At 32.3% G+C, this 72,089-nt stretch overlaps 1 long non-coding RNA gene across 1 annotated transcript; it reads right to left on the reverse strand.

Moving 5' to 3' along the window:
* Window positions 1-4,578: 4,578 nt before the first annotated feature.
* Window positions 4,579-49,435, reverse strand: LOC143058581 (uncharacterized). The gene is made up of 3 exons (XR_012973131.1): window positions 49,305-49,435; window positions 12,112-12,158; window positions 4,579-8,978 (listed from the first exon to the last, which is right to left on the reverse strand). It is a non-coding gene; the product is annotated as an uncharacterized LOC143058581 (long non-coding RNA).
* Window positions 49,436-72,089: the final 22,654 nt, after the last annotated feature.

Raw genomic sequence — 72,089 nt, forward strand, 5'->3', positions numbered from 1 at the left:
CCATTTCATCAAAGTGGCAAACGTTCGTGTATACTTGAGTTTTTAAACTGGTTTTAGCTAGTGGCGTCTGTCGTTGATGGAATATTTACGATGTTCTGCAGTTTGCATGTTGTATCGACTGTTTATTATTTGTTTGTGCGTTTTTCTGTGTTGTCACTTTCGATCTATGATTTGATTGTCCCTCTTTAACATGTTAAATTTTTATCTTATATTTGACGACAAAATTAATACAATGTCTTGGTGCCATGAAAAGAATACAAAGCAGAAAACAACGTCAGAAACATGCCATTTATAACGGTTCCTTTTTTATAGTTTTTATTACTCGTTTGAATTTTAAATAAAAAAAAGAAGAAGATATATATTTGATTGTTTATACCTTACGTATTATTATCATAAAAAGGTTATGTCTAACAATATTTTTTCCCGTTTTCATACTCTTATTATGTTTGTAAAACAGTTCTACGTGAATTACGCTAAATCACGCAGTTTCAAGTTCATCAAACTATAATGTTTCGAGTTGATTGTTTCTGTCAAAACCATGTATTTGAATTTACTTTATAATTGATTGTAGATGAACAAGTTGAAAGTAAAACTAGAACGCTTAATGAACACAATCAATTAAAAAAAAATTAAAAGAAGTTGGTCAATCAAGTTATTCAAAATATGCTTCTATATTATATAGTTACGATACTGTTATCAGGTCATTTAAGATTGCATATTTCGGCTTTAATATTGATTTACTTATAGGGTCTTTGCATCAGAACTAACGACATTTACTTAATAACCAGTTATTGGCATGACACGGATTATGTTTTTCTCATATATGTTATGATGGTATGATACTTAAACCCTAACGTTAGATATTGTACTTGGTATTCATATGCATTTTAAAGACATACTCTTTCAATCAGTTAAATTGAAGGCTGGAGCTGGTATGTCAATTAACTGCTAGTAGTATGTTGTTATTTATGTATTATTGTCATTTTATTTATTTTCTTTTGTTAAATCTGCTGACATCAAACTCGGACTTCTCTTGAACTGAATTTGAATGTGCGTATTGTTATTCGTTTAACTTTCTACATCGGCTAGAGATATAGGAGAGGGTTGATATATCATAAACATGTTTAACCCCGCCGCATTTTTGCGCCTGTCCCAAGTCAGGAGCCTCTGGCCTTTGATAGTCTTGTATTATTTTTAACTTAAGTCTCTTTTGTATAATTTGGAGTTTAGTATGGCGTACATAATCACTGAACTAGTATATATAATTATGTTTTATGGGCCAGCCGAAAGACGCCTCCGGGTGCGGGAATTATTCGCTACATTGAAGACATACTGGTAACACTCTGCTGTTTTTGTTCTATGGTCGAGTTGTTGTCTCTTTGACACATTCCCTATTGCCATTCTCAATTTTATTCTTTTTTGTCAAATCTATAGAAAAAAAACTCAGAACGAAAAATAAAAAACAAACAAACAGTGAAATAACAAATATTCCTATTTGAAGATCCTAACACCATGCTTCTTGTATTACAAGTTTCAAAACGGATCATATGTTTAAATTAGATAAAGAAAGTAAGCAACAACTAAAGCTGCTACAATTTTCTTTGTTTTTTAAAAAGGATAAAATAAAAATTCGGAGTAAAGCTACAACAACTGCTTTTGTATTTCTGTTCCACATTACTTGTGAAAGTTTAAGAAAAACTCTATGCAAAACATACATGTAAATACAAAAATCTGAAATTTCGTAGATTAAAAGACATATCCCATGAACGTAAATGCGATGTCTTGTAATTTGTGACTTCGTATTTACAAAATATTCTCTGTGTACATGTTATTAGATTTCCAAACAGTTAATTTTATTTCACCTACAAAAATGTAATTTTCCATTTACAATATGCTACAAAACATTTTGATGTAAACAATACGACAAGAATGATAACTCTATTCTCATATTATAAACATTTTTCTATTCAATGGGTACTGTACCACAATTCTGTTAAACGCACTTAATGCCAATACCACTTCTTAATGTGATTGTCTGCAGTACTTTAAGAGATGATTTTGCTTTGTTATTTCAAATGTTTTGTGTATGACTTTTTTTATTATTGTACAATATATCATTCGTTGTTGATAATATTGATAAGGTAGTTTAAAACGAATAAACATTTTAAATGATTAAGTTATTAAATTATCATTATATGTAATGTATGTTGTAGAAATATAACTAGTATACTGATAACAAACCAGTGTAGAGTCTTCAGAGAGAAAACCGGTCAAGGAAATACAGAGGTCACATGATTGACAAATCAATGTTGCATTTCTGTCTTTCCGAACCTCATGGTTTACCTTGTTTAATCCATTAATCCATGAAACAAAACAGCGCCTCACCAAAACATACAATAATTATAACTATGAAATAATGAAAATATTTAATATAAGTCAACCAGACAGCGTCCTATTGAGACCTCTAACAAATATGACTATGGAATGAGACAGCAACCTTTTTAAACCTCTTAAAAATTTGACTATGAACTGTAATTTTGGGTATAAGTCAACGAGACAGCCACCGATCAAAAACATCAACAAATATGTGAATGAATGAAAGTGTGATGCATAATACAATGCATCAGATACAAGTTATCCCCTACAAAAATCGTAGATAAATATAATTATGAATGGACTCATATATATAATAAGACGTTTGCGGTAACTATGTCTCTACTTAGGTTTACACTTAGACTTACAGTTGACGTAAAAAAAGGGGTCACCTTAAAATAAAAACAAATAAACGAGAGACATAGTTAAACCAAATGAGTTTGTGTTTGTAGTGTTAATATGCCTTTTCGACGTCAAACTAATGCAGCGCATACATGCATATGTTCCCAACAGTTTCGTTGTCACTGTAGATGTCAGTAAATATTCCCTATAGCTTTGTATTATTTAATTCTCCAATGGCGTTATCAACCTTTACTCTAAAGTGTGAAATAATTCAATTAGTTTTCTAAACTTTCTTTACATATTCTAGGGGTTCGAACAATGAGTAGTCTTGTATAAGGGGGCTGTTCGGATGTATTTGGTGGCCTACCAAAACGAACAGATGATCATACCGTGCATACGCTCTTCTCTAGATGTTTGGGAAAGTATTTTTGTTTACACGTAGTAAACGAAAAAAGAAAAACCACAAACATACTGAACTTCGAGGAAAAGTCAAACCGAAAAGTCCCTTATTAAATGACAAAATCAGAACTTAAACACATAAAAAGAACAGACAACAACTGTCATATTTCTGACTAAGTACATGCATTTTCTTATGTAGAAAATGATGGATTAAACCTGGTTTTATACTTCTATAAACTCCGCAGCTAAATGACAGTCGCATCATATTTCCATCCTAGTATATTGACAACGATATATTAACACACCAAGCAGACATAACAGGTAAAAATGTCAAAAAGCAGTCAACATTGTGTTATTTGGCGTTTTTTTTTTTTTTTTTTTTTTTTTTTTTTTATCTAATTTCAATTTGGTAGGAATGTTTTGCTTGCTTGTGAATTTCTTTTCATAATTTAATCACGACCATGTCTGATGACGCAATTTAAAAGAAACACATCTTTCTGGTTTGTCTCTAATCGTCTAATATCATAAGTAACTTGATACCTCTGCCGAATCGTGCCCAATATAATTTTCCTCTAATGACAGAAAAAATTTAGAGCTAACTGTTGCGATTGAGAAAATACCATATCAACTGTATTGTTTAATTGTAGTTTTTCGTTCTTTGCAATGGAATTTTCAGTCTCTTTAGACTATAGAGGTGTTTTTTTGTCACTGAAACGCCGTGTTTAAAAACGCCGACAGCAATAAATTGTAAACAAAGAAGTGATGTTATTTAACATACCTTTTGGGAACTTTGGATCCTCAATTCTCTTCAACTTTGTACGGGTTTGGCTTTAAAAATATTTTGATATGAGCGTCACTGATGAGTCTTATGAAGACGAATTGCGCGTCTGGCGTACTAAATTATAATCCTGGTACCTTTGATAACTATTTACACCACTGGGTCGATACCACTGCTGGTGGACGTTTCGTCCCCGAGTGTATCACCAGCCCAGTAGTCAACACTTCGGTGTTAACATGAATATAAAAAATGTGGTCATTTTTAAAAATTTTACAAAACTTTGAATTTTTCGAAAAACTTAGGATTTTCTTATCCAAGGCATAGATTGCATGTACCTTAGCCGTATTTGGCACAACTTTTGGGAATTTTGGATCCTCAACTTCAACTTTGTACTGGTTTGGCTTTAAAAATATTTTGATATGAGCGTCACTGGTGAGTCTCATGTAGACGAAACGCGCGTCTGGCGTACTTAATTATAATTCCTGGTACCTTTGATAACTAGTTAGCTGCACTAAATGAGTTAATTGACCTATGCCTGTCCCAATCAAATGTACCTTTAACATGTTTAATGGTTATCGTACATAAGTCATATTTTAACGTCTTTTGTGTTGTTTAGATAATTAGATCAATTGAAACCTTAGTACAATGTAAATGGGTTTTAATCAATCGCAAGAAAATAAAATCACTTGTCTTACACGTTTTTTATTTATATCATATACAAGCATATATATTGAAAAATCAAAACAAATGAAGATTTTACAACGAAGATTACATGTTCAAAGCTGCACATAATAACACATATCGCAGTACGATGATCTATGAATTACAACAAATATATGTGTACAGACTTCTGCATAACCATCCGCAATCAAAGTTAACTTCATGTTACGAATATCAATATATTTACAATACATATATAGAACATAAATCAAACTTGATATATAATATTTACGCTAACATGCTAAATATATTAAAATGAAAACTACACTTTCTGTAATATACATTTCTTTAATATTTTTGATAATAATATAGCAGAGACATAAAACAAAAAGTGGAAGGTCGAAACATCACATAAACCATTAGTATGTACCTGAATTTTCACAATGTATGGACACAACTTTAGTTTTAATAATGTACGATGCTGACTATACGCGTTTGGTTATTATATTATGTTGACTTGGAGTCTCTTTGACGACACATTCAATTTTAATGTTGAAATTGCACATTTCATATTTCAGGATTTGGTGAACAGAAAAACAAAATAGTATCAAAGATAAAAAAAAAAATTATTATGGTACAAGGTGTAAAATACTAAAAAAAATAGTTCTTAATTATTATAAAATACAAAACAAATACAATCAAAAGTAACATTATCTTATGACGACATTTTTTAATGAAATATACATTAGAGAAGACGATTTCTAATATTTAAACACTCAAACTTTGTCAATGCTTATCATCTTCTGCTCATGGAGTAATAAAAATAAAAGGTACATTGAACATGTTGAAGCTGCACAAAAAAAAGTTGAATCAGTCTTAGCAAAACAAATTCACAATAAATAATAATAAAGCCTTATTCATTACAGTAAAGTTTATAGCTTGTATAGGTAAATTTTGTTTGTTCCTCTATAAAAGATTGGCAACAAATACCAGAGAAACAGTCACACTCATAAATCGAAAATGAGCTAAACGCAATGGTTAAAAAAGGAAAATACAAACAGACAAAATAAATATACATAAGACACAATATAGAAAACTATAGACTCAGCGTAGACTAAAAATGATGATAGAACAGAGTTATAATATTAGATATTCTTTAATGATTTCAATACATCCAGTGTCTCACCAAAGGCAAATGATGTTCATTTAACATCTTAACGTTCATCGGTTCTTGAACATTTGTTTATAACTAGACAATGCATGTGTTGGCCAACCTTTCAATAGTTCAAGAGTAAATTTTAAATACACTACATAAAAATATTTTGAAGGAGTGTCAATTATGTTTTTACAGTATTCATCAAATTTTATTGTCATTTGTATAAAAGGAATTGTTTTGTTCTATTTTCAGAAGCAAGCATCCATAACTACATAAATAGTACCTTTTAAACAGCATCAGATGCCCATATCGAAACTATATGTCGATTTAGATATAAATATAAAAATATTTGAAAATCCAAAGCATATGCAAACAAAATGTTTGTAAACGGCTTAAAAGTCAAAACAAGAAGCAAAAGGTGTGAATTGGGAGTCAATTCCTTCATTCAAAATTAATTCAAAATTATAACAGAAATTTTAATAATACAATACCCGTAACATAATTTATGTTAAAAAGGCAACTAAAAACTTTCCTAAAATATATATTACGTTTGTCTACAGATCTGAAACCATCCAAACATTTTTATTAATTTTTCAAATGTCGGAGTAATAACAAACTGAGAATGTTTTGGCAAAAAAAACTGACAAAGTTATGACAAAAACGAAGTGATAGTGTCATTTGAAAACGATAAAAGACTCAAAAAAAATATATATACAAACAACAACTCAGCAAACTAAAGACTGAGCAACACAAATCCCAATAAAAACAGATTGTGATCTCAGTCGTATTTTTTGTACAAGGTCACATCATAGGAAATGTAATTTCATTATGTGTGGGGATTTACCCATTAGGAATTCATCAATAGCAATATAAAAAAGAGGTAACGTATCAAAAAAATAAAAAATAGCAATAAGTGGGAAATTGTAAAAAAAAAGCCGCACAATTGTATAATAGTTAAATTAATGTTTGATGGATCTATTTGTGAAAAAATTAATAGTAAGACGACAGTAATAAATGTAACAATCATCATTGCATTTGGCATTGTAGGAAAGTTTTCCTTTTGTTTACTGATATTAGTTATATGAAACACTTCCTTGTATTGACTTATTAATTCTTGTAGTTTAGTTTTAAAATATGGATTAGAATCTATTTCTATTTTGGGGGATTTACGTTTCAATAAAAACTTTGAAAATAATTCAAACAAAATAAAAGTTACAAGATATTTTTGCACCTCTTCGAATTTATCCTTCGAAAGGTTTGAAGTATTTATCACCAGAATTGTAATAATGATAGGAAGCATGCGAAAACATAATGACTCTATTTCTTTTATAAGTATTCTTTTCATAGAAAATGATAATCCTAATATCTGATCTAGCAATTTTCTTAATTCATAATAGAATTCAGACGTTACGTGTGGGACTCCGTGATGATAAAATAAAAGCGCATTTAAGTTGATTGTCCCTTGTTCATTTATAGTATAAGCAGTATTAGATTCAGTTTCGTTGACAGCTAAAATTGCTACCTTACCAGAATTAATGCAATCCATACTTTTGTTGACCGTGATAAGGCTAACTACGGATTGTAAACATTGCTTCAAAACTGTGTGATATTCATTTGAAACATCTCTTAGGTATGATATGCATAGAAATATAATAGCGATCCATTCTTTATGTAAGAACATCCATTCAGCGTATTGATGATATGAATTTGAAATAACCTGCATACAGGCGTATACGATACATTGAACAATACCACAATGAAAAATGAACCCAATACATCGAAATATCCAATACATGATATTACAAAAATCAATCCTTAATACAGCAACGAGAAATACTTTAAAAAACAACAGAGCTAATAATTTTTTGTTGATGCTGGTAGCACATCCACATACAATAGCGATAAAAGTGATAAAGAATCCGGTAGATGCAAATATAGAGAGTATATTTCCCTTGTATTTGGATAGGTATGAAAACAGTCGGACCATTTTGTCGTATGAAGATAACTTTTTATACAGCACTGACGAAATTTCGACTGAGAAGTGTATCAGACACAAGAGCATTGGTGATATTAAAATATATAACTCAAATGCTTCACAAGGTTCAGGCAGACATTTCATTTGTTGATTGTTATATTTGGCAAAGCATTCAGTCATGAATAGAATCAGAAGTAGTACATTAAAAAGTACAGAAATAAATACTACATGATTTGAATCAATCACACCTGTCATACTGGATAAAAACTGTATCATAAGAAATGTTGTACCATAGCTGCTACAAATTAACAATATTTTTCTAAACCATGCTCTGTCTCTAATATATGTTTTTAAAATATCAGTAAATGGTGTGTGTGTCGATATCACTGATGGGTCACAAACGTATGTATTACACGTGAAGCGATAGATATCGACTGATGGGTCACAAACGTATGTATTACACGTGAAGCGATAAACAGATTTTCCCGCAAACATTTTACCAGTAAAATACCATATCCTTACAAGTAGGCCTATGAATAAAATGTTAATTCCCCATATCCAATACCAGATGAATGACTGACCATCATTGGTTACATATATTTTGTTTAGATTAAAGTATTGGATTATTGAAATGTTTGGATGATACTTTTTGTTTGTAAGCTCATATGAACCTGGCTTAAAGTTGACTATAGTCATAAAAATAAGCGCTTCGTTCAACAGTATTGTGCAATCCGAATCCTGTCTAGCAAGTATCGCTATGTGAATGAAATTCCTCTTTTTCTTTATAAAATAATCACTAAAAATATCATTTATCCTAAATTTGGTTGATCTTCTGTCCAATACTATTACATTGTCTTCATTTTCACCTGTTGTTTTGCATAACATGTAGTTGGATTTGGATAATGATCTGAAAAATAGGTCTGCTCGGTTTTGTGTAAGAATTGGAAAGTTCAAAGCGGTATTACATGTATTAAAAATATCTTCATGTTGTCTATCTTCAAGATGATGCCGCATGTTCTCCTGATACTTATTTTGAAACGATGAAAGATTTGGTACAAATACAACAGGGTTGATGCTCGAATGTATAACAGTATCAGTATGGTCTGCTAATGTTATCCTCATTGAACTAGTACAAGATGGTCCTTTCACCAATTCGCATAGTTTTGTTTTCCAAAGAACAAAATCTAATGGCTCCATTCGATGATGGTTTATCCACTGTTCCATACAAGTTGCATTGCAATCTTGTAAAACAACCACCATATAACCCAACATAGTTACAGCTATCACAATCAACACTAAATAAAAAGAGTATGCAAAAAGTAAAATCACAAAAATACTGAACTCAGAGGAAAATCAATTTGGAAAGTCCATAATCACATGGCAAAATCAAAAAACAAAACGCATCAAAAACGAATGGACAAGTAGTTATCAAAGGTACCAGGATTATAATTTAGTACGCCAGATGCGCGTTTCGTCTACATAAGACTCATCAGTGACGCTCAAATCAAAAATATTTATAAACCCAAACAAGTACAAAGTTGAAGAGCATTGAGGATCCAAAATTCCAAAAAGTTGTGCCAAATACGGCTAAGGTAATCTATGCCTGGGATAAGAAAATCCTTAGTTTTTTTCAAAAAGATCAAAGTTTTGTATACAGGAAATTTATAAAAATGACCACATTATTGATATTCATGTCAACACCGAATCGTTGACTACTGGGCTGGTGATACCCTCGGGGACGAAACGTCCACCAGCAGTGGCATCGACCCAGTGGTGTAAATAGTTATCAAAGGTACCAGGATTATAATTTAGTACGCCAGACGCGCGTTTCGTCTACACAAGACTCATCAGTGACGCTCAAATCAAAAATATTTATAAACCCAAACAAGTACAAAGTTGCAAGAACTGTCATGTTCCTGACTTGGTACAGGCATTTTCAAATGTAGAAAATTACGACCGCAAACGTCATGTTGACAAACTGTGTGATATATGTGTCTAAAAATCATTCACTGGCAACCGTTTTCATGGGGGGGGGGGGGAATATTAAATGAGATTAGGAGTATTCAGCCAAAAGCCAAACTGTATATCGTAGTACATGTTAAATAACTTCTTATGAAGAAAGATAATAAGTTAGCGATATCATTTAACTCTACTTTCCGCTATATAGATGATGTTCTTTCAATAAATAATTCAAATTTTGGTGACTTTGTGGAACGCATCTATCTCATCGAACTAGAGATAAAGGATACTACAGATACAGTAAGGTCGGAGTCATATCTTGACTTACATCTAGAAATTGACAATGAGGGTCGGATGAAAATAAAACTTTACGACAAAAGAGATGATTTCAGCTTTTTAATTGTGAACTTTCCATTTCTTAGTAGCAACATTCCAGCAGCACCTGCATACGGGGTATATATCTCCCATTTGATACGATATGCCTGTGCTTGCATTTCCTAACATGATTTTCTTGATAGAGGGTTGCTGCTCACAAAGAAGTTATTAAACCAAAAGTTCCAAATGGTGAAGTTGAAATCATCCCTTCGTAAATTTTACGGACGCCATCACGAGTTGGTTGACGGTTATGTATTAACCGTTCACAAATGATATCGGATATGTTTCTTACGTCGTAACTACAATCCCCTTCCCTTTCGTGAATGTGACCTACCGAATTAGACTATTTACCGGATTTATTATCACATAAGCAACACAACGGGTGCCACATGTGGAGCAGGATCTGCTCACCCTTCCGGAGCACCTGAGATCATTCCTAGTTTTTGATTGGGTTCGTGTTGTTTATTCTTTAGTTTACTATGTTGTGGCATGTGTACTATTGTTTATCTGTTTGTCTTTTCTTTTCTAGCCATGGCGTTGTCAGTTTATTTTCGATTTATGAGTTTGACTGTCTCTTTGGTATCTTTCGTCCCTCTTTTTGAATAAGCTATAGGTTATTAGTTTTTCTGGTAATTCAAGATATAATTTGGTTGAAATGGACTTAAAATTAATATCATTCTAGCCAAACGTTTTCTTGAGATTTCTCGAATTACCAGACAGGCATAAATGTAAGACCTACATATTCGATTTTTTTTTGCCATGTTTTGATTTACCTGCAATAGACCGGCACTTAATTGTAGGTCTTGTCTTGCTGATCACTTTAACTTGTTTAAGTTTCTATCTATCGATAATAGTTTTTATGATATCAGGCAAACATGCAAAACAAAAATGCTAAACATTGTCATCTAAAGACAATAACTATCAATAATTTTCAATGAAATGTTACTATTGAGAATGTGACTAATTAAGTAACAAAAAAAATGAAATGCATAAGTCGCTCCCGTATAAAATAACATAACAAAAAGAACTTTGAGGAAAATTCAAAGCGAAAAGACCCTAATCAGATGGCACGTAATCAAGTAATGCGATTAAGAACAGTTGTGTAATGCATTATTGTAACTCTCAAAAGTAAGTATTAATATTCTATAGAAATAAGGAAATGTGGTATGACTGCCAATGAGGCAGCTATCTACCAAAGTTCAAATAAAGTGGATGTAAGCAATTATAGGCAACTATAGGGCACTTATTGCTGTTCAAATTAGATTTATTTTAAAGTAAGTTCTTTTTCGTAAATTTCGGCAGAATAGTATAGTTAGAGAATTCTTTATTATTTAACGAAAACATATCATCAAGATAACGGTAAGGGTTGTATTTGTCAATTAAATGGAATTTAGACGGTTCTTTACAAAGTTTGGCCATAAACTGTGATTCATTAAAGTAAACATAACAATATCCATGGCGTTGTCAGTTTATTTTCGACTTATGAGTTTTGAAAGTCCAAATGGTATCTTACGCATCTCTCTTAAAGGAACAAGTCTACTTTAAAAAGGGGGAATTGACGCCCATAGGAATACCTACAATCGGTCGATAAACTTTATTGCCAAAACGTACATAAATGTTGTCATAGAGAAAATTTTGTGATTTTAATCATTTCTTTACACCTCCAGTAAGAATATGTAGCATATTTACCATTCTTATTAGAAAAAAATGCTTAATATGAGTTAGAGCAAATAAACTTGCAATTATATTTATCAAACGATCATCTATTTATATACGAAAACTTTAAGTTGATTAGATTGTGTGGAAGTGTAGTAAAGAGAGTGGAATAGTCAAAACTGTCAACCGAATCAAAAGGACCATCAAACGCACGTACTATATCTAAATCATCCAAAGATAGTTTTACACCAAAAAATGTTAAGGAACTAGTTAAAAGCCCCAAAAGATTAGCAGTAGAAAACTCACTAGAGGCCGAGACGGGCTTTTTTGTGTAAATTAGGTAACCAATACATAGTAGGGACCTTCAAATGATCCAGAGAGGCCTTAAGCTGAGCTGTGGTAGTGACATGATTATGTACATAAGTTATCATGTTTTACCTTTTTTCTCTTGCCTGCAGTCTTTCTCTCTATCATCCATAATGAAACTATAATGACAAGAATAATGAACATATTATTTTATCCATTTCATAGTTTATATTATAAAACTTGTGTATTTCAAAGGTTTAATAGAACAAAAATTTGAACTTTTTATTTGCTTATGATCTTACCATACTTTTTTTTTAAATCAGTACATGAATTTCTTGAAACCAATTATAATAAATCAGAATACAGCAAATGTAGTTTTACATGTGCTTTAAATAGTGGTCTTCTCGGTGTTTCCAGTGAAACGATATAAATGTACAAACCCAATATATATAGGAATTCGCATCAATAATCGAAACTTCAGCTACGATTTAAATAAACAAAATTAAAATATGATTTTTCATGGTCTCAATCCTTTATAAAAGCGAATTATTGAAATGATTTTTCGTTATTAATTTCAGTTTGGTTCAGTTTTGCAAAAGCAAACTAGATAATGTCGTTGTCGTATTATTTGCCCTCAAGTAAATTTTTCAACCTCATTTTAATGTGAATTATATCATTTACCATTTACAATTGAGATTAAATTTATTTGTATATACATGTGCAGGAATTTTTTTGAGCGGCTTCCAGATGTTATCGACTGCGAGTGATTAAACGATATTTCTCAGTAAATTTTAAATGCGTAATATTGATGCATTTATGTGACAAAAACAGAGGTCATAAAGATTCTGTGTCCCTCATATAGGTTTATGTGGATCTTTCATAATAAAACACCCAAGCAACCACACATCCCATATTGCAGGAAATGATCCGATGATATTTTGGTGTTTCGGCAGTTACAGCTTAAGATGGTAATTTTAAGATAATTTACTTTGATGAATTCAAATATAGGAATAATACATAAGTATATTTATATTTGGATTCTTCAGCAATAGATATTTTGGCTGATCTCTCACTAGCATTGGTCCAACTGTCAATTTTATGCTCCTTAAATTGATATTTGATGTTTGAAATACTCAACTACTGAACAATTGTAAATAGTCTTCGTCAAACTGAAATAAATGTATATTCTAGTGTAACATGACTTCAGGAATATTTTCTTTTCCTTACAAATTTTGTGTTGCAATAATTTCGTACGCTTAATTGATGAATCATCAGTAAAACTATGAACTATTTCGACGTTATCATGAACCCTATTTTATCTTTCGACTTGTAAATTGTGTACTAATTATATTTTGGAAGTACATGAAACACGTCTTTTTATTGGCTAAAAGTATTTTGTCTATCAGCTCATAAAGATAATTTTGTCATGTGGCCGTGAAGTCATCAAAGTTTTACTCCTTAGAATGGAATTTAAAATTAAATTATAAGGAACGAGTGTAATATTTTTTCTCGAACATGTGATGCACACTTTTAAATAACACGCTATGCAAGTTGTTCCGTGTGCACCACATTTTTTATGTTATTTCTTCAGATATCATAATCACTTCTTAATTACTTGTTTTTTTAATTTTTCGTATTGTTTCACATTTAAAAAATCATCGGAATACAAGCTGTGAAAGAATCAAAGTGCTGGATAGCACCTCTGGAAAGTTTGCAACTGTAGCTGTGTATTAATCCAAAAAGGTTATAGACGTGTATTATTTCAAATATGTATTTCATCACAGCTTTGATGTTTTAAACTAAACCATTGTCTCGTCAGTAATTATCAAAAATCACTTTTTTATGTTTATCATAAAAAGTTTTGATATTTTCTCATGATTGCAACCTTAAACTGTAGATCTAAAATAATGAAATATACATGCAGAAAGCTCTGTTAATTGTTTTAAGTACCCATGCCATGTCAACTTCAAGGGCCTGTGAATTAGTATTTTTCTATTGGTTTAGGGCCTTCATATTTGTTTTTAGTAAATTAACACGTAAGTTTTTTTTGTTTGAATTGTTCCACATGTTTCATATCGGGGCCTTTTAAAGCTTTCTACATGTATATGGTACAAACATTTCTCATTATTGACAACCTTTATTGTGGACTATAGTTATGAATATATGTTCATTCTTTGAACTCTTTTGGATAGCATTGGTTCTTTGCAAACAATACTGCATCCTTACTTATAAATAAGACAGTTACAGTAACTTAAATCCATACAACTGTCATGACTGTAAAGAAAGTGAATTTATATTAAAGGCTTTTATAAAAAAAAAAATAGGGAACATGTCCATGGGTCTCAAATAATGCCCTCGCTAGCATTAACGTTATAAACTCAAGAACTGTAAATGTGACACTACCAAATTTAATTTTACTTGATATGAATAATGGGTTAATAAACATTGTGTATTCATTCTAATTATACAGTATTGCGCAATAGAATTGTAAGATCTTGACATTTGTTTTGTGTCAGAAAACAATATGTCATGTCAACAATTTGATCGCAATCCAAAGTCAGAGCTGTATCAAGCTTGAATGTAGTGGCCATACTTGTCCCAACTGTTCAGGGTTCGAAATTTGCTGTCGTATAAAGCTTTGCCCTGCAGAGCATCCGGTTTCATTTGTAACACGGCACAACCCTAGAGCAGTAAAAATAAATCCACCAAAATTCAAACTTGATCAGTGTTTGTGGTAATGAGAATTGTGTATAAGTTTCATAACATTTGGTTAAGACAAACTATACTTAGAGAACAGAAACTTAAATTTACAGCAACTTTTCTTTTTGTAAAGTAGCATTAAACGCTAAAATGGTAAAAGTTACGCAAACTAAAATTCAAACTTGACTTGTGAATTGTGGTTATAAGCATTGCGTATCAGTTTCACACAATTTGGTTCAGGCAAACTAAAGTAAGAGAACAGAAACGAATTTTGGGAAATATGCGGAGCTACTTATAGGTAAGGGAAGAATGTACATACTTACAGAAGAACAAGGATAAACCTCAATACGGTGGGAGCATAACAACAGCAGTATGACCACAGGAATAAAAAGTTTATATTCGCTAGATTCATAATTTTTTTGTAGTAAGCCATTCGTTTGATATATTATGGTAATCATTGCCTCTGTGTTTGGATGACAAAGCAATAACATTTCTATATAAATAGGGCATACTATGCACGTGTTTGTCTGTAATCTATATAAATTTTGAGGTGAAAATGCAGCCATTTTAGCCAAAGGGTACACATCATCATAATTTCATGAAACTTAATCATTTCAACAGCACTTGTCTTCATATCCTGAGCTATGTTATTCCATGGAAGTAATATTTGAATTCAATATTACTTCCATGGTTATTCTAAGATTAAGTAGATGCTGACTCGGTTGTTTTTAATATGGATGCTATATGATACGAATTTGCGATAATACACCAGAGGTGGTATGGTGTAAATTATTGGAAGAAGACTGAAGAAGAATTGACGTTGGGTCAATGTTTTTTCCGCTGTCAGTTTGATCAAACAAAAAATTCTCTGAAACCGATATTATCAAGATGCTTGATTTCTTGATTGACAACATATTTGTTACGTTCGGAGGACGTGTTTTTCAACAGACTGTCGGCATCCCAATGGGAACAAACTGTGCCCCTCTACTTGCTGACTTGTTTCTTTATTATTATGAGGCTGACTTCATGCAGGAACTTCTTAGGAAGAAAGATAAGAAGTTAGCAATATCCTTTAACTCTATAAAGGTGACGTTCTTTCACTAAACAATTCAAAATTTGGTGACTATGTGGATCGCATCTATCCCATCGAATTGGAGATAAAGGATACTACAAATACAGTTAAGTCGGCTTCATATCTTGACTTACATCTAGAAATTGACAAGGGTCGGTTGAAGACAAAACTTTACGACAAAAGAGATGATTTTATTGGAAATCAACACGCCTCCTAATAAACTTCATCAATTATTACCAGACACAAGTTGTATTCTTTTTCCTTTTTCAATATTCAAATTTAACAAACATTTTTGAGGAAATCAATTTTTTGAGGGGAAAAAAATTTAAGGAAAAACAATTTTGAGGAATACAATTTTGAGGGAAAAAAAATTGCGAAAAATAATTTTGAGAAAAAAAAATGTTTGTGAAAAAATAAATTCAGTTTGGACTTATAACATTTTTCAATATTTGAATATCGAAAAAGGAAAAAGGAATCAACTTGTGTCTGGTTCAACAATTAACAATCCAGGACAATCTTATAAAAGCCTGTACAAATTATCGTTGACTCAAAGGCTTTATATAAAAGGACCAGAACGTTGGACAGTCAAATAGACATAGACGCATCTAACCTCACATTGGATCTTCGTCTGTCCAAAGTGAAACTGGCAATGGAATCTTTACATGAGTATTGCCATGCCCTCACTGAGTCTAAATCCACTAAAACAAGGACCTCAGGCTTAAAGGGTCAGAAAACCTAATACAGCGGTAGTTCTAACATGCCTAGCCTTGCACGGAGGAAGAGTGCCAAAGCATAGTCCGCTAAATCAAAAACGACTTTGTCGACCAACATTCACTTATCCTACAACAGGAGGCAATGTTAGATGAACAAACCCTGGTCAGGCAAACTAAAATGAAATAAGAAGCAGCACGCAAAAAGTCTGAGATGGTACAGGAAGCCGCACGCAAAAAAAACTATAATTGAATAGGAATAAGCCGAGAAAAAGCCGAGCTGAAGGCCATGTTTAACCTTCTAGAAGCACACAGAGAGGCTACAGCCGCAGAAACTGAGGCTCGCATCCTAGAATATGACGACAGTCAAGCGTTAGACGATTTTCCTGAAGGAACAGAAAACCCGCTCCAACGTGTGCAAGATTTCGTAAACAAACATCATGTACTAACTGCCGTACAAGATATAACAGGACCACAAAATACAAAACAAATTCCTGATAAGATTGAGCTGAGTCATGAAGCAACAGCGTTCGTACCATCCGTGGCACTGGACTTGCCGTCACAGACATCTGCTGTCTCGCTTCCGATACTAAGTCACCAAAAGTTACCTTAATCCCAGATCTGGGAATAGTAACCGGCAAACAAAAACTAGGCCTTTCAGAAGAGATCCTTGCTGAACACAAAAAAAAACAAGGTGTTAAAGAGATCCCTGTTGCACACCAACAACAAATCAATCCTACATTGGAGATTACTAGATTTATCTTGCGTAAGGACCTACTTTTCTCCCGATTAACAAGCTTTAACGATCGGGCAGAATCCTTCCATTCATGGAAAGCAAGCTTTAAAACGTTACAGACGAGTAACAAGTATCTGACTCGAAACAGATTGATTTATTGATCAAGTGGCTCTGTTCTGTTTCTGCTAAAAATGCCATTAGCATAAGAGTGTCGAACGCCAATAATCCTTTCAAAAGGTATACAAAGATTATGGAAGAGGCTTGGCGAGCGGTATGATGCTCCATAAATGTTGGAGGCCTCTCTCGCGAGTAAACTTGTCAAATTCCAAACCTTAACGAATAAGGTCACCGCACATATCTTTGAACTGTCTGACATCAGAAACAGAATATCACAAGGAAAATCCCAAACTGGGATGTCTACTAGCTTATTTCGACTCACCGTCCGGAATAAATCCTACCGGTATCATTGAAAAACTACCCTATTGACTTCAGTAAAAGTGGATTACAGGGGCGTCTAGATAAAAAATCTTACCGCGACGTTGCCTTTCCTCATTTTACAGAGTTATCTCCATTCATCAGTGAAATCAGCAGAATTAAAAACAATCCTAGATTCATCTTTAGGTCAAAAGTTACACCAAATACAAAAGGTACTGCGCCAAGGTTCACGTCTTACCCAAAATTTAAAATTGGTACTCATAAAACAACAGTTGAGCAGCAATCTGGAGACGCCAGCAAATACAATAACACAATAAAAAGCATTCCTTAAAAGAATGTCGAGCGTTCTGAGCCAAATCAATAGAGGAACGCAAAGGTCTTTTGAAAGACAACAATGTCTGTTACAATTGTTGTGATTCTACCAAACACAGGAGCCGGGAATGAAATGCACGCATTAGATGTAAAGAATGTGGAAGTAAACAACACACCACTACCGCACTTCACATCACTAGACCACAGCAATCTGCAAGTTCTCAGTCTAGCTCACCCAAGGACGCCTACGGCAGAGAGTTAACAGAATCCGCTGAAACTTAGTCAACCTTAGTGAACTCTACCTGTACTGAGATCTACAAGGATATATATATAGCGAAAAATCTTCTGCTAAAATACTACCTGTGTATGTTTATCACATATTTAAGCAGGACAATGTTATTCCGATGTATGCCATCATTGAGGACCAAAGTAACCTGTCAATAGCATCGCCTGAATTCATCAATCTTTTTGACGTAAAAGATAAACCGGAGAACTATACCTTATCAACATGCTCCGGCAGAGTTGTCACTTCCAGGAAGAAGAGGAAGAGGTTTCGTCATGGAATCAATTAATGGTAATGACAAATTTGACCTGTAGGTCCTGAAAGAATATGATCATATTCCCAATAATAGAGACGAAATTCCTACTCCAGAAGTTACAATGCATCACCCTTATCTGCAAGAACTCAGAGAAGCATTCCACCATTAGAGGAAAATTGCCCAATTTTTCTCCAAATTGGCAGAGACCTTATAGAAGACCACAACGTGCTTGACAAGCGCATAGGACCACCAAGAACTCCATATGCACAACAATTCGAACTTGGTTGGGTAGTGATATGAAAGACCTGCATTAACAAGCAGCACGTGCCTGTTGAATTAAACGTCAAAATAACCAACATTCTACCTACTGGACAACCGTCAACCTTGCACAAGCAAGTTTGACCTCCGGGAAAATTACTCAGACCCTGTAACGAAAGATTTACAATCGCCACTCTTTGAAAAACAAGGGACGATGATAAGCCAGGAATGTCATATGAGGACAAAATGTTCATACAGCAGATGGAGAACGAATTTGTGGGAGACTCGAAAGTAAGTTGGAAAGCACCGTTAATGTTCAGAGTGCCAAGACAGCCATTGCCAAGCAACAGACAACAAGCGCTTCATTGTGCTAATAGATTAGACACTAGTCTAAATAGAAACCCAGTAAAGCGGGAACACTTTCTCACGTTTATGAGTAAGATCCTAGACAATAATCATGCAGAGCTCGCTCCACCATTGAACGACCATGAATAGTGCTGGTATTTGCCATTGTTTGGTGTTTATCATCCGAAGAATCCCGATCAGATAAGGGGTGTGTTTGATTCTTCCGCCACTTGTAACGGAGTTTCACTTAACAGCGTCTTGCTAACAGTTCCAGACTTGATAAATGATCTCTTGGGAGTACTGCTGCGTTCCAGGAAAGAAACGGTCGCAGTAACTGTAGACGTTCAAGATATGTTGCACTGCGTTGTAGTCAAAAACGTCCAACGAAATTATCTGAGATTTTTATGGCATGAAGACAATGACCTACAGGAGAACCTTGTCGAATACCGCGTGATAGTTAATGTTTTCGGGAATAGTCAGTCACCTGTCGTTGCTACGCTTGGACTCCGGAAAGCAGCTAAAGCATCAGAACAAGAGTTTGGCAGTCATGTGACTAGCTTTGTTACAAAAGACTTCTATGCCGACGACGACATAATATCATGTCCTACAAAAGAGGAAGCTGTTAAGCTCATGAAGGACACACAGCAAGCATTAGCTAAAGATGAAAACTTACGCCTTTACAAGTTTGCCTCTAATTGTAGGGAGGTTATGTTTGTATTTCATGCCAGTGATTTTGCTTCAAATCTGAAAGATCTAGACATAGAATGTGACAGTAAACCCCTACAACGTAGTCTGGGACGTAAACACTGACAACTTCGTATTTCAATTATCATCAGAAAACAACCGATCACTCGAAGAGGAATTTTATCAACGATAAACAGTCTCTACGATCCTCTTGGATTTTTTGGCTCCGGTGATTGAACAAGGGAAACTCCTTTCAAGTAAAATAGTATCAGAAACCGTCAAATGAGCACCTGAGATCACCCCTAGCTTTTGGTGGGGTTCGTGTTGTTTATTCTTTAGTTTTCTATGTTGTGTCTTGTGTACTATTGTTTTTCTGTTTGTCTTTTTCATTTTTAGCCATGGCGTTGTCAGTTTGTTTTAGATTTACGAGTTTGACTGTCCCTTTGGTATCTTTCGTCCCCCTTTTTTTTAGACCAACCTCTCTCTGATGACACAGCAGCTGAGTGGAAATCTTGGGGAGATTCTTAAACTGCTATCGAAACATTGATCATTCCACGTATGTACGTGCTGTGTCTCAGCAAAACTGCCGCAAATGAGTTGCATGTCTTCTCTGATGCATCAGAAAAAGCCATAGCAGCTGCTGCATATCTACGCACAACCGACAGTAGTGGTAAACCAAACATACGGTTCATTCTTTGGAAAGCTAAAGTTGCACCAACGAGTGGTCACACGATTCCAAGACTTGAATTATCTGCTGCTGTATTAGCAGTTGAGATTACACAAACCATCGTGGATAATTTGGATTTACATATTGACACCGTGAAATTCTACACAGACAGTAAAGTGGTCTTAGGTTACATCAGTAACGAGACAAGAAGGTTATTTATCTATGTCGCCAATAGATTAGAGAAAATAAGGAAATTTAGCTTTCCAAGTCAATGGAATTATGTACCAACTAACCATAACCCCGCAGATTCGGGAACAAGGTCCGTACCAGCCCACGAAACTCAAAGCATTGAATGGTTATTGGGACCCCATACTTCTGTAAACGAGTCTATCCCAGCAGTCCCGGTGGACCAAAACTTTGAGTTAAAATGCTTGCACTTGGCATTGTAATCATGCGTGAACCTATATATGTCATGTGGACCCCAAACGTGATTAAGATAAGGAAAAATCTCATCTTGTATTTCCTAGTCATCACAATCTGTTACCCTACTTAAAGTGTCAGCATACTGGTTCGATTCTCTTAGTAACCAAACCAAGCTCAACTTAATTGCATTCTCTCTGCAAAATTCATCAACGAACAAAGAGTTCTTGTGCAAAACCATCTTCCTACTACAGCCCTTGGATGATGTAATCATTCAAAAAAAAACGTGTATGGTGTAAAAGTGTATGGTGCTATGGTGTATGGTGTAAGGGGAATGGTGTTATTGTGTATGAGGCATGGTGTGATTGTGTAACGTGCGATCGGAAATGGTGTGAATGAACAGTGTCAAACATTCATTGGTTGAAAATGAAGTTCTTTTTATTTCAATTTTTCGGATTGTAAACATAAACAATAATAATAATCTTAATATTTGAAATTTAATTGCGTTATGAGTATTTTCGGATCGTGTAGATAGAATGGGGAATAGTGTAATGTGTTACGTGTATGGTGCAAAGGTGTAACGTGTATGGTGTAATGGTACAAGGTGTATGGTGTTAGTGGGAAGTTTACACCATCCAAGGACTGTACCGATATTAAGTATATGTGTGATATCCAGATTAATTGTGAACACTCTGATAGTCTTACCAGAGAGGATATTGACAAAATTTATCAATAATCTATTTACAGCCTCAAGTTCTCTCTAGGTCGAACTTTCGGCCTGTTCCACCAATGACCAACTACCAAACACTTCCAAAGGTTCGTCCTCTGAACCAGTGGTAACAAAACCACCGAAACCTGTACCAGATGGATCACTGAACTATCATAATCTTGTGGTACATTAGTCCACTGACTTAACCGCGAGATCCTATCTCGTTAAAGCTTTCAGCTTTATGTTCCCAAAAATTGCAATCCTCGAATGCGTCCGTACTAACTAGTACTTTGGCGTTCCAACTTGCCCTTTGCAATATACATTGATACAAATGCCTTGTTCTTAAACGTGCCTGATCTCCTAATACAGGCTGCATTGATATGATCTGTCCTACAATACTTGCAATGAATTTCACTCGGAAAAGCCTAATTCCGTATTGAAATTGTATCCTGAAAACTTCTAAAATACTTAAAAGCTTTTCTATTCTTTTTTCGGTAATTCTTATAACCCCTTCTATAATACCCCAATGAAAACCCAACCAGTCTAGACCTTGAATAGGAACCCAATTGCACTTCTCTGATGCAAGAACAAACACAAATTTCTCCAAATCGGAATGGATTTTTTCGTTCTCTAATATAGCCTCTGTCATGCTTTTGCCCCCGCCGAGCCCATCGTCTAGACCTGTACTTCTCCATTATTTGATAACTTCCCTGACTTCCTTTGTAAAATATATCCGCTGGTTGACAACCCAAAAGGCAAAACATTATAAACATAATATTCATGCTCCCATTTAAAACCTAAATATGTAGTATTTGCTTCAAAAAGGCTTAATGATGATATGCGCTTTTTAAATCGTAAGAAAATACAAAATCTCCTTGATCATATAATATTCTAGCAGTTTTTGTATCTTCGTATGTGTGTTTAAATTTAACTACATGTGGATGGATATGTCTTGCATCTAAATACTAATCTGAGTTTTGAACCTCTATTAATTATGAGCTACAGTTAGAGGGTTAATTACATATGGCTTACGAGACACTTGAGTAATACATCCTTTTTCTAGCAATTTTTTCAATCTCGCTCTTAACAAAATCGGGATTGTCTCTTGTTGATTTACTATTTTGTAATTCAACCGTGCATGGAATGGTGCTGAAAGACATTTTATACCCGTTTTCTATTTGTTACGTTTTGTTTGTTAAGGGACTGTTTTGAATTTTCCTCGGAGTTCAGTATTTTTGTGATTTTACTTCTTAGAAGTATTGTATGTAAATAAGCAGTTTTAAGTCCATTGCTTAAAGTCGAATTGTTTTTGGTAACATCTTACAAATTTCTCAATTGGTTTTGGAAGCAAAACTAATCAAATAAGGGCTTGATAAACAATGCCGTAATCAAATAGCTAAGTATCAAATGGTTGTTCACATACAGGGACGGATCCAGGATTTTGGAAAGGGGGGGCGAAGATTTTGAATTTCGCCGAGCGGAGCGAGGCGAAAAAAATTTTGGGACCTTTTTTGGGCTAAAAAAAAACATAAAATAAGTGTAATATGCACAATTTAAACGGTTCCTGGCTTGGGGGATGTATATCTTATAGTTGCTGTAAAGTGTAAGGGTTGGACACGTTTTATCGGCTGTATTCTCCCTATTAGTTGTCTATCATAAAATGATAGTATTTAACCAAAGCTATGTATTACTGATATATTTGATGTAAGACTCGTCAGTAAAAAATAGACATGGAAATTTGATGAAATTTACAATACGACCGACATGAGTTAAAAAAGACAAACAAGCAGTTTTTATCAAAATGTTTGATTAATATGTTTCACCCAACATAACTTAGAGAACCGAAGTGAGGGGTCCCAAAACCAAAGACTTCGAAAGTGTCTTAAATGACAATGAAGTTATGAATGACGGTCGACAAATGGAGACACAAAGGTCACACCCAGCAGGCAGGTTACAGTCTGGTCTTAAAAAAAAGTATTCAATATACATAAGTCCAGCGAAACAGACATTCCAGTCAGACATGCAAACCCCGGCCAAAAAAAATACGCCCGTTTTTATTCATCATTTTCTTTCGTGCTAAATAATTTTGTTGGAAATTTTCGTTTTTAATAGCAAAAAAGTGGGCAAGACTATTGTTTTTTAATCCAGATACGGCCAGAATTTTTGATTAAAGCAAGAATCAGAGTCAATTTTTTCTCATTAAAATATCGCAGACTGCCTCCTCAAATCCAATGGTTCGTACCTGAGACTTGAAATTTTTCTAGATCTTTTACTAAAATTTAGAATGGAAATGGGGAATGTGTCAAAGAGACAACAACCCGACCACAGAAAAAAAACAACATGCAGCAGAAGGTCACGAACAGGTCTTCAATGTAGCGAGAAATTCCCGCACCCGGAGGCCTCCTTCAGCTGACCCCTAAACAAATATACTAGTTCAGTGATAATGAACGCCATAATAATTTCCAAACTGTACACAATATTAGCACATACTTACAACTTCTCGTCCAATCATATTGCTTGAATTTGCCTTCTAATTTTCATAGTACATACTTTTCCCGTGTACTAAGTAACAACGCATGAATGACCACAAGGGTAAGATTTCATTGTATTGTAATCAAGATATTAGAACAAAAATTGCTACTGGCTATTTTGAAATAAATTCTGTGTTCCAAATTTAACTAAATAGTTTGTATTTAGTTTTCAAACAGATTTTTTAACATCCTACTAATCAATCTTTTGACCTAAATTTTGTTTTGACAATTACAAAAGTTTCTTTCATTAAAATAAAGAGTAATAATTATGGTGCTTTATACCTTGATTAAAGTACAACTCAATCTAAAATTTGTAATCCTTTATCTTCCATGCAATTACTTTGTACACAAAAAGAGTCAACCATGAATCTTTTGAAGGGAAATTATTTATAAAGCAATTTGATATATTTAGTCATAAATTGGTCGATAATTGGTTGCCTAATGTCCAGTGACAAATATTTCATGCATATAAACTATCCACTAGACTACCTATGGGTACATACCAGGGACAGATCCAGCCATTTTTAAAAGGTATTTCAACCAAAGATGTAGGGGGGATCCAACTGTTGTACTCTCTCATTCAAAAGCATTTTCAAGATAGTTTTAGGTTTTATGTGAAATTACAAATGTTTTCAATAATGTAAAGCTTTCACTGCAATTTAAGAATTGTCTGCTCTTGATGAATTCATTTTGTCATCTTACCATGTAAATAAGTACATGTATAGTAAAACAACGCTTTATATCAATAAACATACTTACAACAGCAACTACCTTCTTTGCATTCCAAAGTCAAGGGCCTTTTGAAACAATGATATTATAGTGAGTAGATTTACAAAACTACGTAATAAGCTACATCCAGTCAGCCAAAAGACTAATAGACTAATTACAGGATTACTCAAGTTGTAAATATGTGCTAAATTGGATATTGTATAGAAAGGTATATACTATGAAAATAAGAGCTTGGGGCAAAGCCCCGCGCTCTAATTTTCATAGTATATACCTTTCTATACAATAACCGAGACAACTAAAAATAAAATAATACAAGACAAACAAAGGCCAGAGGCTCAGTGACTTGGGACAGGCGGGGTAACAGGGGATCATTATTCAACTTTAATATTTATAAAATAAGCTGAGACATTTAAGGTTTAACATATTTTCGTAGGTAAATACTATCATGAATATTGTGGAACTTTTTTCCCATGAGAGTGTAATAGTTTATAGAGTATTTACTATTACTTTCTGTTTGGTGGAATAGTGAAATAGAAGTCAATACGTTCTTGAAGGTTTCCTGATTGTCGTGACATCCTCAGCCTAAGCAATGTGTATATAACTGTAATTTGAATTTAAAAATGACTTAGTGCCGTTTTTTCAACGCACTGGTCAACTCCACCATAGCAAATCACATGACTTTGACAATCAGTAAATACCAGCGAAAAATATCTTTAAAAGTAAAGAATTGTCGTATAAAAATTAAATACTCGGGAAATGGCAATGTTCACGAAGTCTAGTCTGATTAATCATTTTACCAACAAACAAAAACAGTCCAAGCCGAAAAGGGGGGCGTACGCCCTCTACGCCCCCCTCTGAATCCGCCACTGACATATATAACATTTAGCAAATTTCATAATGAACGCACTGAAATAATATATATCCCTGTTTTCAAAGTATAAACAGTCTCTGAAAGTCATTGGTCTGTACAAAGTATATCCGATATAGCTTTGTAATCCTATAGACCAAGTCTACACAGGACAGACATCAACATCGTAATGAGGCCTGAGAAAGTAATCGTAGGCTGAAAAATACATGGGAACTTGAATTTATTCGGCAAAAGTAAAAAAAAAATCTGGTCCCGTTCCAGTCTGATTAAAGACAACCCCATGTATTCACTTGCGACTTTAAACGTAAGTTGTTAGTTGGGACTGGTTCTAGTCACTAAGTCAGACTGGTTCCGTTATAATTTTTTCTCAAAAATTTACGAGCAAACGACTGACTAATTATTATCTAAACGGCAGAAAGAGACTGAAATAGCTAGATCTTGAAATCATTCAGATTTTATATTCGTGTTTATTTACGCTTGCATGGGTATTTGTTTGAAGTGTAGGTTTTGTTTTGTGTTATTTGAGTTGAAAATAATGTACATGTACAAGTTCGGAGACAAAACGACTGAAAGAGAGTTAACATAGATGCCTTGAGGGGCATAGTGCTCACAAAATATATCCACATTTTCCAGTGTCAGTCCAAGTTTTCTTGACCATCTTCCCGGATCGCCTCTATTACAAAAGCTACTTATTGTATGTAGTTTTAAATTGTTCGTCCTGAACATGCAAGAAATATTTGCCACTGGACGTGAAGCAACCAACAATGAAGCCTACAATTTTCACCCGTCACTTGAAGCTTTAGTTGTTAATATTTAGATCATTGCCTCTAATTTTTTTTTTTTAAATCGACAAAGTAAACGAACATTTACGCAAAAAGAAATATCTACGTTACCGCCTATTATTGAAATTGGGTAACATGAGATTTTATTTGTAAAAGTACAAGTGCCAAAAAAAACTGATTGTTCAGAGAACAATTGAAGGTCTTTCCACCAAAAACAGTGTATTTAATATGAAAGTTGTAAAATTAAGTTTAAAATGTCAATTCAATCGTCAAATAATAGTTTATTGTATGCTGATTCCAAAAATATAAAGTTTCTATACAATATTTTTTAAATAAGGAAGATAATTTGTTACTTCCGGTTTGAAAAAAGTTACTTCCGATAATACTTTAATATTTAATTGACACTGATTCCAAAAACATCTGGTTCTATATACTTTTATATTAATAAAGTACAAAAAATAGCTACTTCCGGTTTACACAAGGTCACTTCCGGTTGTTTTTGTGAAGATTAAATTGTTTGATACCTTTTGCCAAAAGTCTCATGGCTTCATCATGTATGCATATGAGGTAAAAGCAAAGGTCAAAATCTAGAAAATCAAATTAAGCAATGACCTTGAGATCAATTAAGGGTTTTGGAACTGCTGAAGGCACAAGAAGCTATAGACCTGCGGAGTTATTTATTTTCAATACATTGCAAGTCAGGTAATTTATTTTCAAACCACCAAAAAACAAACCATTTATTTTTGTGATTATCAAAGCTGAGTTATTTTTTTTCAAAATCCTCCTGCACGCGCCCCCCACCCCCCCCCCCCCCCCTGGGATTGCGGGATTTACTTTTTCGGGATACGGGATTTTTTGTCTAATTTCGCGATTTAGGGATTTAAATTTATTTAAAGTTGGGACCTCAGAGTTTTGAGTTTTTTAGCCAGGGATTTCGGACTGATGATCCCTTCTACCCCTCCCTCTTTATACTTATTCAATAGATACAACATTAATGCAGTTAAGTTAAAGTTTTAGGTATATTCTTTCCATGGATATATATCAGTTACAGAATGAGGGATCAGACAGTAAAATGACAGATTTCTTTTTGTATCAGATGACATCAAATAAGGAGTTGTAGTATAATTCCAATAAGACAAATACCCACAAAATACCAAAAACTGGTGTGTCTACTATTGGTCTCTTACAATCTTCAACATTGAGCAAACGCCATACTCTATAGCAAGCTATATACAATGATAAAAACAAGCAGCATGGACAAATATTTAAAGCTAATAAATTAGAAAATCATGCATGATTTAGGCTTTTACTATACACAAAGAAATGATATTTATGGCAGACTTTGAAAATTGAGTATGAAAATGGGGTATATGTCAAAGATACATTAACTCAACCAAATGACTAACACTAAATCACATGCTCCTGAATATTGGGACAGGCACTTAATACCTTAAGTGTGAGGTGAGGGGGTAATTTGTTTACAAGATTAACCCTACTTGTCTGGAACAATAGTGTAAAAGTTCGTACCAAATTGTTTCAAAAACTTCCAGCAAATACCATGTAAATTGACTGATTTTGAAAATCAAGAGGTTTTGAAATAAAGATGCTTGACCATAGTTGACATAAAGCAAATAATTAACATTTAGGTTATTTTAATAGGATATTGTGGGTGCTTTAATTAGAAAAAGAAGTTAGATCAATAATTATAGTGAATTCTATTCAGATCAGCTCTGTAAACTGTTGAACATATCAAAAATTTCATTTGTGTAATTGGAAAGGTTGGAGTGAATGAACTTGATATTTAAAAAAATCAAAATCATTTATGAAATTCAGGACTAAGTATTACATTAAAGGGGCATAACCAGGGTTGGTGAAATAAAACAGGGTTAAAATTGTGAATTTTAGATGCCCAATAATATGGTAAACATTTTTGACATTTTAAACCAATTTCTTTTTTTTTTTTAAATAGCCCCCCCCCCCCTTTTTTAAACCCTGAATCTACCTTTATTAGTCCCCAGTACTTGATAATTGGCATATCCAATCTATAAACAGTTATATCATGAAACAAAACAGTGTAATAATGTTAGTAGATTAGCAGTAGGGCGACACCAGGTCATCTCAAGTCTTCACCCCATATCTTAGATATAGGAAGATGTGGTGTGAGTGCCAATGAGACAACTCTCCATCCAAGTAACTATTTAAAAAGTAAACCATTATAGGTTAAAGTACGACCTTTAACACGGAGCCTTGGCTCACATCGAGCAACAAGCTATAAAGGGCCCCAAAATTACTAGTGTAAAACCATTCAAACGGGAAAACCAACGGTCTAATCTATAATACTAAAGTTACGAGGTCAAATTTGTCAGTCGTCATCACGTAAAAACGACGAATCAAAGAATTCAACTTTAAATATAACTAATATAGAACAAAGGTGTAGATAAAAAATTACACCACTCCAGGCACTTTTGTTTTCCACGTAATTAATATTGCCAATAATTAAGAAGTTCCGGGTCGAGTCCGATACCGATACCAAAAGTATATTCACCTGTTACCGATAACCTTATCTGTACGTTCCGCATCTGACAGGCGCACCACCAAACGGTGTATTCAGGATTAATATGCTATATACACGGGTTATAACCACATGACCAACAATTTAAGCTTTTTGCACACTTCAGAAAACTCAGAAAACTCGGGAAAAGGGCATTTTTGAAACCGTCAGCAAAAAAAATCTCTTAAGAGTCTACCCAATTTAAATTTTTGATTAACAGTATAGATATTTAATATTAGGATTACATAATACATCATATTACTGTTAGTCCAGAAATTTGTATTTATATGAATATACAAATCAGGTCGTATTCCTTAATTTTTACAATTTAAATTCCTTTGCATTTTCCTGTTGCCATAGCAACGTATTACAAAAACATCATCACTGATAAAAATGTTTAATTTGATTTGCAGTGGTAACCTTACTTTGTACTTTTAACAAAATACACACATCTAGTCACACTTTTGCTCTAGGTAGCCTGCAAATGTGTTGATTTTTGTCTAATTATGGAACGCTTTTTGGACTCGTAACTAAGGAAACACTTTCCTTAGACACGAGATGTAATGATGTGATCGAAAACAATTTTTTTTCTCTAACATATTTTTCATAGTATAACGAATCAATTAAAAGCACTTTAAAAAAAATCTAAGTTTTTGCACATTCCATGTTTGTACAGTATGAAGCTCTATGCTCAATATTGGCACAGCCTCTTAAAATTATGTTTGGTTAATGAGTAATATCATCATACGCGTATTTTTAAATACAAGAGGGGAGAAAACTCCCTTTTACGTTCAACGTACCGATGCAATCAAATTTACATGTCGCAACTAACATTTTACAAAAAATAATTTGTCGATATCTTATACGGTTTCTGGAAATGAATGGAAATAAGCCAAATTCAAAAATTAGAATATGACCTTGACCTTTGACCTTGACCTAATTTTTATTTTTTGGGACCAAGGACCTCAAATCAAAAGATCCTAGGTCTCTATCTCTTATGGTTTACAAAATTAAAATGCATATCACCTATATCAAATGCATAAGGGGAAATAACTCTCATATGGAGCGTTCATATCACTTTGGTCAAAATAGGACAAAACATGCGAAGGATATAACGAGCAATTTTGTAAAATAAATTTGTCGTAATCTTTTACGATTGCGAAATAGTAGTGGACACAAGGAAAACTTTGTTTGGCGAGATAACTCCTACAAAGAAAAGTATTCCGTTACGCAGGGTAAATTTCAAAAGCGCATAAACTGTTCGATATTATGTACCAAATATCTAAGCGACATTTTGCGAAACAAATATTTATCACCAGAACAAAATTAGGCGGAAGAAAAAAAGAAAAAAAATCAGAAGAAAAACAATAGGTCTTTCCGTGGAAAAGTGGAAATACCTAATAAAACAAACAAATATATGGAAAATGTTATTTGTACAACAATTGGCTGTTAGAATGATAAATGGAGATATGTAATATACAATTTATAAGATAGCAACATCTTGACATTAATAACGACATCAAAACCAAAGAAATAAAGCAAATTGTGACTAATGCTTCTTGGATGAGTATCTTTTGATCTATAACTTGTAGATTTAGTAAACGTTGGTCCCTTAAATTGGAAAGTTTTGATAAGTATGTGTAGTGTAATTATCACAGATACATTTCAGTCTCCTAGTACATATTTGTTTAAGTTTTAAAACTTTTGTACTTCTGGAGAAAATTCAAACCACAATGAAATAAGGAAGTGCGGTAAAATTGCTAATTAATCAACTTTCCATAAAAGACAAAATGACGGATATGTTAGCTTGCTTACATTGCTACTTCATTTTAGATCTTCAAATTACCATTCCATTATATGAACTGCATAGAGTACGTATCATCATATTGTTTTACCCGTGTCCGTTCTACCGTAGTATAGGGTTTACACGGCTAATTATTTAGGACTACAGTCTTTTTGCTTCAGATGTACCTGTAGGTACTACTTCTCATATCAAAGGTGCGCATATCGTCTGAATTGTCTTTATTTTTTGTTCATGATAGGTTGCTGGATTTGGCATTTTGATCAAATATAAAAAGCACGCAGAGTACAGACTCCGGCTTACATCTCCGACATGTGAAATTTCAAGCTGGAACTTTCATATTTCGCAGTTTGTTTTACTTATAAAAAATGCATTTATGATCTCAAGAAATTCATACAAATTGCATGGTTTGTCCGACTTGTTGAGCAACCAACTCACGCATTTACACCACACAGAGTACACTATACTAATGCATGTAGCAAGTTAAGAATATGACGGCTGTTTATCATTCTTTTGATGTCTTTGGGATTATGATTTCGTCATTTAATAAGGGACTTTTAAAGTTTAGAATTTTTCTTTGAGTTTTGTCATTCTATTTTTTAAAATGTGTATTATATCAGGATCATTATTTTACTTTATAATTTTCACAGCTAACAAAATGTTAAACCTTTTTTTACTGGTGCATCAAATGGGCCTTTTATAAACAACTGTTTTCAAAATTGTACTGTATCGTCCCGAATATGCAAGAACTATTTGCCACTGAACGTTAAACAACCATCAAAAACCATGCAATTATAAAACTGTTTACTGAATCTAATTTTTTAAAGTACTCTATTCCTGCATAGATGAAGCAATGATACCACCATTGTTTTATATGATGGATCACATGTGAAATTTTTCATGTCATTTTCACGTGAATTTATTTTATTTACAAAAATATGAAGGCATTTTTCATGATTTTAATCAAATTTAATGAATAAAGATATTATTTTAATACTCTTACTTTTAGAATTTACGTGAATTTAACGTGTACCAAATTCCGGTGATTTATGCATGAACTATTATCACAAGATTCACGTGGAACCAACCATTTTAAGCTATTCAAGTATATGCTCGTTTGGTGTGAAAATAAGACGAGATTCATACATTATCGTTAATCATCTCAACACGATTGATTTTCTCGCTTGAACCGGTACGTACGGCGAAAGCGAGAAATGCAATCAAGTTAAGATGACAAATGATAATCTGTTTATCGCTATTTTACCTATGACGACGTTGTCAATTTCATGTCAATTTCATTAGCAACGCCACGTGTCTCCTTAGCTTGTAGCGATACATTTCCATCTCAAGCGAGTAGCATGATATGAAAAATTATCAAAAAAAAGATCAAATGAAAGATCAAAGGAAAAATGCACAAAATAGCGTTAATAATGTTAATTCATGTGAGTGAAATTTCCATGAGCAGAACGAAATAAATTATATCAGTAGAATTTCATATTGCATTACTAGAATTTACGAAATTCGACAGAGGAAATGAAAACAAATTATAGTTTGACGTGCTTCTATCGCTTTGTAAACAACACCCAAATGAAATTCTCGATATATTTATACTGTACTTAGCGCATACGCATAGATATACCTCCCACGTTAATCATATGTGTTGAAACCTATTTGCATACGCGTTGACGATTTATTTCCTAAATATAGTAACACAGATATATTTTGTACAAATTGTCAATTTCATCATGGAACACTTTCTCTACAATCAGGGGTTCATTAAGGGATGAAAATAAGTTTTATATTTATGTTACGATTTGAAAAGCTTTCAATAGCCTAAATTAAACTGCTGTATAACAACAATGTAAATATAACACAAATATAAACTTTTTTGAAACCATCGAAATTCGTATAATATTGTATTAAAATGATTTTTTAGGTATGTTTTGTTTTATTTTCTATAATTCTGTTGCATTATTCGCCATATTTACTGATTTCAGCAAGTCCACATATTACGAGAAATACATGTAAATCAATAATGGCAAATTTTGTGTTCGAGAATTTTTAAAGAATTAAACATATTTTTTTTCTAGCGGTTATTCACGATATAATCATTGCAAGCGTAAGATTTTTTAATCGGAATGTTTGAGCTTTATCTTACATGGAGTGACAAAGAGCAGCCGCACAAACGGCAAACCCACCATTACTTCAGTTTTTTAATGACCGTATTTGTTTTATTCGAATCGAAATAATTCATGGAAGCCATAGATTTGTTGTAAATTTACAAATTTCCAACAAATCTATGGCTTCCATTAATTATTTCTTAAATTAACACCAATCAGATCCTGTTTTTCATATCTCGGAGTAGTAATACCGTAACATTATATCCTGTATACTATAACGTCACAAGTTTTTCAGTCACATTCTAAGGGTATCAATCAACTTTAAAGCCATTTATCTAAAACAAAACAAGGATGGTGACATATAACAGTTTATATACGTGTATGGATTCAGTACTCATCCTGAATATTATGTTGTTGTTTTTTCTCCGTATATAAGAACATGCCATCCATTGGAAAATCGGCTATTTACCTATGTAAAATTTTCGCTAAAAATTGACGTTTTCCAATGAAAATAATGAGAAAACAAAAAAGGTGACCTCCATTTTTTTATTACATATTCCGATGTAAATCGATTTAAAAAACAATTGTGCCAAAAAGTTTGAAAATTGGGAGATATGCCATTCGGTATCGTGTTACCTTAAATTAACCGGTACTTTGTTAGATACCAAAACGAAACTTATCGATCAAGCGCAAAAATTTATGCATGTTATTACTCGATTTATTTCACTTGACTGGGCGGAGTTTGACCGGTTCGCTCATAATAAACCAGTCCATCTATAGATAGGTGTTTTAGGATAAAGTCATTTATAATGTGTCCAGTCATTCAGTCAAAAAAGTAAATTCCTTTGCCAGTCATCCTTATTACACACATCTTCAAATAGACTCAATAAATTAAAACGTAAGCTCCGCCCGATCAGCTGAATTCACATTGGTTATATACATAGAATGGTTAGAAACGAAAACATTGCAAACTGAAATCATATGATTCCTTGAGAGAACAATTCTTTTATATGGTTTTGAAGTTTGGGGTTTTGAGTATTTGAAAATTATTATACAGACGCATTTGAAACTTTGCAAACAAATATTAAAAGTTCGAAATACTACACAAAAGTTTATCAGTCGAGGCAAATAGAAAATTGCATAACATTATGAAATATCCTAATATAACACATTATTATGAAATTCAATAATATTAGTATTTCGAATAATTTTATTGATATATTCCGGAATTTTGTAATTCATAAAATTACGGATATACATAATTTAAGAAGAATTTTTGAATTTAAATTAAAATTTACGACTGTTTTTTAGGCCCCATGACAATTTTGAGAAGTCTCCGGGAAACAAAAGTTATTTAGGATTGGAGTATATACCAGGGCATGTTAAACAACTGTCAGATTTTCTCCAAATCGACGATAAATACCCCCAATACGACGGTATCTGATATTTTATTATAATTTGACAATGGGAGGTAATTCATGTCGACTAAATGGGCAATAAGAGGTTATGGTTCTTTGATAATTTTGATTTTAATATCATGTTAATGATTGGTATTTTTATATTGCTTAGCATGCGATTTACAGTTGTTTACTTTAATCTCCTTTTTTATAATTCTTAAATCATCTAGTTAAAGACGTTCAGAAATGAATTTACATTAAAATTAAAATTCGTTTTAGGTTATTAAAACCTTATGTCGGTTGTCATGTTGAAACAAAAAAATACCAGAACATTGATAAAATAATTAAAAAATTATTTTATAATATATAACGATGCAATTGTGTTTACTTATATAATTACTTTAATTATTTGATTTAAAATTAACAGCTGAAAGCATATGTGTTATCAATTTTAGAAATGCAGATATTTTCTATATTCATACCGTGTAGAACCTTTAATATATCTAATTTTTACTGTTTTAGCTGTTTTTAGTTTATATTCCTTACGGTATGGTTTAATGTGTTTATTTAGATAATGTAGATGGGATGATGTCTTCAATCTATGCAAACTTTTGATAAAAAAAAAAATCCGGTTTATTCTGGCTATTCCTACATTTTGAATTTTATAGGTAAAATAGTAAAGTTTTATGTTTGAGTTCCCAAAATATTTGTGTAAACAATGGGACTATAAAGGATTATGTTGTAACAAAACTAAACTAATGAACCAAGGTAAATCCAGGTAAACCTTGTGGAAAATAAAATACAAAGACTAGTTCATATTACAATGTTTTATAAAATAGTTTCATAGCACATTTTGTGTAAATAATATTCAAAAGCATAATATGAATTACAGACATAAAGGCACACTGTTATTCACAAGCAATTGAAATGTTTAGCTGTGAAAACATTATAAGTAAAAAATATCAATTGAATTATAAATATATCAAAATTGTGTACATATTATTTCATACAAAGCCCTATATTTTGATTTAGACTACATCTTCATTGCAGCAAAGCACCGAAAAGTACACTAAATTGACATTAAAACAGAGCACGTACACAAAAATACACTGCACTAAATTGACATTAAAACAGAGCACTTACACAAAAATACACTGCACTAAATTGAACACACACAAGAGAATACGAAGTCTTAATAATTGTGCAGGAGATGAGAAGCAGCATCTCCATACTGGACCGTAGTAAGTTTATCATTCTGTAACCTTGTTTTCAGTGTTTGAAGTCTGTCTCCTATTTCCCTGTATTTTCTCTTTCTTAAAACACGTTTCCCATCAGCTCTTTAATGGATAGTGCAAGAGCATGGAAGGCTTCTTCTTGTTTCTACAACTTGAGCATGCTGAAGATGCCTTGACTAAAATAGAGGGGCGAAAGATACCAGAGAGTCTAACTTCTTCAGTTTACTATGACCACCTTCTAAATGATTTGATGTTCTAGGAAATTTTGTTGCGTAGTGATTCCATAGGCTTTGGTTGTTGTCTACCCAATAGCTCGTGACATAGTCTGTGATATTAAGAATTTGTATCTGCAGCATCGTTGTCAGCATTGATGAATTTTGTTGGTAATACTTTTATACAAACACTAATATATGAAAAGCATATGTCAAATCTGAATTTATCAATATATGAAAAATGTTTGACTCGGACAATTTTGAAAACATATTTTTATATATTTTGTATAAGAGTACTGTTGACACATCAAAACAGGAAGATATAGATTGTAAATATAAAGGATTTTAACTTGACATCTTCCGTTACAAGTAGAAATGTGACATTTTTAACATTTGCTGGGTTTGTCCTTGGTTGTTTCCCAAATGCAGTCTATCATGAGCTATTATGATCTGAATTGTAATTCAAAACAAAATATTTACCGTTTAGCCGGCAATTTGTGCAGGTTTATATATAGGGATAAAATGTTAGGAAGAAATAACAAATGAAAGTATATCAAACATTCTATTGCAACATTGTGGGTAACATTTTGATTGGATAACGTCTCCAATTTTCATGGCATCAATTAACAGTTAATGCTCTGAAAACTTTCGCCAAAGCTCGGACGACGTATGACAGATTTTAAATGTGTGGTTTTACGTTGTTTTCCGTCAGTTTCATAAGAATGTAGATGACAATTTAGTGTTTTAAGAGCCGACGGCATCAATAAGTAATTTGATACTTCACTAACATGTCACACCAGTAAACTTAATTTGCGACCATAAAATCACCAATTGATGCCGTCGAATTTATACAATACAGCTATCTCCTAGTTATCAACACGGAACTGACACCGGTGGTCAGTAGTAATTCTACTCAGAACGAGCAATCCTACATATGCAAGTTTACATCATCATCATCAACTATACAATAAGACAATTTATTCTTATATAAGAGAACCTTGAAGGGGTCAAAAAGAACAACTGGTTACTACGTATATATTTTTTCAATTTAATTTGGTACCGCAGCTTACATATGTACAATTCTATTCCATACATCAATGCACACTTACAATTATTTGCTGTGATAATAAATTTTTTCATACCAAAAACATAATTGAAATAATAGAATTGTAATTTTTGCAGGTGTGTGTCTTCCAGATTTCACTGCAAACACAGTTATGATTTGGGGAAGGGGGGGGGGGGGGGGTGGACCTATCTTAATAAAATGGTTTTGCTTCTAATTATCATTATGAAGTAATAATAGCGATTTTTTTTATTCAACTGAATTGTATCTAAAAGAGTTCAACAGAATGCATCAGACACCAGCAATTTGAAATATCTCATCAGGAAAACAAAAAGATGTGAATCACAGACGAATACAAGTAATGTTTACCAATGAAACACGACCAGTCTCCCCAAAAAAAAGACCACAATCGGGTAACATATGTGATAAGTCAGACCGCACATTTCTGTTATTGTTGTTCATTTAGTTCGACCTTGAAAATGTGTATAAATAAGTTAAAATTTATAAAAAGAAGAGTTTGTTTTTACTTAAGGTGGTATGGGAGTCTAAAATAAAAATGATGGAATTTTTTCATACTTTGCCAAAACGTAGTATCTATTGATATATGTTGAAAAATATAATAAAAATGATAGGTCACCGTGCATTTTTTCGAGCTACAGGACGTGACAAAATGACAAATTTTGTATAGATTATACAGGAAAAAACACCATTTTGTGATTAGAAACTAAACAAAATGATAGAATTGTTAAATACTTAAGGAAAAGATAGCTTTCAGACACTGCTTTGAGAATATCAAAAGAAAAGATGGGGTCACCGTACGTTTTTTTCCAGCTAAAATACAAAATAGAAAAATTCCATGTAGAATCCTTCAGAAAATGCACTGTTTTAGAGTTACCTCCCCTTAAAATAAAACACCCCAAAATAATCAACATTTGCAAAAATATTAATGTTTATAAGTTATACTCTCATAAATTGGTTCTTTTAAATGAAAATTCATATCAAATATCTGCATTCCTGCATCAAATTTTGCTAATTTGATAGAAAATATGGACCTTTGGTTCTCTGTTTTTTACAATCCAAGATGGAGGAAGACACCCATACCACCTCAAGACTCTTAAAGTGTTTGAAATAAGCATTCAACGTGTTATTCCTCTGATAAATCTAGGATTCATAGAATATTTTCAAAAAATGTCAATAAGTCTACTCATTAAATCGTTGTTAAAAAAATCGGATTTTATATGTAGAAAGTAAAGTAACGAAAATACCGAACTCCAACGCAAATTCACAAATCGAAAAGTGATTTATCAAATAGCAAAATCAAAAACTGTTTCTATGGCTTTTAAAAGTTAAATGTAGGTGTATGATTTAAGATTTTTTTGCATCTTATATACGTGTTTATACTAATTAGGTAGTATGAAGCTACGATATATTGTTTTTTTTTTTTTAATTAAAGGCACATTTAACAAAACAGCCGATTTCGGTAGGTGCAAATACTTCTGGATTTTTCAAATGCATAAGCATATTAAATTCAACTGAAAAAATACACGAAAAGGTAAAATACTGATCTTAAAAAAAATTAATATGCATTCTGCCCCCGGCACCATTTGGGGGGGGGGGGGGTGGTCTAAAAACGGCCAATTATCTTATCGTAAAGAGACAGTCGAGCACACATGTTTCGTACTAGGCGTGTTTGAGTTGATTGTTTTGTCCTGAAAACGTTTAAAAATTTAATAGTAAATGTTTGATATATCTGACTTTAGATTCGATTTTTTAAATATACATTAAGGCTACATGTTTATATAAACGTTGCGCACGATGTTCCTACAACACGACGTTACAACACCACGTCGTCAAAGAGAGTTTTCTGAAACTTTTGACGTTCGTTTATTCAATTTGCAAGTTTCATTTGCTTTTTTATGTAGTTGGTTGATTCTAAATCTGTTTCTATTAATTTTGTGATGTCTATTTACCATGAATTTGTTTACCACAAGTTGTGGAAATCCGTTAGATAATGTTTACCCTTAATTCACCTTTAAATTTTGTATTGTCGTAAGTAATGAACTTGAAGGAACGAAAAATGGGACAGAAGTATACGGTTTTCAATAAATGAATTATAACAAAACTTTAATCGCAGGCTGCTAAAATTGCATGGTGTCTGTCATTGTAAATTTTTCATATCTTGATTCAACCCTAATGCAAATATATCCGACACTCTGCAAGTTTATAAAACCATATTCACCCTTGATTAATTTGAATTGAATTGAATTAAAAATTTGCTTGACACGGAACTTGTCGAAATGCAACCATTAAATAAAATTATTATAACCCGATCTTGAAAACTAATTTCCCAGTCATTTGAAGTTGCTTGCTTTTAAAATGTACTAATCTTCTCATGAATCGTCCGTATAATACGGGGTTGCATTAATTCAATGAAACTGTTTTTGTCGCTGTTTCCGATAAGTAAATAAACGCATTATACCAGGACTAAATTAAGTATATGCGCCTGACGCGCGTTTAGTCTACATCAGACTCATCAGTGCATTATTCCAATGAAACTGTTTTTGTCGCTGTTTCCGATAAGTCTTTCAGTTACCTCCGTTTCATGTACAACATGCACCGTTGTTTTGTTTTTGGACAACCAGCTTTTTTTTTAATTTCACCACGCGATTCGTTTTAAGTATCAGGAATATACAATGGAACAAAATTTGCACATGTAACGTCGAAAAAAAAGCGTTTGTTTGGATTTTTCGACGTTTGGACGAAATGGCTACCGTTTTGTAATGTTGCGTAGCATTTTATTCCTGTAAGATCCAAACATGCAGTAAATAAAAAAAGAATCTACACTTTATGTTCGTTTCGTGTATCGAACTTTTTTTTTGGTTAATTATAAATTACTTATTGAAATATCAGGTTAAAAACCCGCACTAATTGCTTGGACAAATGAAATATCAACTTGAACAAAATGGCTACCGCTTGAAAAACGAATGTGTAGAGATGGCTTTATAGAATCTACATTTTTTGAACTCACAAACAAAGAGGCAACTGTTTGTTCTTTCGGTAGATGTTATAATTATCTCACATTTTTTAGACATTTTTAGCTATGTCTACCTATAAAACTACCTTTCAGACGTTAATATAAAAAAGAAGATGTGGTATGATTGCAAATGAGACAACTATCCATAAAAGACCAAAATGACACAAACATAAACAACTATAGGTCATCGTACGGCCTTCAACAATGAGCAAAGCCCATACCGCATAGTCAGCTATAAAAGGCCCTGATAAGACAATGTAAAACAATTCAAACGAGAAAACTAACGGCCTTATTTATGTAACAAAAATGAACGACAAACAAATATTTAACACATAAACAAACGACAACCACTGAATTACAGGCTCCTGACTTGGGACAGGCACATACATAAATAATGTGGCGGGCTTAAACATGTTAACGGGATCCCAACCCTCCCCATAACTTGGGACAGTGGTATAACAATACAACATAAGAACGAACTATAAAAACAAGTTGAAAAAAGCTTAATTCATCAGATAGACAACCAGATGCTCCGTAGGGCGTAGCTTTATACGACCGCAGAGGTTGAACCCTGAACGGTTGGGGCAAGTATGGACACAACATTCAAGCTGGATTCAGCTCTAAATTTGGATTGTGATTAAATAGTTGACACAGCATAGGTTTCTGACACAGAATGAATGTGTTCTAATGAACTTAAAATTTTTGTTTTCTCTTAGAGCAATTCACTATGCTGTTGAATATTAATCCTCTCAAAAAAATGTTTGAAGAAATTTTCTTTTTTATTTATGAAATTTCAAATGAGAAAAATTGAACCCAATTTTTTTTATCACATCCCCCTTTCCCTTATTCCAAAACTAATCTCAATTAAAATTACTAATGGAGTTTGCAACAATAACTACTCATTTAAATACATCATAAAATATTAAGATATAAAAAAACTGCTTGTTATCACTGAATGGTAAAGATTATTTTAATTTATCAGTTGGTAGTAAAAAGTGAATATACATTGTATATTGTATATAACAAAGATTTAAGTTGATTCTGGACAAAGAAAGATAACTCCAATTAAAAAAAAAATCTTGCTATTGCACAATATTTTGCAATTAGATATTTCTTGCTTACTATTCTGTACAAAGAAAGATAACTCTAATTAAAAAAAAATTGCTTTTTCACAATATTGTGCAATTAGATATTTCTTGCCATTGCGCAATACTGTGCAATTGAAAAGACTTGCTATTGCACAATACTTAATATAATAATTTTAGATCCTGATTTTGACCAACTTGAAAACTGGGCCCATAATAAAAAATCTAAGTACATTTTTGGATTCAGCATATCAAAGAACCCCAAGATTTCAATTTTTGTTAAAATCAGACTAAGTTTAATTTTCGACCCTTTGGACCTTAATGTAGACCAATTTGAAAACGGGACCAAAAGTTAAGAATCTACATACATAGTCATGACAGTTAGATTCGGCATATCAAAGAACCCCAATTATTCAATTTTGATGAAATCAAACAAAGTTTAATTTTGGACCCTTTGGGCCCCTTATTCTGTTGGGACCAAAACTCCCAAAATCAATACCAACCTTCCTTTTATGGTCATAAACCTTGTGTTTAAATTTCATAGATTTCTATTTACTTATACTAACGTTATGGTGCGAAAACAAAGAAAAATGCTTATTTGGGTCCCTTTTTGGCCCCTAATTCCTAAACTGTTGGGACCTAAACTCCCAAAATCAATACCAACCTTCCTTTTGTAGTCATTAACATTGTATTTAAATTTCATTGATTTCTATTTACTTAAACTAAAGTTATTGTGCGAAAACCAAGAATAATGCTTATTTGGGCCCTTTTTTGGCCCCTAATTCCTAAACTGTTGAAACCAAAACCCGCAAAATCAATCCCAACCGTTCTTTTGTGGTTATAAACCTTGTGTCAAAATTTCATAGATTTCTATTAACTTAAACTAAAGTTATAGTGCGAAAACCAAGAAAATGCTTATTTGGGCCCTTTTTGGCCCCTAATTCCTAAAATGTTGGGACCAAAACACCCAAAATCAATACCAACCTTCCTTTTATGGTCATAAACCTTGTGTTAAAATTTCATAGATTTCCATTCACTTTTACTAAAGTTAGAGTGCGAAAACTAAAAGTATTCGGACGACGACGACGACGACGACGACGACGCCAACGTGATAGCAATATACGACGAAAATTTTTTCAAATTTTGCGGTCGTATAAAAAATACAAGTGCACATGGCCGGGTTCTTATACATCCCGACACAAAAAGACACAATGAACAGATCTGAGAGTACTCGCAGTTATCTGACAGCTAGTTCAAAGCCACTAACAACTAATAAAAAAAATCATGCCTCTAACACAGATTGTAGGTCCAGGAAAATGTATATGAATATAACATACTAGTAATATTTAGTTAGCTTTTAATCTACTGATAAAAAAATCAATATATTAATACCAATAAAAACAATATTCAATGATCTTATTACAGTGTTGAATTAGGCGAGTGACATTTTCAGAAAAGACGCTTAGTTAGTGACTTTAATGCACCATCCTAACACACAGCTGAATTTTTTATATGTTATAGTATAATATCTGAACTTCCTTTTTTGGTCGGTCGTAAAAAAATCGTACGGTGCATTTTTTGTAAAAATTGAATTAAAATCGAGTAATAATTCCAAATTGAAAAATGACCAACAGTGTTGAAGCGTAAAAAAATTAACATGTAGCTTTATTTCCTGTTGTCACAATGCAAAAATTATGTACGTTGAACATGTCAATGTATAAAAAAATACTTAAAAAAAAAAAAGAAGTGATCTTTGCGAAAAAAAAAAAGATTTTTGTAACATTTTTGGATTTTTTTATAAAAATTGTGCCAATTTTTATTTTTTTTTTCATTTCTTAGATATTTTCGACTCGAAACCAAAATTAATGATGTTCGTATTATTTAAGAGTTCATTACTTGTTTAATAAATATCATTATCACTGTATTGGTCTGGATTTTATACATTTTCCACACACTCCCCCTTTTCAATCAAATTTCCGAAATCGCTTTCTCTGTTAATTTCTCTCAATTTTTATGAACCTAAACGCTTCAAAAAAAGAGTATGAATAACCATGAAGGCATTTTTTGTGGTACTAATATTACGCAAAGTATAAAAAATAAATTAAAAGGACCATAGAAGCTGAGATGTCAACGTTTTTTCTTGGTAGAAAACCAATATCTTACTGTTCTTAGTCAATTTGCACTTACAAAAAGCAGAGATTATGAATAACTATTGTGACGTAAAATTGTGCTTTAAATTGTTATTGTTCAATTTATAAATATATGATATAGATTATTGATGCTCTAAATTATATAAGTAGATTTAACATGACTTTTAGACAAACTATGTTGTAAACTATTCATCTAACTATTCCTGGTATTAATATAGATTATTGGTATCAATATGCTGTTATTAAGAATGGAAATTGAGTTTCTCAACTCCACAAACACTGTTATATAACTTATTAGTCATTACAAGTTATAGATAAACAAATTTATAACAATTTCTATCATAATGAAAATCTAATAAAGTATTCTGGGATAAATAGCAGATGCTACATTAGTTTCTGTTTACTCGATGGTCAAATATTGGAAACACATAAGATTAGCTATAATTAAACAATAATCGTAAGCATCTGTTTGTTACGAAATTTTATCAATAGTGGTCAAGACATCAAAGATAAATTGATAATCAGTAATTACAATAAAGTCTATAAAAGCCTAGATTTACAATTTGTGCTCAATTCGAACACTTATTGTATTCTAGGTAAGTTTGAAATAATTTGAAATAAACTATTTATTCCTTAGATAATTTCTAAAAGTTAAATTTATTTATTTTTTCATTAAAGAAAGTTTTTAGATCATAAGTACTATATTCATTATAGCTGATTATATTATATTAAGAACAAATAAAAATGTATGTTTCATTTTGTTAATGTTTCATTTTACAAATACTTTAAAAAAAACAATGTATCAAATAATAACTTATATTGTAATGTCTTAACTTTATTCTCCATTAAAAAATTCGAACACTTATTGTATTCTAGATTTTCCGGTTGTCGATTCCGGCCTGTCTCTACAGCGACAGCAATGCCTTAACCCATCATAGGCATTGTTCACGGCTAGTTTCCCCCAACATGTAAAGACTAAACATCAGCTCTCACAGATGCAGTTCGTCTGTCGAGAGTCCGAAGATCAAACAACATCAAGCAGACTATGTTTCAGTACCCGAATATTCAACCAACTAATATTGTTATAATATTGAGAGTTTGTGTCATTAAAGAACAGTAGACAAATAACCACCTATTATACCATTACAATATAACTATTGAAAAATACTTCTTTCTCAATTGGATCAATGCATATTTTAGTTTTGTAACTAAAAGAACGCAAAAATGTGTCAAATCTGATATGTTTACCATAAACTTGAACGTGAGATATGTCCACCTTTTAAATTTCCTACCGTTTTGACTATCGCATACGGTAGACTTATCGATGGTGCAAATTTTGTCAGTATTTTAGAGGAAGCATAGCGTATGTGCTAGGGCCGCATCAAGAACCTGTATGTTGACATGCTATAAATACTTTAATATATGAAGATATCTATTCATTAAATTGACAATTTTGAATTCTTCGTAGATATTTGAAATGCAATAAATCTTCTACCTCTGTCCTCAGGGGGTATTTATTACTTACGAAGTTGTAATTTAAATAGGATTACGTGTTTTTAAATATTCTTCGAAGTTTTACTTGGTTCGAGCGTCACTGATGAGTCTTATGTCGACGAAACACGTGTTAACTAACGTAAACAAGCGATCATAATATGCCTAATATCTTTCAAATTGATTTGTTATTCAATATGGTTGTCGTTAGTTGCTTTTTATGATTTTTGCTTTTGTTTGTAGTTTTGAGCATGAATCAAGCTTTTGGGTATCTAATTAAAATTGTTTTAGAACCTTTATAGCTTATACGGTGTTGGCTATTGCATCTTGTTTTAGGCCATACGATAAGCCATAGTCGTTTACCTCAAAGTATTTAGTCTCTGGTATACAGAGATCATAGTGTCCTTTTAATCAAACTTATCAAAGGTATCTGGCGTATAATATGATATCATCAGGCTTCTTATTCTAAATACGGATTAACAATTTAAGAGGAGTAATGTCGGAAGGTCGACGATGACCTGACACTTCGTTGTATTGTAGACATGGAACAAATGTGTGCTGTTTACGAGTTCTATAACCAGTGTGAATTATGGTTGGCGATGCACCATGTTTATTGTGCATGTTTAGTTTCTTTTATTAAATATTTGCACCTTTACCAGTAGTTCATGCTCTTACAAGTTATATATATCTGTGTTTTTAAGAAAACTCTTTTTTAACGCTTTCGAAATCATCAATAGATATAGCGGGTCTATCACAAGTTGAACAAAATCATATTGATATGTAGATCGGTGCTGAAAGAAAACTCTAAAGTGTCCGAAACCAAAAAAACGTATTTATAAGTCTAATCAAGACGATTTGAGTAAGCTACATAATATAAGACTTCGAACCAAAAAGATTGCCATCGTGTCACGCCTACCACCAAGTGCATCATCATTCAAACTACATGTTCTGAAAGCTGGCAAAAAGACATGGCGTCATAACAAACAACTACGGCAGTAGGTTTACCCCAGTATGAGTACAGATGACAAAAGTGGTCTTAAAACGTCATACTTTCTTCAGAATTTAATAAATTTGTTCTTTTGAAGGACAAAAATATGCATTAGGGAACTTGCACATGTACTGAAATAATTATAAACATCTGTTACACAGAATTATGTCAGTAACAGCGAAGTATAAAAAATTGTTCCAGTTAAACAAAAGCTTCACAGGCTCAGTTTTATATATGAATTTCGACTGTATTATGTTGTTAAAAATTACAAAATAGAAAATTGCAATATTTGTTATAAATTAGATTGATTTCGTTTCTTTTAAAGAAATAGATTATTCACCGAAAATCCTCTAGAATGACAAAAAAAACTATATATAGTTATATCCCGCAAATTCATATTAGTTGATAAAAATCTATACATATATCTAAGTTGTAAATACTGGTAAGACATTAATGCTTGCATTTTTAACTGCAAAACTGTTGACAACATAAACGTGAGTGAAAATAAATGCAGTCGTAATAAAAAAAAAACACGTTAAGAAATTAAAGTGTTTGTAAAGTATATATAAAGTGTCGCCACAAAGGTCACCGTCGGACCTAAGTTTAGTTTGTAAATCACCGCATTCTAATTTTGAATCTGGGGTCATGTCTACAATACAACGAAGTGTCAGGTCATCATCGACCCTCTGACATTACTCCTCTTAAATTGTTAATCCGTATTTAGAATAAGAAGCCTGATGATATCATATTATACGCCAGATACCTTTGATAAGTTTTCTACAGGTACAACCAAACTTCAAAACCAGATCTTTATATCTATGGAAAAATTTAGTAAAGGTTAAAAGTAATTTATGGTAACGATATCTCTGATTTAATAATTTACCAGTAATACATAGGTTGCGTTCGTTAAAATCCAAAACGTCACAACAGACACGGGCATAGTGAACAAGTTGTGATATATAAACACCGTAAGATGGTGCCAAAGGAACATCACCATCTAAAAATGGAAAATTAACAATAGGGAACGAAAAATCGTTTCTTTTTTCGTAAACTTTAGTGTGTAGTTTCCCGTTTAAAACCGAAATATCTAAATCCAAGGAAGGAGCTATTACCGAATTTATTTGATTTATTTAAAGTAAGTTCCTTGGGGTAAATGTCAGCAGTATATAGAGAATTTCTTGATTATTTAACGAAAAAATATATCATCAAGATAACGATAAGTGTTGTTGAATTTATCAATTAAATGCAATGTCGACGGGTCTTTACTGAGTTTAGTCATAAACTGTGATTCGTAACAGTACAAAAACAAGTCTGCTATTAAAGGGGCACAATTAGTGCCCATGGGGATACCTATAACCTGTCGATAAACTTTGTTGCCGAAACGTCCGTAAATATTATCAAGGAGAAAATTAACAGCTTCATTCATCTCATCACACCTCCAGTAAATTTATCTTGCATATTTACATTTATCATTAGAGAAGAAGGCTTTAAATGAGTAGCAGCAAAAAACGTCATTGGACGAAAAACGTCATTGGACATTTTTCTTATTCCAGCTTAATATGCAGCCACCGAGTCAAACGAAATTCGACAAAAGAACGGCTTTAATTTAACCAAGAACTGAACCACTTCTTTGCTTCTGCCAAGTTTCGGAAAGATTAGAGAGAAAAAAATAGAATCACTATACATAAGAGATAAAACAGTTGTTCAAAAATGTAACGTTGGATATCCGTTTTTTTCACAAAGTTTTGTTGTTTTAATCCTCAAATTTACTAGATATTACTAAGAATATGACCAAGAGCTATAAGAACATAAAGGAAAACATAAAACTGAATTAGTTTTTATAGTGGTTAGTGTTTGTTAACATTTTATTTTGTTTTGCGGAGGAAATTTCAAAGATTCTGTTTTAAATCATAGGGGTTGTAGGAACAGCGTGCGTGACGTTATAATAATACTAAGGATTCACAGTATAAAAAAGGAAATAAATGGGTGAAGTGAAATACCTTTGTAACAAATCATTACTACCTACAGAGAAGGTGTGGTTGGAACACAATAATTAAAAGATAAATGATAAATCCATTGCAGGACACACATGATACAACATTTCATCTAAACAACTGTATTGAATTGTATTTATAATAATATATGAAATATGGGTCCCTAACTTTTACACCTTTTAGGGACTTACCACAGGAATGAACAAAAATAACATCCAAAATCCTTTGTTCTTTCCTTTGCAATATTTTGGCGGTTAGTTCAAATACACAATATAATTTAAAAAAGATTATGCGAAATAAATAGTAAGTGCAATATGTTCCACTGTTTATGCAGGAAATCGAAATCAAGACCTTAAACATATGAAATCAGGGTAAATGCATTTACAAGTGAACGACTGGATATATGATATGTTTATTTAGCATAATCATTTAAAATTTGTATCCGGGATTCTTCAAGGATATGCACAATACAGTAATATAAAAAGTACATTAAAATTATTGTATGGCATTCCCAACCAACTATTATTAAGCGTTGATGTTTGTTTTAATATAGTCTTATTTTAAGAGCTGGGATGTAAAATAGTGATCCCACTCGTATATAGTGTTTCAATTTAAGATGATCCGGTGGCCTCCAGCTATCGGGTGATTTTACACTTACACACCGCGTTTTCGTGTGATAACTATTACTGAATAGCAAAACCGAGTTTGATCTAACTTTTTTATATTCTCAAACATAAAGAGGATTTAAGTTTTGTAGATCTAGGTCCAGTCAGGCTTTTTTACATTCAGATGTACGGATTTGTCTGTACTTAGAGTGCAATTCGTGGTATAAATATGACCATATTTACTAAAAGGTTATGCTGAACATTAAGGTCACTGCATAAGGTAAATTATAGGTGAATTAGTGTACAGGTAGAACGATTTTGTTTCACAAGAAAGTTAATGTCCACTTGTTAAATGGGGGGTCTTATATATCAACATTTGGCCATTAAAGTATATAATAGTTATCAATAGTACCAGGATTATAATTTAATACGCCAGACGCGCGTTTCGTCAACATAAGACTCATCAGTGACGCTCAGACCAAAACGGTTAAAAAGCCAAACAAATACAAAGTTGAAGAGCATTGAGGACCCAAAATTCCAAAAAGTTGTGCCAAATACGGCTAAGGTAATCTACTCCTGGGGGTAAGAAAATCCTTAGTTTTTCGAAAAATCCAAAGTTTTGTTCACAGAAAATTTATAAAATTACCATATAATTGATATTCATGTCAACACCGAAGTGCTGACTACTGGGCTGGTGACATATAACATGTATAAAAAGTAAAATCACAAAAATACTGAACTCAGAGGAAATTCGAATCAGAAAGTCCATAATCACATGGCGAAATCAAACGATAAAACACATCAAAAACGAATTGACAAGAACTGTCATATTCCTGACTTGGTATCCTAACACATATTTATCTTTGTGAAATATTTATATTACTTTAATACTGACCGTATTTGTTATTCCATTTGTGCAACTTTACCTCAACACCTAAGCGTAGTTACAAAACAATTTGAATTAATAATCTTTTATGAGTTGATATTTGAAATATCTGGGTTGTTTTATGGTCTATAAGAATATTATATTATGTATACCCTTTTTATCATTATAAGGCAACAAACTTTATGTTTTAAATTGAAATAAAATAATTTTACTAACCTGTTTAATTTCATATGACTATATAACTGTATATTCAATTCACTACTTTCCCTAGCATTTTCACCTATTTCAACTATTTAATTATATTTAACCTGTACAAACAGGTTTAATCTCCTGCTTTAGATAGAGTCACTAGTATATATTTGTTTAGGGGCCAGCTGAAGGACGCCTCCAGGTGCGGGAATTTCTCGCTTCATTGAAGACCTGTTGGTGACCCTCTGCTGTTGTTTTTTTATTTGGTCGGGTTGTTGTCTCTTTGACACATTCCCCATTTCCATTCTCAATTTTATTACTAGTTTATTCTATATAATTTAAATCTAAAGATCATAATTAAATCAATAATTTCGATTCCCTCTTTTCTCCTCAGATTCTAGTTTCCATAACACGCTTGTGTAGAGGTTTAAACGTATTCGGATGTGTCTACTTTTGTGTTTCAAATGTCTGGTTATGTAAATGTATTTCAGTTGTTTCCTGTAATTAGTTAATACTTCAGCTTTATCATGTACATATTTTGTATATTCATTTTATTAAATTTACTGTTTGCAAAAGTATAAATTACTCTAAATTATAGGGATTTTCTGGTAACTTAACAGAAAACCCTTGCCGTTTTTGGCACAACCTTTTTGATCTTTTGGTCCTCGATGCTGTTCAACTTTGTACTCGTTTCGGCTTTCAAACTTTTGTATCTGTGCGTCACACATAGGTCTTGTGTGGACAAAATACACTTCTGGCGTATAAAAATTTTGAACTTGTTGCCTTTTGTTGGCTGTTGTTCGTGTGATTCTTTGTCAGTTGTGTTCTCCAATTTATTTATATTGTAGTCCTGTGTTGTCATTTTGATGTTATATTTCATATGGCCATAAAAGTGCGAGGTTTGGCATGCCACAAAACCAGGTTCAACCCACCATTTTTTCCTTTAAAAATGCCCTGTACCAAGTCAGGAATATGGTCATTGTTATATTATAGTTCGTTTCTGTGTGTATTACATTATAACGTTGTGTCGTTTGTTTTCTCTTATTTTTGAGTGTAAATTCACATTGCGATAAGACGTGTCACGGTACTTGTCTATCCCAAATTCATGTATTTGGTTTTGATGTTATATATATATGTTATATTTGTTATTCTCGTGGGATTTTGTCTATGTGTGTTACATTTTAGTGTTATGTCGTTGTTCTCCTCTTATATTTATATATAATTAATGCGTTTCCCTCGGTTTTAGTTTGTTATCCCGATTTTGTTTTTTGTCCATGGATTTATGAGTTTTGAACAGCGGTATACTACTGTTGCCTTTATTTTTTGTGTTTGTTTATTCCTGTTAGATTTCAAACAGATGAATCAATCCATCACTTGAAACGTAAATCTGACCGAATGAAAATAGATAAAGAACATCTTATCAGATAATCAAACCAATGGTTTAAAATCAGTCCATCACTTGACAAATAAATTTGACCAAACAAAAATAGATAATTAAAGAAATTGTAAAATATTTACATTATACGATACAGCTAGGGGCTTGAATCGTAAATCTAAAGTGATTGGTAACATTTATCAAATTATTATGGAAGGATTATTGTCCATATGTAATATGGAAGTCTACAAACGGCTTTCATTTTTTATTAAGAAAGTTGCTTGTTTATCCTAAACTATAATCAATTGTTGATGTATTATACTTTGACCTCAAGTTACACATTTATGTGTTTGAGTGTTATCAATTACTCTTAATCTTAATCTTAAAATATTTTAAAATGAATTAAACAAATTTTAAACTTAAATATGGAACGTATTTGTTATTCCATGTGTGCGACTTTACCTCAACATTTAAGCTTAGTTACATAACAATTTAAATTAATGTTGATATTTGAAATATGATTTTTTTTCTGATCTAAAAGATCCTTATATACTATATACGCTATGTATCATTATAAGGTAACAAAATTTATATTTTTGAAATTCATATGACTGAATATTTAATTCACTATTATATTCCCTTGCATTTTCACCTATTTCAACTATTTGATTAAATTTGACCTGAACAAACAGGTTTTATCTCCAGCTTTAGATAGCGATTAAATGAGGTTTAGTACCAGTTTATTCCACAGAATTTAAATCTAAAGATTATAATTTCGTCAATAATTTCCTTCTTTTCTCCTCAGATTCTAGTTTCCACAACACGCTTGTTTTTGTTTATTCTTGTTAGATTTTTAAACAAATAAATCAATCCATCACTTGCAAAATAAATCTGACCAAACAAAAATAGATAAAGAACTTGTGAAAATGGTAACCCTTACCAAATGCTGTTTAGCATGTACTTTTATATGCATAACATTTTTTTTTTTATCTTTTTGTCACATTAAATATCAAGTACAATTGTTTATTCATATTTTTTTATATTTATTTGTATTTTTATTTGAACTTTTCTGTGAGCAGTGTTGTATGTATGGGATGTATGATTAATCAATTTTGGCTGCTACATCCCAATGATCGTCACATTATCATTTTATGTCTTTTCATCCATATAACGGAATTATTTTACTACGTACTGGACTTTGCCCAATGCCAGGCAAATATATATTTTACTATAGTTTAAAATTATTACCATTACTGGTGATTATTGTTACATCTACATCTGTAGTCTCTTTATTTGTCTTTTAAGGTTTGTTAAAGTCTGCTGGAGCTAGTTGAGAATTGGGAAATATGGACCTGTCTACAGGATACATTCCAGATTTCCTAAAAGACTTTTTCATTCGTGCTAGAGATACAGTCTGGTCAATTGCAGTGCTGCAAATAAAAATGATACCCATTACTAAAGAAAAAAGTTTAAGCTGCCTATTCTTGTCACTTTTTATATATGTTACGGTAATTATATTATACAATTCATGTGAAATTAAAAGTAAAAATTTATATGCCAGCTATAGCTGGCACTTATGGTAGAAGCATCGTTTTGGAATAAATAACGATAACTCTCTCTACACGACCCATCTGAAAAGTTTCGTCACTCTCGTTAAATGTCGTACGATTATTTTTTTTAATGGCTGCCGAATTTAACGTTTCAACACGAACTTGAAAAAACGGGACAGATAGGAATAATTTCGATGTGAAATACGACATGAATTTTTATTTGTTTACAAAAATAAGAATTCAGAAATTTTGGTAACTTGTGAAGTTAATTTAAATTTTATTGTACCACGGAAATTACCGAAGTTTGGACAACAACATATGACGCCATGTTTCGTCTGCTTCATTTTCCATTATCAGTGAGGTCAAAACAAAGTTCCTTAATAATCACAGGTACATCATTAAAAAGTCACAAAATCATAATTAATGATAACATATTTAGCGTAAAAGTTCCGTCCAGGCATGGGAACACAGAAAAACCTCTGCACACAATACGGTAGTGTCACCTATATTCGTGGATATAAGGCTATTCAAACGGAATGCGGTATAACTAAAAAAAAACGATTTGTTTTTTATGTCGATAATGTTACCTCAGAACTTCATTAAAATAATACAAGTTAGTTTTATTCTTTCCGTTAGCTAGTTTATTTGATATGACCTACATTTCTAGTGTACACAAATCGGCTTATGGTGTCAGTACGTCACCTATTTTCGTGGAAAAATTCATTCTAAAAATAACACAAGAACAAACAGTATGGAAGCCCAGTGGTGAACAACTACACCCTGTATAACTCCGATACAGATGAATCCGGAAGTTGGCGCGTTCGAATCGAACACACCGTGTACCACTGAGTTCAGACAATAAAGAATTAATACTTTTAAAGAAAATCCTATATGTATACTTCGGATATCTTGCTTCAATATATTCTTTGTCATGATACTCATTACTTTCTGAAAGGTTTTTCAAATATGTGACATTTTTATATACAAACAACAAAAAACGCACGACGATATCAATGCTAAAACCTACTTGGTATTTTTAAATATTCAAAACTAAATGTTGCTTGTGCCTCATAGTTTTTAAAACTTACATTTTTGAAAAATTCATATTTTATAAATTAACAAACTTATAAAGATCGTAGGTTACTGTTGTATCTAGACACAAAAAAGTACACGTTTTAAAGTGTCTTTATTTTCATGTCGTGTACGCTTCGTTGTCATAACACCTTTTTATACTGTACGCTTCGCTGCGACAATATTGCGTTTGTCAATGAATTTTGCATGTATTAAAGTATGCTTATAGACATTATTTTAATCAATATACATGTTTAAAGAAATAATTTACTACGGTAACCATAACATGCAGACAGAAACCCATAATATCCGTTGTATTGTCGAAACACTCTTGGAGGTATTGTGTACATGTAAGAAAAATCCTAATGTATACAAAATTGTAAATTGGTAGGGAAAAACAATAACTCGACAGATGCTAATATGTCGGAGCATACATATACACACGTCCGATTTCTAATGGTAGTAGCGTTTTTGAAAGTATTTGCCATACGACATTCAATGTACGGTTAGGGCGGGTTGGGTGCCCGCTAACATGTTTAATCCCGTCATATTCTGTATGTGCCTGTACGAAGCCAGGAGCGTGTTATTCAGTGGTTATATATATATTTTTTGTTCACTATTTTGTGCATGAATTAGGCCGAGTTTTCTCGTTTGAATTGTTTTACATTTGTCATTTCGGTGTGTTTTATAGCCGACTACGCGGTATGGGCTCTGCTCATTGTTGAAGGCCGTAGGGTGACCTATAGTTGTTCATTTTGTGGCGTTTGGTCACATGTGAAGAGTTTTCTCGATACCACATCTTCTTTTTGATATAGACAGCAATCAAAAACAATCAATGGATTATAGGCTTTTAGTCTGAATCTCAGAGGCGGGTCTAAGGGGGTCATGAATTACAATAGAGTTACATTAAGGCTAGAAGAAAATTTGTACATACACTAAATATGTAACTTATTGCCATCGTTAATAAATAATACAGTTTCTTCAATGTGGAGATATAAAGCTGAAGAGATAATTCTTAATATTAACCGGTTTTCTTTCTTCGATTATGTTTTTTTTTGTTTGTTTAATTTTTAAGGTAAAAAGTAATTTCCTCGAACATTACAGTCTTTCTACTGTGGTGCCAAAATGTAACTGATTGGTCATTCTGGTAACTATAAGCACCTTAAAGTCTATACCAACCCATATGCATTTCATTCATATTTTGACTTATTTCGGAGAAGAACAAAGGGGCCATATTTATATACCCCAGTTACCCTTGGCGTCATCGGTAAATCAATCAATCAATCAATCAATTATAACTTACAATCACTCCTTTGTCGATAATTCATGTACATGTATATGGTTTTTGTGCATTGTACCAAGTTTTTAAGTTGAACCAATTGCAATCGTACATTTTTTGTTATCATGTATGGCTGTTACACCAGTGTCCCAGGATAAGGAGAGGGTTGGGGGCTCAAAAGTTTAATCCTGCCGCATTTTTTTTTTTTTTTTGTCGGTCCAACGACAGTAGCCTGTAGTTTATGGGTTATATAGATCTGTCATATTTTTTTCTTTATTAAATAATTCATAAGTTATAAATATGTATCCGATGGTTTTCTCGTTTTAATTTTTTACATATTTTTTTTGCATCTGGGCCTTTTATAGCCGACTCTATAAACGGTTTATGTTTTCCTCATTGTTGAAATTCTATATTGGACTATAATAATTGCTAACTACACCCACTTCTTTTAAATTTTGGTGGAAAGTTGTCTCAATGGCCATCACACAACATCTACAAACTTTTATACGTAAAAAAAAAAAAAAAACGGTTGGAATGCCATCTAAGGCAAACTAATTTCAACGAGCTCCTACATTTATGGCTGCTTTCGTCTTAACACCAACATCGCATTTGGAAGAGCCTCAAATAATAGTGAAAAGTAAGACATTAAAGTATTATTGGCTGTACTATACTTTTTGAAACTTTTTTCCTCTGGAATATATTTATTAACAGTTTTTTTCCTCTGGAATATATTTATTAACAGTTTATTTCCTCTGGAATATATTTATTAACAGTTTATTTCATCTGGAATATATTTATTAACAGTTTATTTCATCTGGAATAACGTTGAAAGTCCCAATTATCAATAGAAACATTCCTATCAGATGTACACTGGTTAAACATTGCAATTTTGACTTTGACTAAGTTAACAGATAAAAAATTTACAATAAAATACAGAAAAAGGGTCGCCGATGCTATCTCGAATACCTTAATAAGAAAGTGGTTTGTGACGGTTTTTGTCAACGAACTGTACAGTGATTATTTAAAAACGCACAACGAACTCGACACATTTGGTCGAACGAACAATACAGTAAGATAACACTTATAAAGTATGATATTGCGTTTATTTTAAATTCTAGGGAATATTTGAAGGCACGCAGTAATTCAACCTATAGTTATTTATTATTGCTTAATGTATTAATAAGCAAAGGTGTATGCACGAAAAGATATTCAGCATTGTTTATCTCATAAAACGTATGAAATTGCACTATGCCTGTGCGTTTTTTATCTAGCAGTTTTATCAAACGTTATATGCAATATCTAAAACTTACAACACCTGAAAAATTGAATAAATAAACTAACATGCACATTGACATTTATATATACTCAAATAAGTTCTAGAGAGGCATTCGAAATTGTTGTCATCCGAAATGATGTCCTGATTATCGCTTCAAACGCGTCAACGTCCGGATTCATTTGTTTCGGGGTTATACGGCAAGCATATTTTTGAACATTTTAAGATCAGTGAAAATAAAAACATTGTTTTAAGACCAAGTATTTAATTTATTTTTTATTGACACTGAAATTCTTAAAAAAATAAAAAAAATGGAAACATCAAATGTACATTTCGGGAATTTTTTTATAATGGCCATGCGGCATTTTGGGTGATCACGGTAGGTCATATAGCCCACAGACTAATATAAAACTTTAATGACCCCCCCCCCCCCCCCCCCCCCCCATAATTCACAATCTGCCTGGTTCTTAAAAAAAGTTGGTTAAAAAACTGACAATATAGCTGCAATTTGGGTACTCTCATGTTAGCAACTTCACAGCTACACATTTATTTTCATGACTTCCTTTGGCAAACTTTCAAACCTGATCAAAAAACATTTTCACTCTAAAGAGTACTTTATCACTATATCAGGTTCACATTTCAACCTATTTAGCAATACACACTTATGGTTATATAACATCACAGTACCAAAACTTCACTCAGTAACCAAAATTGCACCTATTCAACAAAAAAAAGCTGAGGAAATCCTACAAGTGTTTTCTTTCACTATGCGAAGTTATCTAATTATCATCTTTTTAAAATGAGCAAATTAAATTTGTTACCAGCATCCTTTTCTTCAAAAAATAAAAGTTGAAGCATAGAATAATGTCAAATTGTTTGAAATACTTGAAGAAATAAAACAAAACATCTGTTTATATTCCAGTTTTAAGGATTTGAAATAACATGTAATAATGTATGGAATTTGGGTACTGACCTCACTACAGAATCATGGATTGTTTGGAGGTCAGTTCAAACCCATTTTTCTATGACTCTGCATGGATTAAAATTAAATTGGTGTAACTAAATTGTAAACAAGGATAGTCTAATCAAAGAGCTGAAAGCTCTGAAGAAAAATGACGCCACTGTCTCTAATATTGGGATAGTTTTTATGCAAGTCTTGATTTTCACATACCGTAATTAGTTTAACAATGCAACATGTATCGTGAGCATATAATTGATATTCGTATATGTGTGTGTGTGTGAAGTGAAGGTGACAACTGGCTGGTTTTTTAAGACAAATGAATAGGTCAAGACTAGCTGAATTGTACAAATAAATACCATAGAAAGGCTTGTATATTTCTCACTGGTACATAGTCTGAATCTGGGTCCGTTCGCTTCCATTCACGTTTGCGCCCACTCATTTTCACCCCTTTCACTTTCACACCCTACATGTTCGCACCCAATCTTAATTGGTTTTGTGTTTAATAACTCTGTAAGCAAGTGTTTTCTTATAAGTATAATTGTTGTCATTGTCTCAAAATAAAGCGAGACAGCAATTCTTTTCTTGTGTTGAATAAATCTTAATCATGTTTTGGATAAGGTATTGCTAAAAATAATAATAATCCTTTCTAAATAAAGTGGTATTTTGTCAACGTTTTATTTTGTGTTGAATAACTCTTAATCATGTTTTGGTTAGTGTATTGCTATAACTTGTTTCATTGACTTGTTTCAAAAGGAAGTATGATTCTGACTATGTTTGTTTCTGTGTGTTGAATAAATTTTATCATGTTTTGGTTATATTAGTGGATTGCTATATTTTGGTTTCTATGTTTTATTGTTTGTTGTTTCAGATCAATGGGACCAAGCTGTTAAAAACAATTATCTTTTGTGTTTTTTCCTTTACAATCTTCAATGTTTTACTCATACCAAGCTATAAATACATTCAGTATTTACACCAAAGCAATTTAAAACAACAACCATGATTTTCCAATTATTCAACTTGAATTTGAATTAAAATTGGGCGCGAATGAGTAGAGTGTGAATGTGCGAACGTGTAGGGTGCGAAAATGTATTGGGCACAAACAGACCTGATACCACACAGTCTGAACCCCCTTCTCCCACAAAATATTAAGTAAATAATCTTTTTGTTACTGCTATCAAAGGTCTAATGAAACTCAGATAGTTTCAAACATTTGTCAAAGAATTCTAGTCAAACTGGCACCTAGTTAAATTGGCACCTGGACAATTCAGCACCTGGTTAAAATCGACACCTGATATAGTCCATTCGTCACCCATGTTAAATATATATTTTTAACAGTATTTTAAGCAATAGGGTAAAAATAAGAAAGGGGTTGCCAGAATTTTTTTCAGTATTTAAGCAAAAAGAGTTAAATACTAACTTTCACATTTTTGGGTGTTCATGTACATTTTGTATATATTTATTTTTCTCAACTAATGACTTTTTTGGTGTATTTTTAATGATATATATGTATATGAGTAGTCCAAATAATTATTACGTCTGGCAAGGCTTTTTAAATTTTATTCTGGAACACCTTCCTATGACCGCAAGGCTATCTGTATCTGTATCTGTATTTCCCACTTGTGTAATTAGGGTGGGTACGTCACAGATTCCTTTCGGCTATTATGTGACGGGTTGGTCTGCGCACAATTAGTCGCGCTTGCTGAGCGCTATGTTAATTTTTTTTCTGGGACGCCTTCCTACGAACGTCGTAGGAAGGCGTCCCAGAAAAATAATAAAATAGCCTTGCCAGACGTCATAATTATTTGGACTAATACATGAGATATTGTGTATTTTTCTGCATTATTTTAACCAGTTGAGCATTTTACAGGATTGTTGGTTTAATGCTGTTTAAACTTTACTGAAAAACAAACACCTTAAATTTGCTAATTATTTGGCATGAAAGTTTGATTTATTGAAAGGGACTCATAGTTTTCCATTTTATTTTAATAATTGACTTGTTTTTACAATTACACAAATTGTCTAATTGTTAAAACAACAGCTTTGGTAAGGGCTTCGTTGTTTACCTTTATACACTACATATTCACTTTCGTTTTGTGGTTTACCAAAATACACAACAACATATTCACTATGCACTTGGTAACAGTAATTAATTAATTGAATAGAAAATATTATAACAAATATTATTGGATGCCGAATTGACGTCGAATAGGTGCCGATTTGACTATAGATGCCAATTTATCCAGGTGCCGACTTGACTTGTACGTTTCAATTCCTCTGCGATCGTTTGCGGTATTTTCTTGAGAAAACCTATTTTCCATCATCAAAGAGAAGAAGAAACTGCTTTAAAATGATTCTGGAACGCTTCATGATTGTTAAAATAAGTTTAATTCACTCAAAAACAATTTTAAAACTTGCGATTAACAGGAAGTTTCCAAAGCACGTGTAAAAGAAGAAATTAACCGGTGAGAATGGAAATCCGTATATGACAGATATCCCTATAGTACGACTTTGAAAGTAAAACAGTTCAATCCTTTTGTAAAACAATCTTTAATATACCTATCACATTAATGTTTGAAGGGTCTTAAGCTTATTCAAACCATATAAGTCGGTATGAAACACCAAAACGGAATGAACAATAACCGATTACGTTTTGTAGTTTACAAATTCTAAAACTGGTTCCCGTCAAACTACAACACTTTGTTCGAGTGTAGTGGAATACAAGCAAAAACCAGTGTAAACTGGGTCCTGGCTGATTTAATACTACACAATGATGCATAATGATAACACAAGCAGATTCCAGTTTGTATGGAAAATAGGAAATACGAAACCAAGCGCGGTAGGCAGAGAAATGTAATGAAGTTCAGGTCGGCAGTTATGGAACAATGACTGCGTCATTTTCCAAAAAAAGAAGCGCAGAATAAACTTATGTCTGGTTCACAGGGGTTAAGAAATTTTGTTGTAGCTCACTAGCCCAGGGCTAATTGGTAGCAGGACTTTACTAGCCCTAGCATGTTGGAAAAACTACTAGCCCAGCAAAACTGACCTGCTAGCCCTAGTATGACTTACAAATTCAGAGTTTGCTGCAATAACAATGAATTCTATAAAGTTAACAATTTTTTTCCATTGTACAGTAGATTTTTGCAAATCGGATACCCAAAACTTATGTCAGCAAAAACTATCCGATTACTGACATTAGCAGATATATTCAATCAATTGATAATTGAATATTTACTGAATATTCTGTAATAATGAGTTGACCAAATCCCAAGATGATACAATTCTTGACTACTGCTATACATGGGTATATAAAGGATTGGAGGATGTTTATCAGATACATCATCACGTTTGTGTAAAAGAATTATCAGCTGGTTGATTATGTAATGCTCATATTTGTTTTCAGTTTTTAAATTCTAATTATTTAAATGAATTAAATGACCTTAAATATTTATGTGAATAAATATCGGTCTTTTATAATTGTTTTATATATTTACATTTATCACAGGTAAGCTAATTGTGGGCTATGAATAAATAGATTACAACCTAAGCACAGTCTCTAAACTAATATTGTATTTGTTATAAATTTTATTTCTTTAAAACTCGAATTCATTTGAATATCAATGAAGATTATCATGATTGATGAATATTATTGCATAAAGTTTAAGTTTTCTGAAGACTGTTAATGTTTAGATCATGGTCTGGAGTCTTTTTCACAGTATGTAAACAAAAACAAAATGACGTCCATAACATGTGCACGTGTTTCAAAAGTTATATCTAACAAAAGTCAGGTTTCTGCTGTCAAAAAGGATTCACATTTATATTGCAATAAATCATGCAGAAGGAGGTACAATCAGGTTGCATAAGCAATGTACACTACCCCTGTACTGATACATCGATATTGTAACAGATGTACAATGTACATTTAGCATATAAAAAGCACCAAATTTTTTATGTCAGTTGAAATCAAACATATTTTAATTTGGGACCCTTTAAACTTCAATAATTTGAAAACAGGTATTAAGTCAACCCACACATTTCTATTCAGCAGAAGTCTCTAACTACATCAATGATAGTATTAAGTCTTACAAAAATATTGAAAATGTGTACATTTAATTTTTATCCTAGCTTCTCTCATGTGAAAGCGGTACCTTTTTGGTCACTATTTATGTGTTGCGTCTAAATAAGAATTGTAACACTTTATAGTGACTGAACAGGTTAAACAAATACTTCAAAAGAAACAGAAAAAGAAGACAACTTGGAACAGCACCAGCCATGCCAGTATATGTATGAATAAAAACTCAGATCAGAATAGCATTTACGATATGTTAGTTATATGTCCTTGTGAATATATAGTGAGGAAAGTTATCAATAATTCTGCAGATAATGCTGCTGCAATTTCATCAAGTGTTTTGTACATTTTCTGTTAAAATTTTCACACAATCAGTGAAACATTCAAAAAGGCTAAACTTAATTTTTATTACTGAAAGTTTTAAACAATGACAAGTGTTTTATTTGCCAAATAACTCATGTGTTTCTGTGAGAAAAAAAATTCATGTGCAATTTTGGGAATTAAAGGGAAAGAAGATCATTTTGCCTCGCACTGGCGCATGTCAATTGTGAATATACTTACCACATATATTTTCTTTATCATGATACTCATGTCGACATTATGAAGAAGTACACATCATAGGAAAAATGCACAAGTTACAGATAAAATAATGAAAACATCCTATTTTGTGTGCATCTCCTGCCAAATCAGTATTTGTTGCATCTATATATACTAGATGAGTATAATCAATGTAAATACGGTGAATTTTTAAAGAAAAACCCAAAATTTTGATAAAAAAACACCCCCAAAAATGTTGTATCATAACCCCAAAATCAATTCTAATCTTCCTTTTGTGTATTGAACCTTCTAGTACAATTTCATAGAGATCCATTCACTTATACTAAAGTTATTGTCTTGAAACCAAATGTGTCTTCTTGAAAACAACTATGAAATGATTAAGCCACGGGGGGTCAACTTCCTATTATTGGGTATACGGAGATGTGCCAAAAATATGGGTCATAATTTTGCGAGATTTTATATAAAAATGATCCTCCTTTTTAATGACATCTATATTAAAATGCATTTACGTTTGATAACTATATATTGATTTGGGGTATGATCTACATATCATATATAAATATGCTATTGAGAATCATACATTATTAATGGTCAATTATTATATTAAATTAAATAAATTCATTTGAAAGTTCACATTTCAAACAAAGTGCTTTCAAATAAGTTCCCAAATGAACCCCGGTGAGTTAGTGCTTATATAAGCATGGGTCAAGTTAAATATTGTATATAAGTATAAGTCATTCTTTCTTAAATATTTATATAATTATAGGTACTATATTTCAGTGAATGTTATATTAAAATGGGAACGTTTTTTGAGGCAAAAATGGCACACCCCTACCAAGAAAATATCGAAGTTACCCCCCCCCCCCCATCCACCCACCCACCCACCCCCCGTGGAATAAGCATTACTCGAAAGCAAATTTTTGACATGCTTGTATTTCCCATTTTCATTCTCAAATTTATTTTGCTGTCATAAAACTGACTCTGAATTAGGACATAATATATCGACATCAAATTGAAATAAATACCCCTAACCATGAGCAAAACCCTAACCCTAACCCTAACCCTAAGTATCGTAATACTTATGACCAATTTAACAAATACATTATTTGTCGTCTCCTTTCTTTGGTCATGCTTGCACATAATACACTTTATAGTAGGTAAATATTGTATATTAAACGAAAAAGATTCATTGATCCGCCACCAATGAAAGAGGGGTGGACGGTACCAAACATAATTTTTAAACTCAACAGTCAGAGACAAGCTGACAACGCCATTGTTACAAAAGAAAGAGAAACACGCAGCTAACAATTCACAAAAAAAAACTAATGACAAAGCAACATAATGTTTCCGTGCCGTTTACAAACAGGAATACGATATACAGTATTACCATTAAGATTTATAACAGGGAAATTAAAAAAAAATATTAAAGGAGATCCAGTTACCGTTAACATGGGAAAGTAGATACAGATGTTTCATCGTGTCAAATTGGTGACGATTTTAGGTGATTTTTTTTTCACAAAGTAACCTTTTGATAACAATTGTATGTCTAAAAAAAAACGAGGTTTATTCGAGCGTCTCTGGCGAGTCATTTGTAGACGACACGTGCGTGCGTCTGGCGCAAACACAAAATTTTAAACCTGGTATCTATGATGAGTGTATTTACAGATAGTTGTTGACCTTCACAAGTTGTGACTTAGATGTAGAGTTGTGTCATTGACACTCATACCACATCTTCTTGTATTAGTACAGATATGATTCGTAGCTTTGACAAAGCTTGTTCGCTAATGATGAATAGAAGTTAAAATGTTAATACGTTTAATAAAAATTAATAACAAGTTATGTTTGATAATGTGCGATTTTTCTATAATAACTTAATCGTATATGCAGTCCTGTATATTTCTTTACACACTAACTCTTTATTTTATATCTATAGTTTGCACTAATTTTGTATCATATATTATTAGATATTGTTTAGATATAAGATTGAAATGAAATATTAATTGAAATGATACAATGTTGAAATCAATGATGAGGACCAAGTTATGTCGAGATGCATGTGTGGTCGTTTGGTGTCAATACAGTTGATGAAATAGTTTCAAGTAATGTCACCGTAGGTATAGTGTCCGTCTAGGATCGTGGTTTTTCATGTGATTTGACCGGGTGTGACTACTTTTTCATGTGATTTGATCGAGTGTGACTACTTTTTTTTTTGAATGAATATGATCAAAAATGTAAACAAACAGACTTCTTTTCTAACAAGACGTAATATAGAAGTTTGAGTTTGATATACAAGGTTATACATGATATGCTAGTATTTGAGATTTAAAGATAGTATCATTCTGACATTGCTTTTCGTTTAAACAGTTAAATGTAGCCTTAAAATGCTTTTATTTCAAAATACCGTATAAAGCCATTTTCTTACACATACCAATGCAAATGTCGACGGAAATGCATTCATGGAAACTATATATCTTTAGATATACAGACACTTTACAAAACTATTGTTATTGCATTGAAAACGACATTTTGAGACTAAATTTTTAGTTTGTCATGTCCGGTTTTTTTCGAGAGCAGTCCGGGCTTTTTCGAGTGTGTCCTTTTTTTATCGAGTGATTATACACATTTCTTACAGCTAAAAATGTTTATGTGTTTACGTTTAAAAAACTATTAGTCCAGTCACAGTCAGGAGTCTACTTCGTCAAAATTATCTCCCCATTACGCCAGTTCATTTTCACAATCGTAGAAATGGAAGCCATTGTAGGGATGACGCGCTACCAATATTGCTCTTGGAAACCGATAAATTTATCCACATTGCACCATTACGATCCTTATATGTCAGTTGTATTTTAAAAGACAAATGTATCAACTAGCTAATGAGTATCAGTTAATAATCTTGTCTGCATTGATTCAACTTTAAACTATTGTCTGATCGGTTGTGAGGTGGAATTTTCGAAAATTCATAAACATTTAAAAAAATTCTAATTAAATATTTCGTGGAAGGGCAGACTAGATTTTTTTAGTGTATGAAGACTATAAACCCTAGTAATCACACACAAAAAATTAGAATTTTTCGAAGATATGCATTTTCATCATCCAACTTGAAAGACTGTCGTCAAGTACTTTCAGTAAAAAATAGCTATTCGAACACACCTTCTCTGTTTTTGTGACTCATTAGATCGGTATTTCACTTGACCCATATATTTCATCTTTTAGTACTGTGATTTTTTTGTGTTATAAAGTTAACCTGTAGCTTTAATATATAAAAATGATAGAATCTGAAGCGAGACGATGTATGAAATATTCTTATTTTGTACGATATCAAGACAAAATACTCAACTCAAACACGCCCTAACATAAAAAGGTGCACTCGATTTTTTCTTTTCGATACAATTGTTACCCATTTTTTGGAATTTTTTCTTCAGTCACATAATGAAAGGGCAGACACGAAAATTACTGAACTAATAGATTGATATGTTTTCCGTCCGTGGTAATTTTTTCATAAAAATCGGAGGTTATGCATTTTCTTCATCCAACTTGAAAGATACCCATGTCGTCGACTTGATATCTAATTGTTCTGCTTAACTATGTACTAGATAAATTGAAAACTTATACAAATGGTGTTTTTAAAATAAAACACCTCGTAATTGAGAAGAAAATTGCAATTTTGTTTGTTTCTATTAACTTTTTTAAATTTTGTCACTATAGTAAACAATACAGTAAACATTTATCGCCTTCTCTAACAAAGAGCTTCGATTCTTTTGTTCTATTTCAACCTGGTTTCCGACTGGTCAATCAAGCATAAAGTTTACCCTAACCTTAAAGTAATTGCAACAGAAGATTTCAAAGTTTTAATCTTCATCATTATACCCCAAACATACACAGAAAAAAGTCCGATGAAATATTACTTGAGGAAGTCTAAACAATTATGATTGAAAATTCCTATGGATATTTGCATTGAAAAAGGGAGATAACTGCATAAAAGGCACAAATATCAATAAAAATTGAAACAAAATTATAACTTTTACCGCTGCTATTCAGCAGAATGTATTGATTCTGATATTTTAGCCATCTTTAGAGTACAACAAACAACTCTTCAGGCGTTTTCATATCTTTTATCAAGCAACAATCTGAATGTCATAATTCCATACATTTCATGTAACCGTCATTGTTATAGATAAGTTTATGATATGATTGAATCGTTTCTATTGTATACCTATATGGTCCTAAATTGGGTTCCCCTGGGGCCAATTTATTTTCGCCACCTCTTTCGCCAAAACAATACATTTTTCGCCACTTTATTACTTGTTTCGCCAACATAAATATATCTTTCATTTAAAACTTTCTACCACCACCCCACCACTAAACCGTTAGTTTTCCCTTTTGAATGGTTTTGAACTAGTTATTTTGGGGACCGTTATAGCATGTTGTTCGGTGTGAGCCAAGGCCCAGAGTTGAAGCCCGTACCTTGACCTATAATAGTTTACTTTTATTAATTATAATTTGATTGTTGTCTCATTGGCACTCATACCACATCTTCCTATATCTTTCATATGGTCCGACGCTACGCGTACAGTTTGACCATATGAGTATACGCATATGGTCGTGACCATACGCTTATGGTCCAAATACTCATATGGTCCGGAACATTAGCATAGACAATTCAATTTTGAGACGTGCATACATATATAGTATAAGATGAAATGTATGTGTGATCTTAAAAGAGTATACATCTTAGATATTTCATTAACTTTTTGTCTTGTATCTTGTATTATTTATTTTATTCTTTAAGAAATGAAAACCGAAAATGACTAAATGCTACAACTGTGAGGAGGAGTGTCTGATTGTGCAAATATAATTATTTGTCATACAGCAACTAATCACCATGATAACTTACTTTCAATAAAAGAAAGTGTCTAAAAAGTTGAAAATATGAATAATAATCAAGACATTACAATGTTCTTCCTGGTGTCATTCGAAGCACTGGACAATCTAGCTGGCGATAGCATATAATATACACATTTTGTATTTCTTCTGTTATTGCTAAAGGATCCTATTTAGGCTAATGAACTATTCATTTGTTGATTTTATCTGAAATTTTATCTGAAATTTTGTGTTGAATAGAAATAAAAATTGGGTGGATTAAGTGTGTGTGTTTTTTTTTTATTTTTTTATTAATAGGTTTCTTTTATTAATCTCCGGAGTTTACCACAAGAAATAGTACTGATTCACTGTAAATTCAAAAGTAGCATGGAATGTAGTCAAAATGAATATGAGTTCCCTGCATTATATTCTAGACACTGTTTTGTTAAGGATCAAGTTATTTCTACATTTTAATTGAACACTGGAAAGTAGTTGTATAACGCTCTCCAAACAGAATATTTGCATTAAATTGAAAAAGATTCATTTCGATATGTTTTTGATGACTGGTTGGGAATATATGATATTGTCCTTCACTTGATTACAGTTATAAACTAGAAAAAAGTCATTTTCTAAAGTCTAGAATCTCTTTTTCTTATTTAAATTTTCTGTAAAAAAAAAACCCGGACCATTTGTCTAAAAACCCGGACGATTTTAGAGTTGCTCTCGAAAAAACCCGGATAATAACAAACACTGATTTTTTCGATGAAAAACAAAGAAATTGAGCCTCTTTGTTGATCAAAATATATAAAGTATTCAATAAAGATGGGTAGTAATGTTAAAAACTGTTATAATTACGAAATATCTATTAATTGAACTTATCGCATGTTATATCACTCGAAAAAGCCCGAACTACACTCGAAAAAAATGGACCAAATTACTCGAAAAACAACGATCCTAGCCGGACACTATACCTATCGTGAATATAATATGATTTATATTTCGTCCAAAATGTAGTTAGTTCACCATGAAAAATATTTTTGATCTATATGTTATAACTCCCTGTACGACAATAATTTATCTAGACATACAGGAATATATTGATCTGTAATTAGTCAAAAAGTTTCTTTCAAACAGCTTGTAAGCTAACATAAATTTTATAAATTTTTGAGTTATTCTACAAACAAAATGTTTCATGAGGAAATTTGTAGTAGTGCTTCCGGGAATATCAGATCATTTAACACGATGATTTGCAAAAGAACATAGGACATATTTGATAAAGTTCTATTCAATCATATAGAAATTGTCAAAGTTTATTTTATTCATTTTTAAATAGTTTAAAAGAACCAATATCCAACTTGTATAAACTTTAACAAAGCATGCTAATTATCAAATCGGAAACTTTTCTGTCATGTTGAACTTTAATAGGTTAAGGTATTGTGAAAATGAAATTACATGCTTTTCTCTAGGGATTGTATTAAATGCTCGTTAAAATTAAGCCTGCATGGTGACGAAACTCGCAAGTTCGGTAAAATCTACCAGACATTTCAACCTAGCGATGAGAATAAAAAATAATAGGTCTAAGTTACATGTGTGACAAATCTGCAAGCACAACCTTACAATGATTTACTTATATTTTCGATAACATATACGATATTTGTGATGACAGAAACAATAATATTGTATCTCATGGTCATAATAATTTATGAAATATCAGATTTAATTTTATGTCTGACAGAGCACACATTAATTTAACATTCACAAATTTGTTAGAACAATACAGGTAGGAAATAATGAATTGTAAATAATTGGAATGAGATGACATAAAACGATCAAAATTAAACCTTTTTTGCGGCTTTCACCTGTTGGTCAATTTTACCGAATGTTGGTTCCATGATGACATGAAGAAAGCTTTGATGAAGATGATCAGTCACCTGGCCAGGTATTTAGTAATGATCCAAAATGTATATCCTTTTTTTACGTTTCTGTGAAAAATGTTTGGCAGAGGTATAGATGAAATAAATGGCTGCAACACTACATTTAGAACCACTTGTCAATCTCAACATTATAAAAATATGTTTGTCAGTTTCAAAGGTAATCGTTTTAATATAATTTTTATACTTGGACATATTGTTTATCATCACCATGAAAGGATCAATAATTTTCTTGCTGGTCACAATGTTGCTACCTATAAATTGCATGAACTAACATTGATTTTTGCAAAGAAGAAGTATATCATTGCTTGTTATACTGTCTTTGGATTAATTTTATCACTGCCTCCTTGAGTCGGTTAATTGAACTGTCACGTTTGTGATATGACCCAAAACTAGCATGCTTTGTTAGCCTTTTTAGATAAAGTCAGTTCGTCAGATTCTTCAGGGATCATAAATGGCACTGCATACCGCTCTGAGGACACATTCATCGAAAAGGAAAATGTATTCCATAAACGTTTATGCATTAATGATTCAGTAGATGACATTGTATGTGTTCTCTCCCAACTTGCATTTAAGGGACTTTCAAATGTGGTGTGAAGGATAATGAAGGAACAGTTACCTTGCGGTAGCTACTTTCATCCCTAAGACGAATAGTTAAATCAGTCAAAATCTGTTATGACACACAACAAGAATCCAGATTGTGCTTTGGCATTCTAGACTTCTTTTAAGATATGCCAAATGTATTGACGGTATCAAATGAGGCATATTTAATGTTTGCTTTAAATAAAATTGCTACTTGGTTAGACGACCTTCCAGCCGAAAAATGGGAAAAGACACTGACAGACAGTAGAAAAGGTGGAAGGGAATAAGGAGAAAATATCAAGAAAATTTAAATCAACAGAAAAAACGGAAACAAGTTTTCCTGAAAAAACAAGAAGCATTGGGAATGAAAAAGAAAAATGTTCTTAAGTTAAAAGCGAGACATGCGAATGATATTAAATACTAAGGGTTATGGCATAAGCCTGAAATGGATGACATCATTATTGAAGAGCTGAGGGAAGTAACTGAAAACAGAGGGCATTGACATCTCAATTTGCAGTTACTGTTGCTGTTTATCGTTACAATTGCATTTGATGAAGTTTTACAACAAGCTGTCCTATGGTGATTGAAATGCTTTGTTGGTTTGCTTTGCTTTGCTTTGCTAAATGAAATATTATTGCTGTCCTACATACCTACCTTCAAAAAACAGATTTAGATTGCTTCAATTTTTAGCTGTCTTCTTTTTGGGGACAGCAAATAACCTTGTTTGTAATCAAAAGGAATTTGTATCATAATTTCTTGATAACTGAATCTAAAGATGTATTTGGGTATGTAGAAAGATGTCGTTTTGATGGTTTTTATTCAAAGAATTTTCAAACTTTTTTTTTTGCCAAATAATTGTTTGTTTACGTTACCCACTTTTCTTTTACCTTATTCATTGACCAATCCAGTGAACGGGTTGCAATGCATGATAAATTACAACGCAGCGAATATGTGACAACTCGGACCAAGTCGAATCAAGACATTTTTGAACTATTTTATGACAACTCGAACCACTTATAAGAACAATTCGGACCTGTAAATTAAAAATTGGAGCACTTATGAAGACAATACAAATAAGTTAAAAAAAATAATACCACTTTTTAAATTTGCAATGCACGTAGAGATATTTGTATAATTTGATTTTTTTATGTTTTATTTATTTTATGAGTGTATCTTTTTTAATGTGACTGTGTTTTTTTATAAAGTGTAAACAATGTAATATAATCATCAGCGATCATTATAGCAGAATTACAACTCTTAGGAAAAGCAAAATTAATTAACCTAAATTTCAAATGACCATATTTTCATATGCGATGTATGAGTATCTTAAGGTCATCCTAGTAGTATGTTAACATGCCATTAAAAGTGGTATGAATTGTATGAAACTATTGAGTATAAACCAATCAAACGTACCATGCACTTTTTTTTTTTTTGTTACGACATACCCTTGTTAAATGTTCGATCTTTTTTTTTATAATTTATTTGTTTCTTCATGAATTTACAGGTATCAACATATATTTACCTTGTGGCTCAGTAATCAAGTGAAATAAATAATATGATAAGCATACTATGGTATAACAGTATAACATCTATGGATTAAGTAAAGTAATAACAAGTTATTTATATAACAATAGCAGTAATAGCAGTGCAAGAACATACATGTACATGTACATGCATATAGTATTACAGTATTGTTATACTTTCAAATAAGCATATACATATATGTATATTGATTTACATCGTTAAAATTTAATCAGCGACCTACGCCCAGGGGTTCCAGTATATGTTGTGTTTTCCACACTCAAATTTTTTTTTATAACATCAAGCTTTTTATGTAATTATGAAGTGTATATGGGTCAAGATATCTAATGGTCTTCAAAATGAGGAACTCAAAAGTAAACAAAAAATATCTGTGTAGTAATATTGGACATGTTTCTATTTTTAACAAGTGACTGAGCTTAACCATGTGGGGTGATTTGGAAAGTACAAGAACATAAAACAAATTTGTAAAAAATATGGAGCTATTAAATGTGTTCAAAGTATAAAGTTTTCAAAGAACTTATTATGTTTTTTTACCACGAAAAGCCGCATTACAAAAGGATTTTCGTGGTATGCTAATTTACGAAAGATTAATATCACCTCGTACCCCGAACATCTAACCACCTATATGAAAATATATCAGCTTCGAAATGAGCCATCATACATATTCAAGTTTACGATATGGCTTGAGCTACAGAAAAAAAACTTTATCATTACCACCTATGGAGACAAAATTGTGCATATAGCCTCATATGAGGTTTTATATCTTGCATCTTTGATCTGTACAAAGTACCTCGTCAATAAAATATCTGTATTTTTTTATAATATTCAATCTATGATTTACATAGAGGCCAAACATGGCAATATACAAGTTTAGTTGAATTTCAATATAAACTACTACTATATCGGAAATCAAAGAATTCAGATTATGCCAAATGTCGACTACAATATGACAACCAAAAGGTAAATGTTCTATAGACTCTAACTTTTCCATGCAAAATGTACACACAATACAGTTTACAAGATTCATTTTAAAGTGTATAGCGTTTGAACCTAAAATATATGAATAATTCTATAATGAAAGCAACAAAACAAAATGTTTTTATACCTTTAATGTAGGTAACACAAAAGTGTATGTTTTTCCAATTGTCTACATCTTTAGAATACCATTCCATTTTTTCTGCTGTAAAATCTATAGGTATAGTACAGTGGCTTAAAAAAGTGTACATGTCATTTGAACTGTTTTCTCATTTGAAGGAAACAGTAATATCAAAAGGCATAATAGCATGATTTTTTTCTGTTTTTCAGTGATGATTCTAATGGCTTGTAACCACTTTTTAGTGCTATAATAGGCCCATAAAACTGTAGAACCATGAGCTTCTAATTATACATTATTTAAAATTTTAATATGTTCATGTATTTCAATATTCATTTAACAGGTCATTTACAGTCAATACCCCATGGTGTGCTAATTTTTTACAGTAAACGCTGACATTATTTTTATTTGCTTGTTATCTCATATCGAGGCCGGAATGACTTCCACTAAATGAAAAGGACGCCAAAGTTTTGACATGGGTTTTTTTTTTGGACATTTAAAAGTTCATCACAAATTTTTATTTTTTTATTTTTAATGATTTCAAAAAAAAGAAAACTCTGAAAAATTTATATTTGTGTTGAGTTAGATAATAATTGTATACGATTTTGACTTAAATAATCTTCTTACCGAAGTAAGTATTAACCCTTGTTCAAAATTTCGAAAAAATTATT

Source organism: Mytilus galloprovincialis, chromosome 14 (assembly GCF_965363235.1).
Source record: "Mytilus galloprovincialis chromosome 14, xbMytGall1.hap1.1, whole genome shotgun sequence".
In the NCBI taxonomy this organism is placed as follows: Eukaryota; Metazoa; Mollusca; class Bivalvia; order Mytilida; family Mytilidae; genus Mytilus; species Mytilus galloprovincialis.